Source organism: Camelina sativa, chromosome 11 (genome assembly GCF_030686135.1).
Source record: "Camelina sativa cultivar CO46 ecotype springtype chromosome 11, ASM3068613v1".
Classification (NCBI taxonomy): Eukaryota; Viridiplantae; Streptophyta; class Magnoliopsida; order Brassicales; family Brassicaceae; genus Camelina; species Camelina sativa.
This window is the reverse complement of record NC_141890.1, coordinates 38,778,079-38,842,768: the sequence shown is the minus strand read 5'-3', so window position 1 is coordinate 38,842,768 and position 64,690 is coordinate 38,778,079. Positions and strand designations below refer to the sequence as shown.

General features: G+C 37.1%; 10 protein-coding genes, 1 long non-coding RNA gene and 2 pseudogenes across 22 annotated transcripts; 5 read left to right on the top strand and 8 right to left on the bottom strand.

Annotated features, from left to right (window-relative positions):
• Nucleotides 1-15,279: 15,279 nt before the first annotated feature.
• LOC104725351 (uncharacterized) lies at nucleotides 15,280-17,262 on the bottom strand. Its single transcript, XM_019232545.2, has 2 exons — nucleotides 16,500-17,262; nucleotides 15,280-15,885 (listed from the first exon to the last, which is right to left on the bottom strand). The coding sequence occupies exons 1-2, from the start codon at nucleotides 16,783-16,785 to the stop codon at nucleotides 15,551-15,553; spliced, it is 621 nt and encodes a 206-aa protein (XP_019088090.2). The 5' UTR covers nucleotides 16,786-17,262; the 3' UTR covers nucleotides 15,280-15,550.
• Nucleotides 17,263-20,992: 3,730 nt separating this feature from the next.
• On the top strand, nucleotides 20,993-23,537 carry LOC104725350 (RPM1-interacting protein 4). The gene is made up of 4 exons (XM_010444008.2): nucleotides 20,993-21,220; nucleotides 21,753-22,175; nucleotides 22,265-22,450; nucleotides 23,283-23,537. Exons 1-4 carry the CDS (start codon nucleotides 21,215-21,217, stop codon nucleotides 23,322-23,324), a joined length of 657 nt encoding a protein of 218 aa, XP_010442310.2. The 5' UTR covers nucleotides 20,993-21,214; the 3' UTR covers nucleotides 23,325-23,537.
• Nucleotides 23,538-30,374: 6,837 nt separating this feature from the next.
• On the top strand, nucleotides 30,375-32,336 carry LOC104725348 (uncharacterized). Of its 2 annotated transcripts, none has more exons than XM_010444006.2 (6): nucleotides 30,375-30,554; nucleotides 30,979-31,235; nucleotides 31,338-31,395; nucleotides 31,528-31,646; nucleotides 31,732-31,987; nucleotides 32,079-32,336. In XM_010444006.2, exons 2-5 carry the CDS (start codon nucleotides 31,011-31,013, stop codon nucleotides 31,954-31,956), a joined length of 627 nt encoding a protein of 208 aa, XP_010442308.1. In that variant the 5' UTR covers nucleotides 30,375-30,554; nucleotides 30,979-31,010; the 3' UTR covers nucleotides 31,957-31,987; nucleotides 32,079-32,336. The 2 variants fall into 2 exon arrangements, with proteins under 2 accessions (XP_010442308.1, XP_010442309.1); XM_010444007.3 differs by having other exon boundaries at nucleotides 30,394-30,595.
• A 799-nt stretch (nucleotides 32,337-33,135) lies between these two features.
• On the top strand, nucleotides 33,136-33,598 carry LOC147935142 (uncharacterized). The gene is made up of 2 exons (XR_015572493.1): nucleotides 33,136-33,257; nucleotides 33,370-33,598. It is a non-coding gene; the product is annotated as an uncharacterized LOC147935142 (long non-coding RNA).
• Nucleotides 33,599-34,257: 659 nt separating this feature from the next.
• Nucleotides 34,258-37,505, bottom strand: LOC104725347 (nuclear transport factor 2-like). Of its 4 annotated transcripts, none has more exons than XM_087471158.1 (10): nucleotides 37,123-37,505; nucleotides 36,746-36,840; nucleotides 36,485-36,621; nucleotides 35,990-36,296; nucleotides 35,659-35,891; nucleotides 35,334-35,553; nucleotides 35,096-35,223; nucleotides 34,913-34,978; nucleotides 34,726-34,789; nucleotides 34,258-34,639 (listed from the first exon to the last, which is right to left on the bottom strand). In XM_087471158.1, the coding sequence occupies exons 3-10, from the start codon at nucleotides 36,575-36,577 to the stop codon at nucleotides 34,590-34,592; spliced, it is 1,161 nt and encodes a 386-aa protein (XP_087327284.1). In that variant the 5' UTR covers nucleotides 36,578-36,621; nucleotides 36,746-36,840; nucleotides 37,123-37,505; the 3' UTR covers nucleotides 34,258-34,589. The 4 variants fall into 4 exon arrangements, with proteins under 4 accessions (XP_087327284.1, XP_087327283.1, XP_087327282.1 ...); XM_087471157.1 differs by having other exon boundaries at nucleotides 34,258-34,646; nucleotides 37,123-37,316; XM_087471156.1 differs by having other exon boundaries at nucleotides 34,258-34,646; nucleotides 36,485-36,622; nucleotides 37,170-37,316.
• A 2,090-nt stretch (nucleotides 37,506-39,595) lies between these two features.
• On the top strand, nucleotides 39,596-41,822 carry LOC104725346 (cyclin-C1-1-like). 5 transcript variants are annotated; one of them, XR_015571543.1, is made up of 9 exons: nucleotides 39,596-39,757; nucleotides 39,880-39,968; nucleotides 40,111-40,150; nucleotides 40,276-40,320; nucleotides 40,557-40,672; nucleotides 40,815-40,930; nucleotides 41,198-41,248; nucleotides 41,348-41,495; nucleotides 41,596-41,822. XR_015571543.1 is itself a non-coding variant. In XM_087473413.1 (9 exons), the coding sequence occupies exons 1-9, from the start codon at nucleotides 39,726-39,728 to the stop codon at nucleotides 41,725-41,727; spliced, it is 765 nt and encodes a 254-aa protein (XP_087329539.1). In that variant the 5' UTR covers nucleotides 39,601-39,725; the 3' UTR covers nucleotides 41,728-41,822. The 5 variants fall into 5 exon arrangements, 2 of the variants coding, with proteins under 2 accessions (XP_087329539.1, XP_087329541.1); XR_015571545.1 differs by having other exon boundaries at nucleotides 39,601-39,757; nucleotides 40,815-40,894; XR_015571544.1 differs by having other exon boundaries at nucleotides 39,601-39,757; nucleotides 40,815-41,073.
• Nucleotides 41,823-42,012: 190 nt separating this feature from the next.
• LOC104725345 (cyclin-C1-2-like) lies at nucleotides 42,013-43,903 on the top strand. Its single transcript, XM_010443995.3, has 9 exons — nucleotides 42,013-42,197; nucleotides 42,293-42,399; nucleotides 42,497-42,536; nucleotides 42,629-42,673; nucleotides 42,761-42,879; nucleotides 42,972-43,086; nucleotides 43,192-43,242; nucleotides 43,400-43,547; nucleotides 43,690-43,903. The coding sequence occupies exons 1-9, from the start codon at nucleotides 42,166-42,168 to the stop codon at nucleotides 43,792-43,794; spliced, it is 762 nt and encodes a 253-aa protein (XP_010442297.1). The 5' UTR covers nucleotides 42,013-42,165; the 3' UTR covers nucleotides 43,795-43,903.
• Nucleotides 43,904-44,111: 208 nt separating this feature from the next.
• On the bottom strand, nucleotides 44,112-47,646 carry LOC104725344 (disease resistance RPP8-like protein 3; annotated as a pseudogene). The gene is made up of 4 exons (XR_015571542.1): nucleotides 46,638-47,646; nucleotides 46,399-46,545; nucleotides 44,569-46,313; nucleotides 44,112-44,437 (listed from the first exon to the last, which is right to left on the bottom strand). The product of XR_015571542.1 is annotated as a disease resistance RPP8-like protein 3 (transcript).
• Nucleotides 47,647-48,370: 724 nt separating this feature from the next.
• Nucleotides 48,371-48,933, bottom strand: LOC147935141 (uncharacterized). The gene is given in 3 exon segments (XM_087472874.1): nucleotides 48,371-48,490; nucleotides 48,743-48,789; nucleotides 48,792-48,933. Coding segments are annotated over 3 exon segments (186 nt in total). The 5' UTR covers nucleotides 48,811-48,933.
• A 678-nt stretch (nucleotides 48,934-49,611) lies between these two features.
• LOC104725343 (uncharacterized) lies at nucleotides 49,612-53,963 on the bottom strand. Of its 3 annotated transcripts, none has more exons than XM_087475850.1 (5): nucleotides 53,760-53,963; nucleotides 53,199-53,381; nucleotides 52,761-53,107; nucleotides 50,710-51,595; nucleotides 49,612-50,450 (listed from the first exon to the last, which is right to left on the bottom strand). In XM_087475850.1, the coding sequence occupies exons 3-5, from the start codon at nucleotides 52,836-52,838 to the stop codon at nucleotides 49,960-49,962; spliced, it is 1,455 nt and encodes a 484-aa protein (XP_087331976.1). In that variant the 5' UTR covers nucleotides 52,839-53,107; nucleotides 53,199-53,381; nucleotides 53,760-53,963; the 3' UTR covers nucleotides 49,612-49,959. The 3 variants fall into 3 exon arrangements, with proteins under 3 accessions (XP_087331976.1, XP_087331977.1, XP_010442286.2); XM_087475851.1 differs by having other exon boundaries at nucleotides 53,656-53,946; XM_010443984.3 differs by having other exon boundaries at nucleotides 53,475-53,770.
• A 546-nt stretch (nucleotides 53,964-54,509) lies between these two features.
• LOC109127609 (defensin-like protein 220) lies at nucleotides 54,510-55,023 on the bottom strand. The gene is made up of 2 exons (XM_087471688.1): nucleotides 54,928-55,023; nucleotides 54,510-54,817 (listed from the first exon to the last, which is right to left on the bottom strand). Exons 1-2 carry the CDS (start codon nucleotides 54,974-54,976, stop codon nucleotides 54,591-54,593), a joined length of 276 nt encoding a protein of 91 aa, XP_087327814.1. The 5' UTR covers nucleotides 54,977-55,023; the 3' UTR covers nucleotides 54,510-54,590.
• Nucleotides 55,024-56,056: 1,033 nt separating this feature from the next.
• On the bottom strand, nucleotides 56,057-56,564 carry LOC109127603 (defensin-like protein 220). Its single transcript, XM_019232563.2, has 2 exons — nucleotides 56,448-56,564; nucleotides 56,057-56,348 (listed from the first exon to the last, which is right to left on the bottom strand). Exons 1-2 carry the CDS (start codon nucleotides 56,494-56,496, stop codon nucleotides 56,122-56,124), a joined length of 276 nt encoding a protein of 91 aa, XP_019088108.2. The 5' UTR covers nucleotides 56,497-56,564; the 3' UTR covers nucleotides 56,057-56,121.
• Nucleotides 56,565-56,848: 284 nt separating this feature from the next.
• On the bottom strand, nucleotides 56,849-59,784 carry LOC104728696 (UV-B-induced protein At3g17800, chloroplastic-like; annotated as a pseudogene).
• Between the last annotated feature and the right edge of the window lie 4,906 nt (nucleotides 59,785-64,690).

The following is a 64,690-nucleotide window of genomic DNA, read 5'->3' as shown; positions in this document are numbered from 1 at the left end:
GTTCAAAGTATCTCTTTACATCGATAAAAAATAAACACACACAATATTTCACTTGAATCATTAACAATAAATTCAAGTAGCATAATTGACAAAATTTCAAGGTTATCAGACTAGATAATATCAATTGCCATTTAAAGATGCTTTGAAAACAAGTGTTTTATCGAAACGCTGGAAAAATATATGCCGTGAGACAAGAAACATCTCTTTCAATGAGGCCAAAATCGTGCAAACTTACCATGATGCCGATGATGAAGAAATTAAAAGGGCTGAGTTTGTTTAATATACAGATGATTGGGTTTCCAACTTTGTCGGTGGAGTTATCAAAACTTTCGAGCTCTCTTTCTCTATGTGTGTTATGTTTTAAGTTTGTGGATGTATAATGTTTTATAGTGATAAAAGGGGTGCAAGATTTTATTTCTCTTTTTAGTGATTGACATTTAAAAAGTATTTTAGTCGCCGGTCAACAAATCAATCGTGGTCAACATATTAATGATGTTAAATTATATTTATAGATAGATATATATGATTTCATTCTATAAATATCCTATCATTCTAAATTGTAACTAAATAAATTCAGAAAAAAATCATTTTAATTTTTGAAAATTGTTTAAATGGGAAATGACTAGTCAAAATCAAGTCAAAATCAAGTCAAAATCAAATATTAACTATGTTTGTGCACAAATTAATACAATTTCAAAGTAAATAAATAAATTATAGACGACCTTGAATACTGAAAAAAACTGTATATTAGGAAAAAATTGGAAAGATATACAAATCTTACTTAGGAAGTCACGATGAAGAATAAAAATGTTATTTTTAACATTTACATACACTATTTCTTACTTTTAAGTTTTAACCTAATTTTGTGATAAATTCTATAATTTTAAATCTTACAATTTGAAAATATGTTATTGAACTAAATATTATTATATACTAGATTTATAACGTGTGGGACTATATTTTTTGTTATTAATGTGAACCGTTGAATATAATTATAATTATCTAATATTAAAAATAAAAATCTATATAGAAGTTAAATTTATTTTATAATACGATATTGTAACATCCATGTTCCAGGATTAGAGTTTAGGATGTGTTGAGTAAACCAATGGAGTTGATTTTAATTGATTTTGGTTTAATTAAATCCTGGTTTAATCTAATTAAATCAAAAATCTCTAATTTTCTCTCATGTCACGCCTCCTCTCTTATTTTGTGCTTTTGTCGACATTGACATTGAGAGAGAGGAAGAAAAAGTGTGAGAACCCTTGGTTTTATGGTGTAAAAGAGGAAGAGAAGAAGATCAATCTTTTTCCTTAGAGCAAAGAGAGAAACATAGCTGTTAGGTTTTGGGAGAAGGAGTATCCGATTGGTCAAATCGTTTCGAAAAGTATTGATATTTGGTAGGGTTTTAGCGAAGAGATTTTCGTACACTCTCCTTTTTACAGAAGTGAATTTGAGTTAATATTCTAAGAGATATTGGCAGTTTCGTGGGACGTTTCGTTTCAGTCGCGGATTGAGACCAGCGGGTGTTTCGTGATCGATTGCGGTTCCATATGAAATCCGATCGTGCTGAAATTTTGGGAGAAGATTCGGGACGCATAGACCTTGCTTTTCACCGGAGGGATTAAAAAGTTAACAGTTCGTTTTGATTTCGTGGTTTCACTTGTGAGGTTGTTCTTTTCTGATTTTTCTGGCAGTTTGTTTTCAATGTTTGTTTATTGTTGTGATCAGTTGTAGGAGCGAGTTTGGTTGTTCTTGGATATTGGAGAGCCTCTCATTTGGTTGCTGTTATTTTCTTGAATCACTTGTTAAGGTAAATGCATGACCATGGCTTATCTAAGCTGGAGATTTCTCTGATCTGTTTGTTATGTGTTGTTAGATTGTTATTTGGGACGTTGGGAAGCTTTCTTGTGGCTTGGGATCGAGTTTTGTGGTTGTAGGAACGAAGATCCGGCGAGAAGCTTCGAGGGAAAACGATGCTCGACATTGCATCGGTCGATGCACTCTGTGCGTCGGTCGATGCAAATGCGAGGACGGGGCGTAAACTCTAAGGTTTTCATGTTATGTCGAGCATGCGTCGGTAGATGCAACGGCAGCATCGGTCGATGCAAGTTAACCTTGCATCGGTCGATGCAAGTTAACCTTGCATCGGTCGATGCAGATCTGGCGTCGGTCGATGCATGTTGGTATCGGTTGATGCTGAGTCCTAGTTTGTTATTGTTGATTGTTGATTGTTTATTGATGGTTAGAGATGTCTCTATTGCTTGTGTGTATAGCCCAGTAGATGGGAGGATTGCCTTACTGAGTGTTTATAAAATACTCATGCATTGCAATTTGTGTTTGTGGTGCAGGTAAAGGCAAAGTGTGATCGTGGAATCAAGACAATGAAGAGGAGAATGTTCTAGGGACTCGATTGGTTGTTGTCTGGCATTGTTAGGTTGCTAAAGTTGGGTCATTAGAAACATTGCTAGGTTGCCGGTTTTATGTTTCCTGATGTTTGGTATTTGGTTATTGCTTATGTTATAATATTGGTTTATTATTGGATATTGTTTTGGATATTGGTATTTGTTATTCTGCGGTTTGGTTGTGATTGTGGTTAGGTGGCTAGTGGGTATGGGACCACTAGTTGTAGTTTGTTTATTATTATTATTATCATTATTCTTTACTATTTATTTATTTAAAAAAAAAAAAAAACAGGTCGGTCGTTTCAGTTTGGTATCAGAGCCCTTACGGTTCTAGGTTTGGGTTCACTAGGTTTCTGTTGTGATGTTTGAGATTGCATGTCTTGATTGATTATGTGAGTTAGTCAATTGTGTGTGGCATGGAGTCCTAGAACATCCTCTTCGAGCCTTCAATGAGATTACATGGTGAGTAATTGTTATGTTTCTTTGTGTGGTTTTGTTTTGTTCTATGCTTGTTAGCCTCTGTTCTTGGAAGATCAATGGTTAAAGGTGGTTGAGTTTCTGGTCGTGGACGTGGGCGTTGTCATGGTCGTGGTCGGGCGAGTTCTCGAGGCCAGCGAGTGTGTGGTCCTGAGTTCCACGAGGAGGTACGTCAGAAGGTTGCAAGCGTATCAGGAGGGACCAGAGGGGGTTAGCCGGTGAGCGTGCCGGGGGTGCTGGGAACCCAGATGTGGGGTTGCAGCAGGTGGAGCCTAGGGTCCAGATGATCGCTTGGCGGATCTGTTGGCGTACTGTCGGAGCGGTTACCGAGAGGGGTACCAGTGCAGGCTCCAGTTGTGCCGCATGTGGCGGAGTGCAACCGAGGGCTGCGGATGTTGAGGACTTTCCATCTTATGTTAGGAGGAAGGAGCAGTAGTAGATGACCGGTGTGAGATTCTTCGCGACAGGTATTGAGCCTAGAGAGGCGGATAGATGGACATATGTAGTTGGAGCAGATATTTCTCTGTTTAGTGGGTAATCCAGTTGGATATTAGAAGTGGTGTGGGTAGGTGTAACATTGTAATGTTATACTCGTACCACGGGGAGTACCTTTTGTCGAAAGATGTTTATAGTCTTTAAGGATTGTTGCTTCCGAAGGGATGGTGGTTTTCCCAGAATACCGATAGCTCGAGGGGCTGTGGGCTCCGAGAGTGGCAGAGGGGATGATGTTCTCCTGAGGGGATGATTAGTCCTCTGATACCGAGATCTTGAGGATTATGGTCCAAGAGTGAGACGGTATAACTCGAAGATGGAGGTCTGAGAGTGATATCGGTATGGCTCGAAGGTTGCGACCTAAGGGTGGGAGAGTTGGGAGCAAGCAATGCCTAGTACGTGAGTATAAACATAACAACTAAATGTAGACCTCGAGAGAGTGCTGGTGGTTTAATCTCGGGTTTTGGATGTGTTGCGCAGTGGGTCAGGGTTTTATGACTGGAGCGGTCATGAATGTGTGGCTGTTGCACCAGGATTGTGCGGTCGGTGGTGCTGGAGTCCCGGGAAGGGGAGTTGCAGCAGGTATGAGCCGGTAAAGGCATGTTTGCCAGATACATAAGTTCACGAGAAGCCTTCATGGCAGGATAAACTAATCGTTGCAACGATGTTGGATGAAGTTCATTGGAGATGGATAGGGTTGCTAGATTCAAGTTTTTGGTAAGTTTTATTGGAGGTAATAAGTCAAGTGGTTTGAGTTAGCGACCTGCAAAGCATTTGATGCGATGAATCAGAATAGACGAACGTATGGTACTTGTTTGTTTTATTACGCTCGTATTGATGGTTTGTTGTGGAGAATTGCTAAGCGGAAAGTTAATTTTGGATTAAGCCATCGTGAGGAAGTTTCCCTTAGAGGCAAGTTACTAGAGGTTCTTGGACTGGCAAGAGGGGGTGATTTTCAGATGGTGGTGAGTTGATGTCAGCATACTTGATTATTAGTCTAGTAAAGCTGAGGAAGTAAATAGAGGATTCTTTCGTCTTATCACTTCACCGTGGAGGGCGTCGGTGGTGTTCGTCAAGTAGAAGGAAGAGGTATGGGTTTATGAGTTTGTGGTGTTGCCGTTTGGGTTGACTAACGCACCAGCAGCGTTTATGAGATTGATGGACAGCGTGTCTCCGGAGTTTCTGGACGTGTCTATCATCATTTTCATCGACGTCATCCTGGTTTATTCTAAGAGTCCCAAAGAGCATGCAGTGCATTTGAGGGCAGTTCTAGAGAAGCTGCAGGAGCATAAGTTGTTTGCTAAGTTGAGCAAGTGCAGTTTTTAGTAGCGTGAGATGGGTTTTCTGAGTCATATTGTCTCTGCAGATGGGATTTCTGTAGAATCGGAGAAGATTCAGGCTATCAGGGATTGGCCTAGACCGCATAGTGCCACAGTGATCAGGAGTTTCCTTGGTCTGGCAGGTTACTATAGGAGGTTTGTGCAGGGGTTTGCGAGCAGAGCACGTCCGTTGACTAAGTTGACAGGGACGAATGTTCCTATTGTTTGGTCACAGGAGTGTGAGGAAGGCTTTGCAAGCCTCAAGGAGATGTTGACTACTACTCCAGTGTTGGCTTTGCCGGAGCTAGGAGAACCCTATGTGGTTTATACAGATGCATCCAGAGTTGGTTTGGGGTGTGTGTTGATGCAGCATGGGAAGGTGATTGCCTATGCTTCGCGGCAGTTGCAGAATCATGAGGACAACTATCTTACTCTTGACTTGGAGATGGGTGATCTAGTTTTTGCCCTGAAGATTTGGAGATCTTATCTTTATGGTGCAAAGGTGCAGGTGTTTATAGATCATAAGAGCCTGAAGTACATATTCACTCAGCGCGAGCTGAATTTAAGGCAAAGGCGGTGAATGGAGCTGGTGGCGGATTATGATTTGGAGATAGCCTATCATCCTGGGAAGGCTAACTTGGTTGCAGATGATCTGAGTCGGAAGAGGCTAGCTTCGGCTCAGGAGCAGGAGATGGAGTCTCTGGTAGGAGAGATCAGTGCTTTGAGTTTGTGCGCTTATTCTCAAGAGTCGTTGGGTTTGGAGGCGGTTGATAGAGCAAATCTTCTAAGTAGGGTGCAGATGGCACAAGAGAAGGATTTGGGGCTGGTGAATGCCTTAAAAGAGGTTGGTTCTTAATGGTACTATTTTGGTGCATGGGCGGGTTTGTGCGCCCAAGGATGAGGAGTGGAGACAGGAGATTCTGAGAGAGGCTCATGCGAGCATGTTCTCTATTCATCCAGGAGCGACTAAGATGTACCGTGACCTCAAGAGGTACTATCACTGGGTCGGGATGAAGAAGGATGTGGCTAGTTGGGTCACGAGGTGTGATGTGTGTCAGCTAGTGAAGGCTGAGCATCAGGTTTCAGGTGGGTTGCTGAAGAGTTTTCCCATTCTAGAGTGGAAGTAGGATATGATTACTATGGACTTCGTGGTTGGTTTGCCAGTGTCTAGGACGTTTGATGTTATTTGGGTCATTGTGGACCGGTTGACTAAGTCGGCACATTTTCTGGCCATTAAGAAGACTGATGGAGTAGCGGTCTTAGCTTAGAAGTATGTGAAGGAGATACTCAGGTTGCATGGGGTGCCAGCGAGCATTGTGTCTGATAAGGATTCTAAATTCACCTCAGTGTTCTGGAGAACGTTTCAGGCAGAGATGGGCACTAAGGTGCATATGAGTACAGCTTATCATCCCCAGACAGATGGACAGTCAGAGTGGACGATCCAGACGATGGAGGATTTGCCGAGGATGCGTGTGTTGGATTGGGGAGGCCATTGGGCAGATCAGTTGAGCTTGGTAGAGTTTGCTTACAACAACAATTATCAGGCGAGTATTAAGATGACTCCTTATGAGGTTTTGTATGGGAGGCCGTGTCGTACACCGTTATGCCGGACTCAGGTGGGGGAGAGGAGCATTTACGGGGCAGATTATGTTCAGGAGACCTCAGAGAAGATTTGGGTTCTCAAGCTGAACATGAAGGAAGTTGTAGATCGGTAAAGGAGTTATGCCGATAGGAGGAGGAGAGATCTTGAGTTTCAGGTAGGAGACAGAGTGTACCTCAAGATGACCATGTTGCGGAGTCCGAACAGGTCATTGACTGAGACTAAGTTGAGTCCGAGGTATATGATTGAGCGGGTGGGACTGACAGCATATAGGCTGGAGTTGTCTGAGGTTATACGTGTGTTCCATAAAGTCGTCCATGTTGCGAAAGTGTCTGCGTGAGGATGATCAGTTGTTGGCTAAGATTCCTGAAGATCTTCAGCCTAAAATGACTTTGGAGGCGAGACCAGTGAGGGTTCTTGAGAGGAGGATCATGGAACTTTGGAAGAAGAAGATTACTTTGATAAGAGTCCTTTGGGATTGTGATGGTGTTGAGGGAAAAAATTTCTGAAATAGAAGTTTCTAAAAGAGGAAAGATTCCAAAAGTGGAAAGTTCTAAAAATGGAAAGTTTTATCGGAGTTAGAATTGTCCATTTTTAGTGGTTGTGAGCCCTGAAGAGGCTAGTGTGGCCTTCGTGTCGGACTTTTGATTCATTATGCCCGTGTGTGGCAGTCTTATGAGACATTGTGTGGCCTTTGTGGCGGGTTGTTTAGCTGTGTGTGGCCTTTGTGGCGGGCTGTTTAGCCAATTTGTGTGGCATTTGTGGCGGGCTGTTTAGCCAATTGTGTGTCCTTTGTGGCGGGCTGTTTAGCCAGATGTGTGGCCTTTGTGGCGGGCTGTTTAACCAGATGTGTGACCTTTATGGCGGGCTGTTTAGCCAGAGTGCCTGTTTAGGCGGTCCTTCTGGACAGATGGTCTTTGTGACGGTCCTGTTTAGGACATTTGTTTGGCTTTGGTGGCGGTCCTGTTTAGGACATTTGTTTCTCTCTCAACTTAGTCTCTGTCAATGACCTGTTTGCACCCAGCAACATTACCATCTTGAGGTAAACTCTGTCACTCACCTGAAACTCAAGATCTCTCCTCCTCCTATCCGCATAACTCCTCTGCCGGTCCTTAGCTTACTTCATGTTCAGCTTGAGAACCTGAATCTTCTCTGAGATCTCCTGAACAAAACTCACCTCATACATGCTCCTCTCCCGCACCTGAGTCCAACATTGAACGACATGGCCTTCCATACAATGCCTCATAATGAGCCATCCCAATACTGGCCTGGTAACTGTTGTTGTATACAAACTCTACCAAGCTCATGTGATCTGCCCAATGGCCATCCCAATCCAACACACATATCCTCCGCAAATCCTCCATCGTCTGGATCATCCTCTCTAACTGCTCATCTGTCTGGGGATGATAAGATGTACTCATATGCACCTTAGTGCCCATCTCTGCATGAAATGCTCTCCAGAACACCGAAGTGAACTTGAAATCCCTATCAGACACAATACTCGCTGGCACTCCCTGCAATCTGACTATCTCCATCACATATTTCTTAGCCAAGACAGCTGCTCCATCAGTTTTCTTAATTGCCAGAAAATGTGCCGACTTAGTCAACCGGTCCACAATGACCCAAATCGTATCAAAGGTGCGAGACACTGGCAATCCTACCATGAAATCCATCGTGATCATATCCCACTTCCACTCTGGAATGGGCAAACTCTTCAACAAGCAACCAGGAACCTGATGCTCAGCTTTCACTAGTTGGAAAACATCGCACCTCGTGACCCAACTTGCTACATCCTTCTGCATCATGACCCAGTGATAGTACCTCTTGTGGTCACGGTACATCTTAGTCGCTCTTGGATGAATAGAGAACATGCTCGCATGAGTCTGCCTCAGGACCTCCTGCCTCAACTCCTCATCCATGGGGACACAAATCCACCCGGATACAAATATGGTACAATTAGCTGAGACATGATACTCTGAATCAACATCCTTAGAGGCATTCACCAGCCCAAAGTCCTTCTCTTGAGCCAACCGCACCCTACTCAGAAGATCTGCTCTATCAGCTGCCTCCAAACCCAACGGCTCATGTGAAACAGCACACAACCTCAACGCGCTGATCTCTCCTACCAGAGACTGCATATCCTGCTCCTGAACCGAAGCCGCCCGCTTCTGACTTACAACATCAACAACCAAGTTAGCATTACCAGTGTGGTAGGCTATCTCCAAATCATAATCTGCTACCAGCTCCATCCACCGCCTCTGCCTCAAATTCAGCTCAGGCTGAGTGAATATATACTTCAGGCTCTTATGATCTGTAAACACCTGCACTTTTGCACCATAAAGATAAGATCTCCAAATCTTGAGGCCAAAAACTACAACAGCAATCTCTAAATCATGAGTAGGATAATTGTCCTCATGCTTCCGCAACTGCCTCGACGGGTAGGCAATCACCTTCCCATACTGCATCAACACACAGCCCAAACCAACTCTGGATGCATCTGTATAAACCACATAGTGTTTCCCCTACTCTGGCAATGTCAACACTGGCATAGTAGTCATCATCTCCTTCAGGCTTGCAAAACCCTCCTCACACTCCTATGACCAAACAAAAGGAACATCCTTCCCTGTCAACTTAGTCATCGGACGTGCCTAGTCACAAAGCCCTGCACAAATCTCCCATAATATCCTGCCAACCTAAGAAAACTCCTGATCTCTGTGGCATTATACGGTTTAGGCCAATCTCTAATAGCTTGAATCTTCTCCGGATCTACAGAAACCCCCTTTGCAGAAACAATATGACCCAGAAATCTCATCTCTCGCATCCAGAAACTACACTTGCTCAACTTAGCAAACAACCTCTGCTCCCGCAGCTTCTCCAAAACTGCTCTCAGATGCACTGCATGTTCCGCCGGACTCTTAGAGTAAACCAAGATGTCGTCGATGAAAATGATGACAGACACGTCAAAAAACTTCTGAAGCACGCTGTTCGTCAATCTCATGAACGCTGTTGGCGCGTTAGTCAACCCAAAAGGCATCACCACAAACTCATAATGCCCATACCTTATCCTGAATGCAATCTTCCTCACATCTGCCTTATCTATCGGAATCTGATGGTAACCCGACGCTAATCTATCTTGGAGAAGCAAGTAGCACCTCTTAGCTGATCCAACAACTCATTGATCCTGGGAAGAGGGTACTTGTTCTTCACAGTGACCCGGTTCAAACGCTGATAATCAATACACAAGCGGAAACTCCCATCCTTCTTCTTAATGAATCGGCGTTCCCCACGGTGATACAATAGGACGAATGAATCCCTTGTTCAACAGATCCTATAACTGCTTTTTCAGCTCTGCCATCTCTGCTGGTGCCATCCTGTAAGGAGCCTTGGATAACAGCGTCGTCCCCGGTTCCAGCTCAATCGTGAAAGGTTCAGACCGAGATGGTGGTAACCCATGCAACGACTGGAACACATCTTCAAACTCCTCAACAACCTGAATACCGCTAATTGTAGACTGTCCCATTGACTCTGGCATCAATATAGTAACGAAATAAGCCTCACGTCCCTTCTCGATCATCTTCCCAGCCTGCATGGCCAAGATCACGAGACTCTCTGAAGTCGGTCTAACTCCCTCAAAAATCAACTTCCCTATTGGAAGCTCAAGTTCCACTCTACCCCGATGATAATCTAGATGAACCATATGACGGTGCAACCAATCCATCCACATGATAATATCATACAGCTCTACCGGGCTGATAAGCGAATTCGCTGGCCACGACTCTCCCGCGATCTGAATATCAACTCTCCTCGTCTGACCAATGACTCTCAATAACTTGGCTCTCACAACTCTGACTACTCCCGCTTGCTCTCCGGGATCTCCTCTGATATTAGCACTCTCTGCACACTCCGGGATAATAAAGCTATTAGTTGCTCTAGAATCATACATAAAGTGGGACCTAAACCCGCCCACCAACAAGGTCCCTACACTTAACCACATACACTACATAAAATCTGAACCTACTAAAATTCACAAAGTCTAGGTACCAGAAATTATACATGTGATTGCCCTAACACTGCTTCCACCAGTCTCCACCGTCATGTACATCAGTGATGCCTGCTCAATCCGTGCCACCTGCTACACTCCCTATTGTACTACATGCTGCAGCGCTGCCACTGCCATCTGCAGGTTCCCTGCAATGATAGCATAAATGAACCGCTGATTGTGCTGCCGCTGGGGCACTCCTCTGGGGACAGTTAGCCACCTTTTGGTCCATACTACCACAACCAAAACTCCTGACACCACTCGGCCTCTGCATAGCCTCCCACTTCCTCTTGGTTCCCTGCGCAGGCTTTCTGTCCTTGCCAGAACCTCCATGATGTTGAGCCTTCCTAGGCTGAGCTGCTGGACTAACCGTCACTGTCCATGTCTAGATATCCTCCTCAATCTCTGATGCAGTCTCAACCAGCTATGAATGCATAGCAAAGCCCCGAGGACCCTCAAGTCCTCACGAAAGGCTCTCATAAATCTCCTGATCTGAGCCTCCTCAGACTCCATTCCCCGTCCCCCATACATCAAAAGTCGACTGAATTCCTCGTCCAGCTCCCGCAGGGACCGAGTCCCCTGAGATAACTGAAGAAACTGCACCTCCAACCGGTCTAATGCCTCTTTAGGAAAATACTTGCCGTTAAACTCCTCTACGAAGTCAGCCCAAGTCATCTCCCTCTACAACCTCCTAGCAGCCACTGATCTCCACCACAAGTGAGCATCACCAATTAGGTTTTGGACCCCTATGTCCACCCAACACTCCTGAGGACATCTGAGAGACTGGAAGTTACGTTCCATTCTCGCCTTCCATGCATCTACAACGGTAGGGTCTGAACCACCCGAAAACCGCTCAGTACCAATGTTGCTTATCTCTCTCAGCATACTGACATAGCGATAATGAGCTTTAAAATCTGTAGCCACTGGCTGTTGCACCTCCACCGCCACTGGCGGTTTTGCCTATGCCTGAGCCGGTACCACTCCCGGTAACCGCTCCAACAGCTGTGTCAACAAGCCTACAAGATCAATGCCTCCTCCAGGAGCTCCACCAGCTAGGACTCCCGCACTAGGAAACCTAGCATCACTGGTTACTCGGTACCAACACCGACTCTCTCAGCGCCTACTGTCCTATCAGTACTCCCGCCGGCCACACTCATGGACCCCTCCTGGAAGCTCTACGACTCGCCAACACCCTCAACTGCCACAATATGATCCACGATATCACCAACTGCTGGGCCTCTACACCTACCACGTCCACGACCACATCCGCATCCACGTCCACAACCAACAACATCTCGCTCTCTAACCATCTATACTACCATGAACAGAAGGCTAAGCAAGCAAACTCAACAGAACACAAAACAGAGACTCACCATGGAATCACACTATAGGCTCGAAGAGGATATTTTAGGACTCCATGCCACACAAAATTGATTAACTCACATAATCGATAAAGGCATGCAAATCCACAACATCAACAACAGAAAAAATAGTGAACTGAAACCTAGAGCTGTAAGGGCTCTGATACCAAACTAAAAAGACCCGAACCGTTTTTTTAAAATTAATTAACTAGTGGTCCCATACCCACTAGCCACCTAATCACAATCAACCAAACAGCGGAAAATAACCAACACAACAAATTAAAACCAATGACCAATAAATAATAACCAATAACCAATAACCAATAATTCAATCCAACAGAGTCATAAAACATAAAACCAGCAACCTAACAATGTTCTAATGACCCAACTCTAACAACCTAACAGAATTCAGACCACAAACAACGAGCCACTAGAACATCCTTCTCTTCATCGTCTTGATTCCACGATCACACTTTGCCTTTACCTGCATCACAACACATATGAGATGCGTGAGTATTTTATAAACACTCAGTGAGGCAATCCTCCCATCTACTAGGCTATACGCACAAGCGATTGAGATATCTCTAACCATCAAACAACAATCAATAACCAAACAACAAACCAGACAACTGCATTGACGACACCAACTGAGGTCGCATCAACCGATACAAGCTTGCATTGACCGACGCAAGGTTCTGGAGATGGATGAAGAACCGAAAGATCCTCTGATATTAGGAAGACCATTCCTGGCAACTGCTGGAGCCATCATTGATGTCAGAAATGGCAAGATTGATCTTAATCTGGGCGAAGACTTCACTATGAAGTTTGACATCAAGGATACTTTGAAGAAACCAACAATAGGAGGACAAGTCTTCTATATTGAAGAGATGGATCAGTTGGCTGATGAGTTGTTGGAGGAATTAGCTGAGGAGGACCATATCAAGACTGCTTTGACCAAGGATGGAGAAGAAGAGTTCTTGCATGAGGAAACCACTTGTTAAAAGAATCTGCTAAACTCCCATGGAGAAACGGATGGACCAGAGGAGTTAGTACAGCTATCTGACGCAGAGGAGGTATTTTCAGTTGAGGCAGAGACTTCAGAACGTGAGATCTTCCACTCGACCGTGATCGCTCGAGACTCCCATGCTGACGACTGGTATGTTTTTCTGGAAACCAATTTTACTTATCCTGTCATAGTGAATGCTAGGTTGAGTGATGATGAATTGGGGTTGCTAGTAACTGAGCTTAAGAAATATAGAAAGGCTATAGGGTATTCATTAGATGATATCAAGGGTATTTCACCTAGCCTTTGCATGCATATAATCAATCTTGAAAATGAATCTTATGCTAGCATTGAACCCCAAAGAAGTTTGGTCCCTAATCTGAAAGAAGTAGTAAAGAAAAAAATCCTAAAACTGCTTGATGCTGGAGTTATCTATCTTATCTCTGATAGTACTTGGGTATCTCCTGTGCACTGTGTACTTAAGAAAAGAGGAATAACTGTAATCAAAAATGAAAAAATGACTTAATTCCAACTAGGACCATTACATGCATAGGATGTGCATTGATTATAGGAAGTTGAATGTTGTATCTAGGAAAGATCATTTTCCTCTGCCTTTCATTGATCAAATGTTAGAAAGATAAGTCAGTCATCACTACTACTGTTTCCTTGATGGGTATAGTGAATTCTTCCAAATCCCTATCCACCCAAATGATCAGGAAAAGACAACCTTTACTTGTCTTTATGGCACTTTTGCTTACAGACGCATGCCATTTGGTTTGTGCAATGCTCCTGCCACCTTTCAAAGGTGCATGACATCAATTTTTTCGGATTTGATTGAGGAGTCAGTGGAAGTGTTTATGGACAACTTCTCTGTATACGGTTCCACTTTCTCCTCATGTTTGTTAAATTTATGCAGGGTATTGACGCGATGTGAGAAGACGACCCTAGTCCTGAACTGGGAGAAGTGCCATTTCATGGTTGAAGAAGGAATTGTCCTGGGACACAAGATATCAGAGAAAGGAATCGAGGTTGAGAAAGCCAAGATTGAGGTCATGGTTCAGCTTCAACCGCCTAAGACAGTGAAGGACATAAGAAGTTTTCTGGGACATGCTGGTTTTTACAGAAGATTTATCAAGGACTTCTCAAAAATTGCAAGACCATTGACACGGTTGTTGTGCAAGGAGGTTAAGTTCGAATTTGATGTAGCATGTCTGAAAGCTTTCAGCAAGATCAAGGAGGCCTTGGTTTCAGCACCCATAGTACAAGCTCTGAATTGGGACCACCCATTTGAGATTATTTGTGATGCTTCAGACGTCGCAGTTGGAGCAGTTCTGGGGCATCGAATTGACAAGAAGCTTCATGTCATCTACTATGCAAGTCGCACCTTGGACGAGACTCAAGGAAGGTATGCAACCGCGGAGAAGGAACTCCTAGCAGTTGTGTTTGCATTCGAAAAATTCAGGAGTTACCTTGTGGGTTTGAAGGTCATAGTGTATACCGACCATGTTACTATGAGACACATCTACTCGAAGAAGGATACCAAGCCAAGACTGTTGAGATGGATTCTGCTTCTTCAGGAGTTTGCATCGGTCGATGCAACCCCAGTTGGTGTCAGTCGATGCATGGGTTGGTGTCGGTCGATGCAATTGTCCTGGTTTGTTGTTTGTTTTTTTATTGTTGTTTGATGGTTATATATATCTCAATTGCTTGTGTGTATAGCCCAGTAGATGGGAGGATTGCCTCACTAAGTGTTTATAAAATACTCACGCATCTCATATGTATTGTGGTGTATGTAAAGGCAAAGTATGATCGTGTAATCAAGGCAATGAAGAGGAGGATGTTCTAGTGGCTCGTTGATGTGTTGTGTGCCTTCTGTTAAGTTGCTAGAGTTGAGTCATAGAATGTTGCTAGGATGCTGATTGTTGGTTTCTGATTCTGCGGGATTGAGTTATTGAATTATTGGTTTATTATTTATTGGTCATTGGTTTAATAGTATATGTTGGTTATTTTTTTGCTGTCTGGTTTGATTGTGGTTAAGCAGCTAGTGGATATGAGACCAATAGTTGAATTAGTTAATTATTATATTTTTTTAAAAACGGTTGTGGGTGTTACAAGTGGTATCAGAGCCGAACCCAGATGAGTGTGGAGTCGAGTGGGCTCACACCGTCGGGGATGATGGTTTTGGTGCGCAACAAAGACATTGTGATCTGTTAGTGGGGGTGAATTGTGACACCCCATTTCAGGAACATGCAGAGAGGTTTAAAAGAATTGATTCCTATGTCACCAAAATGCACTTATCTTTTCAGTTAAGGGGAGTTAAACGTGTTTGAGCTGGAGTAGTCTCAGGATGGGTGACCTTTCGGGAAGTGACTGTCGGAACTGTGCGAGTGAAGAAAAACACATGGAAAGATCATTTAGTGATTTATAGGGACGGTAACGAATCTTTAAAATCTCCCAAACGTAGTAAACCGGTTGTCGGATAGAGATGAGCGCACAGGCCTAGTAAGAGGACATGAAGTCCATTAAAAAAAAAAAGTAAATCAATGGACTAAAATTAGACATAGGACCCTGGCAGTCTTACAATTCTCAACATGGATTTTGATGTAACTGTCGACAAAACATTCCAAAGAGTTGAAGAAGCACAAACTAGTTTCAAAAGACAAACAATATATTACAAAGAAAAAGAAAAAAAAAAGACAAACAATATATTCCATATACTAAAAGCAAAAATGTTGCAAGAATTCATGCAACTGCAGTAATACTCCATAAACTCTCTTCTTCACCACTGTTTAATGACACCAGAGAAATCTTAACATCAGCTCTTCGTTTTCCCCAAGATTTGGCTTTGGAGATGTTAGTTATCTTCGAGCAATCTATCATACTCTAGAAGCAGCTCTGCAGACTGTTTCTGAAGTGCCTCAACATAGGTTTCAGCGGTTTCAAGTTTCTTCTCTTTCTCTTTCAACTCAGTTTCTGCTTTCTTAAGTCTCTCTAGAATAGATGAAAAAATTTCTTGAAGCTTCTTGATTTCCTTGGATGCTTTCTCCTCTTTCTCCTTCAGTTCGGTTCTTTCTTTCTGGAGCTCTTCAAGTTCTTCTTTTGATGACCCAACATTCCTTCTTAAATTGATTAGCTTTCTTAGGTAATGATGCATTCTGTCAATTATGAAGCCGAGAAAAAGTACGACTCCTGCAACAATCATCATTAAGGTTCTTAGCTTCAAATGTAATTTCATTATGTACACGTTATAATGCTCAACACTTTCAAAATTGAAAAAAAGATAACAAATAAAGTGTTTGATAAGAGAATGCATCAACCCCAATTACCACATAAGCAAATCAGGTCCGATTAGTATTCTATAAGCTATGAACTAGATAGTCATGTATTCTTGATTGTAATCCACAAATCAAGATCAGTATTCAGGTTCTAAATTTATCAACTACGAAGGCAGCTTCCCAAATCTATTAAACACTAGCAAAACATAGCCTCAGTTACAACTATAGAGATACTCATACGTGTGATATGAATACAGTCACAGTGATTCTATACAGAGTACAAACTCTAAATCACAACACAAACTTCTCTTATAAGTGCTCACACAACTTAAGCTTGCGAGATTGTATTTTTCAGATCATCCCTATAACTACAATAGCTAGATTATCATCAGAACACAATCCTGCCAAGATTTCAACTTTTATTCAGAAACCATAGCAACAAACAAATCTAGAAGCCAACAGATAAGACAACAATCAATCAACAAAACACTATAGTTCAACTTTTTAATCCAAAAGAGAGAAACTGACCCATTAAAGAAGCTTCAAGCAAGTGTGTTCTCCAAAGAACCTGATCCATAGGAGACATAGTGCCAAGCTTTGAACCCTTGTTCTGGATCTTGACAATGCTCATGAGATTAGAGAAGAGAATAACAGACATAGTTCCAGCTATGGTTTTCACAGTGGCAGGACCTTTACCCATCTTCATCTGGTCAAGGCTTTTAATCACAAGCTCTCTCAAAGGACCAATCTTTATCAACAGTAAGAATGCAATCACACCTTCCACAAATAGAACCAGAAACAGTAACTGAATCATGTTCTGAAATTTTCCCTTAAAGTTTGTTCCTTTAACACAATTCGCCAAGAATGTAAAACCTTAAACCCCGAATTTCTAACTCTTGTCTTCTAGTTTTGGCTACTTGGGTATGAAAATAAAACCAAAACCCAGATCGGAGAAAGCATCAAGTTATCTAAAACCCATTTGCTTTTTCAAGAACTCGGTCACTCATTCTTGATACCACCAAGAAATCATAAATTGGAGAGGACTAAGAGAAGAATTAAAGCTAAGAAATCGAAGAAGAAGAGTGAAAAGTGAAGAGTGAAGAAGGATTTGAGAAAAGTTCAGTAGAAAGCATAAAAGGTAGAAGGAGAGAGGGAGAGAGAAGGGGAGATCAATGGTTATGATTAATGGTTGTGTGCTAATTATGTAAAACTTAAGGATTAAGAGTGAACTCTACTCTACAGTCTAAACTTTAGAACGGACGATGCGTCTGATGCCCTTTGTAAAAGCAACATACGCAATTTTGTCGTTTTTGATTTACTTTTAAGAGAGATGAGATGACGATGCAATTGGTGAGTTGCATCTCTGTTTTTCTTCGTTCTTTTGTCTTGAAAAAAATTGAATAATTAATTTTTTTTTTGATGAAAATTAATTATTCAATTTTTTTTTTTTGCAATAAGTAAGTTGCATTAATTTTTTTCTTCTCATGATTTTTCTTTTATGAACAGTTTGTTTTTTTATAATAAAATTTATCAATGGTCTCTGGATTTAATTCTCCTGTGCCTCCACTTATTTTCACTATCTCTTTTCTAATGAAAGGACGAAACTACCCCTCTAAGAATTTTTAAAAGACAATTGAACATTCTAGTTGTACCTATTAGCCTCCTAGTTGTACCAGATATCCCCTAGTTGCACCAGTTACACCCCGCATAGTAGGATTCAAACCCTGGGCGCGCGCGTGCGCATGGAGCTCTACTGTGTTTTTCGTTGAACACTTACTGGTTTAATTATATTTAACCTAAAACAGTCGAAAACAACCTTCATTAAGGGTAATATTGTCTTTTTACCATTGAGGGGCATGTTGAGAAACTAAAATTATAGATTGACTATATATCAGTGTTCAAGAAAGCGTTATGCGGTATCTGGACGGTGACCTAGCGCCTAGCGCCTAGAACGCTTAGTTGGGGCCTAGACGGTTTTAAAGCGGTTTAGGCGTTTACAACATAAAATATTATACATATAAAAGTATATCAAAATATATGTTAGAAAAATAAAAATAAATTATAAATTATAAACAAAAGTAAGAAAAATACATTTATTTAAGTTATATTAACAACATATAAATGTTTATAATTACGTATACAGATATAAAATTTAATAATTTAAATATATGTAGTTAAAAATCAAAAATAAATATTAAAATAAAATTTATGTAATTTTAAGCGGTTCAGGCGGTCATCTAGGCGTCTACTGAGCGCCTAGCGCCTAGACCGCTTTCTTGAACACTGCTATATATATACCATGATCGGATCTGCACTACACCACGAGAGAATATTCATTGATATATATATACAATTTTAATAGATTGGAATATGCTATATTTTTATTTGATAAGAGATTACAAAAAAATCATATATTTGTGAAATGAGTTTGGATAAAAGAATAGATAATTCAATTTGATCATTTTAGTAGTAGAAATAGAAATCTACATAAAATATTATAAAAGTATTTCATCTGTAAAAGTTATATACTCTAATGTATGATGTATATGATGTAAGGAACCAAAACAACAATTTATCATTTACCCAAAAATTTAAATCTAATTTATCATTTACTCAAATATAGCAAAACAATTTCTCATTATAATGAGAATGTTGTGAAGTGACCACAATAATATATAATTTGTAATAGTACCTTTTTTTGTTTCATTTGATTACTAAGACCCTTATTAATTCGATATTTTAGACTATGATAATTACAATTATGGATATTAATGGCTGTAAACATATAGATAAACAATATAAACAATATCGATTCTGATATGCTTGATTCATAGGTCTCGAATCAGTGGCCTTATTGAGAATGAGGCACCAACATTTTTAATAAAACATACTAATTATATGAAAGCCATTGTTCTTTGTGTTTCCAACCAAGAAATGAAGTAGCTAGTAATATAAGGTGGGTCAAGTTTACCTTTGGAGAGGTTGCTAACTCATTGTCTGTTTTGGAAAACCTCCTTGAAAACAACATTAGTTGTTTGCTTCTGAATCTTTTCTTCTTTGTTTAGTACTAGTATTCTCAAACCTTTTTTGATGTAACCCTAGACAATACAACTATTAGTTGGCCATGAGAGAACACATGTTTAGGCAAGTAAAGTCCTACTTTCTCTATAGACTGTGTCTGACTCTTATTGATGGTCATAGCAAATGCAACATACAGTGGAAACTGTCTTGTACGCATCTTGAATGGCAGTTTAGTATCTGAAGGTGTTAGATTTATGTTAGGGAATAAAACTATGTCACCACTTATGTCTCCTATTATTACAATGTGATTAGCAAGTTGAGTAATCTGAAGCCTAGTTTCATTACACAGCCCACCTTTGGGATCAATATTCCTAAGCAACATAAGCAATATTCCTATGCAAAAAATAAAATGAAATGGTAATTATAGATAATCGTCCGCTTGTCTGAAAACATCAATTTCATGGAATATTGGGTTCACATGGACTTGAGAAGCATCATACGAATTAGACAAAAAATTTACACCTGATTTGGTAAAATCATAAGTAAAAGAAGAATTCGTATTAAATAATAAATAATTTGTAATAATACAATTTTTGTACCCTTGTAGGATTTGATCTTAACAAATCTGAGAACACAGATGATGATGCTTCCATCAGAGTCTTGACAGGATTTAAAAACGTGCTCGGCAAAGGAACCCCACAAAGTACATGACATTCTCTCATCTCTATCACATAAAATAAGTAAGTCGGATTAGTTATTTCAGAGGTTATATTTACATACATTTCATATAGTTGTATTAGCAGAAAATGCTTACGTTTCGTCCCAAAGCTCAAAAGCAAGTTTTTATTAGGCTTATTATTGGCTTCGAGTTCCTCCAATTCACCCACACTCACAATTTGACCAATAACCTCTGTATAATGAATAATATAAATAGATAGAATTTTTATTAAAACAATTGTAAATAGATACTTACCAACCAATATGTAGGGATTAACTTCCCCACTTTGGATGTTCTGAAACTTAGCCAATGTCATGAAGCTAGAATCAGACACAGGGTCACTGTCCATGACCATTGTTCCATTGATGAATGACATCTTGTACAAAAGTGTGGTTGGTCTTAATTGACCAATTACCAATAGGGAGCCTATTCACATACTTGAAAACCAAGTCCTTCTTCACTGATGCATGAATCTTACTCTAAAATAATGAAACCCAAAAGATGCATTAGTAATAGAAAAGTCTTGTATCTCGTTTTATATCATTTGTACAATTGTATTTAAAATTATTCTTACCATTGACTCTGACAAAACCAACTCTAACGTTTCACCAGTGTTTTGGGTATATTGACGCCATGAATGGATGACCTTCACTTGGACCCTCCATGCGGTTTTGTAGGGTCGAACATCTTTCAAGAAGGCAAAAGTAGTAGACATTTGATGTATTCAAAAGCTTATATCCTACAAAAGAGCATCAGAGGTTTGTTGATTTTGTCTTCATGTTTCGGTTTCAAAGATTTATGAAGATATATTTGAGTTCCGTTTTGGGTTATTACTTGGAGGTGAAACACAAAGAAAAATGAAGTTTGAAGATATTTACGAAGATTTAATAGGATTAAGAAATATTAGTTTAACAAAAAATAAATTTAAATTGAATATTTATTCTTGATTTTAGGAAAGTTATTAGTCAATGTAAAGGAAGGTGAGACTTAAAAAGTTAGAACGTGAAAAGCTCTCTAGAACGTGAAAAACCCTTGTAAGACTTTTGAAGACATTTGTGGAGAGAAAAAGGTGAAAGATTTGTTTCATGTGTTTAGGGATCTCTTAGTAGGTTATCAATCGCCTCTCCAAATTTTCTTTTTTTTCTTATGGTCAAAACTTAAGAGTCAATTAGGTAATTAGATCCCAATTAACTATAATTTTGTGTGATCGGATAATACCTAGTATCCAATTATTTTATTTTTTATATAAAAACAAGCATGAGGCGTGTGTTGTTACTCGTTCGTTGGAAGTATTCGTTAATCATTAAGGATGCAAAGGAAGACCAATCAACGCCGTAGAAGAAGTCGTCGTTCTACGCAATCACAAGAAAAGACAAGTCAACGACTATATGAATTGTCAACGCCTTTCGTGTATACACGTCTCTTACCTCTTTCTCAATAACCTCTCTTTGTTTCAGGGCCATTGAAGCAATTCTTCATTTCTGGCTGCTGGAGATTCAGAAATATGGCAGTAAGTCTTTCTTTTTTTTGTTTATGTTGATATCTTAAAACTTTTCTTCTATAATTGTTTGTTTTTATTCTACCCTCTATCTCCGAGTTTTACTCTATGTGAATAGAGAGTTACCAAATATATTTGGATACTTTACCTACAAATGGATTATGGATCCTATAAACATTTTAAGACTTGTAGTTTCTGCAGTATCGTCATAAGAGTCTCTTATGTTTGACTCTATTGACATATTTCACTTTTTTTTTTTCTTCATTTTCTCGTATAAATTTCAAATTCTCATATGGTCGTCTTCTTAACATCAATATATGGTTTCGGTACTAGCTTCTACGGAGTTGTCTGTTAATTCCTCCACCTTAAGGTTTATTATAGCTTTAACATTTTACCATAAAAAGTTTCAGGCTGAACCAACCCTTTATATATACCGTATACTATATATGGTCCATAACTCTCAAACATATGGTACTGTGTAATATGAGCTTTCTAACAATACTTGTGTTTCTTTTTTCTTGCAAATGTTTTATTGTGGTTATAGAATCGTCCACACGTGCCCAAATTCGGAGACTGGACCGAAGATGCTCCATTCACCGTCGTGTTCGAAAAAGCGAGCAAGAGCAAGAAGAGTATGAACGTTTCTAACCCGAATGAATATCCAGAAATGAATCCAAGCCTTGCACAGAATCGAAATTCTAGGCACGACCAACCACAAAACCACAATGTAAGACCTAGGCAGGAAAGATTTAGTAGCAGAGAAGACAACGAATTCAGACCGTCTCCTGCACACAATGAAAGAAACAACAGAGTTAGAGCTCCGTCCACACAAGAAACGTACAACCATCAATCATACGGTGGAGGAGGCAGATCACTCGGAAATCCATCGGAAACAAATAGGCGGCAACCACGTGATCATGTCCCGGTGCGGCCGATACGCAATCTTAGAGGTCAAAGTAGTGAAAGGGTATGGATATTTTCACCATTTTCTGTTACAAAAATGTGTCACAATTCATAATACACTATAAGCTAAGCAAGTGTATTTTTGTCAATTAGGTGGCGACTATTCCACCGTTTCCTGGATCGGGTTCGAACATGGAGAATCAGAGTTACACACTCATTTTTGACAAAGTGAAAGAAGATAGAAACCATGCGAGATCTTATAATGGAACCGATCATAGCACCCCGACTCGACCCATCAACGACCAACACCACCAACCATTACCTTCTACTAGTCCCAAGGTAACTATTCTTTTATTTATTTCTATATTTTCACAGGAATATTTGAACAAAATTCACGAGAATTAGAAAGTACAGCCACACATCAAAAGTAGAGATCACAAATACTTATTCTCCTTTATAATATTTCCATGAAAGACTTGGTTATAAAATTAATTTGACAAATACAGGGACAAACTAATTAATGTGTTATCCATTCTATTACAAAAGACCAAAGAACAAGAGTCCCACGACTAAATTGCTGTAGGATTATGTCGTTAGCTTGTAAACGGAAAAGATATCGAATATTAACGCTAGCTAAGAATATATCTTCTTATGTTTCCCATATTAGACTAGTAATGTTATTTTTCACATTTTCTTTGGTTAAAAACTTAGAATGATATTTCATATATATAAGATGTATACTTTGTAGAAAAAAATATATCAGGGAACTAAAAGAATACAACATTTCTTAAGTTGTTTCTCACTTTCTCTGCGAGATCTAGTCGAAATGTTTGGGTAAAGACTAAGTTACATGGCCTGATTCTTATCCAAAAAAGAAAGATTATGTGTTATTATTATCTTAAATATTTGTCTTAGCTAGTAGTAATCCCTTTCTCTGCAAATAGTAAATGAAGGGGGGAAGCAGGATCATTTGTGGAATGTTTGGTAATTCAATTAGGTTCCATGTTTTTAATTTTCTGAAAACTATATGGATACCAAGGGTATTTCCATCTCTCAAAGTTCTAATAATATTATTTTAAGCTCATAATAAACGAATCATCATTCAAAATTTCAAATTGTGACTATATCCATCATATTTAAGTTGACGTCAATTGTAAACTGTCATTTGCAGGGTTGTTGCTTCCCCTCATGGAGCCGAAAGGGAAGCTATTGAAGAAGACCCTTTCCTTCTCTTTCGTATGCGTGGTTTCTTTTGATTTTTTTCAGTCAGTCTTATGGAGACACAAGGAAGTGGTTTTTGCTAAATGATTATGTTACTTACCCTAGCAATTTGTTTTGTTCTTACTGGTGAGCGCATATTATTTATATATTTTTGTTTTGTGATCAACCCAACTTATATAAAACCTTATGCAAAGTTTGATGCGTACATCGAAAGAGTAAGTTTTGCAACTGAGTCAGGAGAAAGATTTTTAAACGATAGAATGCTGATTTTGATGTCAACGAGGATCGGATGTTATAAATTTCTGGCAACAGTACGTGTTGTAGAGTTGATAGCTTGGACCAAGCTCTTACAATCAAATTCAAGACGGATATTGAAGATTTTCAGCTTCAGAGCTGCTCAATGGCCGGCAATGGTTTCTATATATTGTGGATAAAATTATAACCGGCAGAGGCAGACAAGTGTTTTGAGTCAAGTTGGACAGAGCTTCTTTACTAAAGAAGGTCCCTTTTTGGACAAATACTAAGGAGGGTCCCTTGGATTGCTTTCTACATGAATAATAGCTTCAGCTAACCTTCAATCTAACTTAGGATGGTTAGCGATAAAAACGACTTCAGTCTAACTTAGGATGGTTAGCGATAAAAACTCGATCCTAATAAGTAAATGTAAAATGAAGTAAGTGAAGAAGATAGAGAGAAATAGAAATATGTTTTGTTTTCTTATTTCTTCAACCTTGACGTTCTCTTACAAAGGCATTGTGCTTTTATAGTGATACAATGTTAATCTAGAGTCTAGATCCTTCTACTCTTGGCCAGCTGTATCACATGATCCCAGAAGCTCAAACCTATTTTGTAATGTCACTTTCGGACCTCCTGCAGCTTCTGCTAATCCTCTGTTCTTGTCACCTACAACAACTATTAAACCTCTGTCTTTGTCTGTTCTGTCTTTTTCTTATGTTGCAGGTAACCGTTGGCGTGAATTGGACTCTGAAGCTGATGGGCTTGAGCTGGACCTGAATTCTTCTGGGCCTTTATCAGAAACGATGTTGTTTGGACCTGTATTGTTTATACTCCCCCGCAAACTTGGAGTGGGTGGAACAACGACACCAAATTTGAGTCGCAATGCTTCAAAGGGACCCTGCGGAAGGGATTTGGTGAAGACATCTGCGATTTGGTAATCAGCGGAGATGTGATTGACGATGAGGTTTCCAAACGCAACTTTCTCACGAACGTAATGATAGTGGGTAGCAAAGTGCTTAGTGTGAGCATGAAAACTTGGATTTGCAGTGAGGTACACAGCGAAGAGATTGTCGCAGAACAACTCTGGTTTTTCAAACTGAGGAACACCAAAACTACGAAGGAGGTTCACAAGCCAAGTGATCTCAGAAGCAGCTTTGGACATGGCTTGATATTTTGCTTCTGTAGAGCTTTTAGAGACCGTAGGTTGTTTACGAGAGGACCATGAAATAATTTTATCACCGAGAAACGTGCAGAAACCACCAGTGGAGCAGCTGGTAGTGTTGCAACCATTGTAGTCGCTGTCACTGAAGACTCTCAATTTACAATTTATGGTGTTGCTAAAGGAGATCCCAATCATAGTAGTGCCTTTGATGTATCGGAGTATCCGTTTGAGGAGCTGGGAATCAGAAACAGTAGGAGCATGCATCTTCTGAAACACATAGTTGACAGAGAATTGGATATTTGGTCTAGTAAGAGTCAGATATTGCAGCTTTCCAGCTAGACTTCTGAAGTATTTAGGATTCTCAAAGAGTTTGTCTTGATTGGGAGCTTTGTTGAGCTGTTGTGGTAATGGTGTGGCAACTGCAGAACAATTAGACATAGCTGCAGCAACGAGAAGATCCTCAACATACTTTTGCTGAGAGAGAAACAAACCATTTGGATGGAATGGAGCCTGAATTCCTAGAAAATAGTGCAGTTGACCCAGATCCTTAATTTGAAACCGTTGATTGAGCTCTTCTAGAAGATGGTTGAGGAGACTAGAGGAGTTCTCAGTAATCACCATGTCATCAACATATAGCAGCAAGAAGATAACATCACCACCTTTAGCACACATGAAGAGAGAAGGATCTGGGATGCTACAAAAGAAACCAAATTCAAGCAAAAAATTGTTTAACTTATCAAACCAGGCTCTTGGAGCTTGTTTAAGCCCATAGAGAGACTTATGCAATAAGCATACATAATCAGGATGTTCTTCCTCCAGAAAACCTGCAGGTTTCTTCATGTAAACAGTTTCAGTAAGGTCCCCATGGAGGAAAGCATTTTGGACATCCATTTGTTTTAGTTCCCAATTTAGAAGAGTAGCAATATGAAGAACTGCTCGAACTGTAGGAGTGCGAACAACCGGACTGTAAGTTTCAAGATAGTCAATACCTTCTTCTTGGTTATAACCTTGAGCTACCAGTCTAGCTTTGTATTTGTCTAAGGATCCATTTGCATGAAGTTTAACTCGAAAACCCCATTTTGAACCAAGCACATGCATATCGGGTGAGGGAGGAATGAGAGACCATGTTATTGTTGCTTTACAATTACCCATTTCTTCACCCATAGCAGCTGTCCAGCGTTCATCCTTCAAAGCCTCAGTCACTGTTTTAGGCATTGGATGAGACACTTTGTGAGAGAGGAGAGCATACCTCTGATTTGGCATACTAATACCTGATTTTAATCTTGTGATCATTGGATGATTAGAGGCCAGTTGGAGCTCGACAGTGGATGTTGCAGGTTGATCTGTAGCACCGGATGTAGTCAGCTGAAGCGGTGATGAGAGAACGTTGTTGCCTATAGGAACAAGATCTAAGCTTGTCTTACACTTAGTACATTCCTCATCACTGTTAGCTGAACAATCAGGTGAAATTTCATCTGGAACGCGAGGATCAAGACAAACCACTAACATTGTAGGAGGTGACATGATATCTGGTAAGACAGGTACAGAGTCTTCTGATACTTGAGCTGGAGCAGAATTTGCTGATACTTGATCTGAATCGGAAAAAATGTGTGCAGAGTCTGCAGATATTGGAGCTTCACTTGAAGAAATGTGTTCAGAAACTCGAGAAGAAGGAGAACCACTGCAGGAGCTTTTAATCCATGTCGTGTACAGAGGTGTGGGAACAAAGTGTTGTAGAGAGGCATATGTGTCTGCAAATGGGAACGATGCTTCATCAAATATGACATGCCGACTTAAGTATACACAGCCAGTGGGAGGATAATAACAACGATATCCCTTGTATTTTTCTGTGTAACCCAGAAAAATACACTTGAGAGATCGTGGATCAAACTTATTTAAGGCATATGGTCTGAGCACATCCAAAGGTGCGTAAAGCTGAGTATTCTGGAGCTTTACCATGCAAAACTTCAAATGGACTGCGATCACTGTCAAGAGATGTAGTCGATAGGAGATTACAGAGAAAATTGACAGTGAAGAAAGCCTCTACCCAATAGCTTTGAGGTGTCTTGCTTTGAAACATAAGAGTGAGACCCATTTCTATAAGTTGTCTATGTTTCCTTTCTGCCAACCCATTTTGTTATGGTGTGTGAGGACATGAAATGTAGTGTTGTATACCAGACTCTTGCAAGTGAGTCAAAAATCTTTTGACTTATGAATTCACCTCCACCATCAGACTAGAAAATTCCAATTTTGTGTTGTAGAAGATTTTCAACAAGAAGCTGATACTTGATGAATATAGAGCAAAAGTCTGATTTTCTCTTAAGAGGATAAAACCAGCAATATCTTGAAAAGTTGTTAATAAAGACTACATAAAACCTGAATCCATGAATGGAGGAGATAGGAGAAGGACCCTAGAGATGACAATGAACTCTCTCTAAGGGTCTAGAAGCATGAAAATCAGAAGAAATAAATGGCAATTTCGAACTCTTTCCTAGCCGACACGATTCACACATGTTGCTGGTACTTTTGTTAACTTGAATTGCCTTTTTGCAGAAAGAAGCTGGAGGACTTGAGCATTAAGATGTCCCAATCTTCGACGCCAAACTTCATTAGAGGTTTGGATTTGTCTGGTAGAGTAGAACGTCTTAAACTTTCGATCCTCCAGTTTGTAAAGACCATCATTTTCCTTTTCCTTTGTCAAAACTTTGCGTGTTTGCTTATCCTTAATAAGAACATCATCAAAATCAAACGTAATTGCACAAGGATAATCCTTAGTCAGCTTTGAATATGACAACAGAGATATCACTATTGCAGGACAAACCAAAACATCTTTTAAAGGGAGATTACCTGAAGTAGAAAGTAGATTTGATGAACCAATGTGAGTAATGGGAAGGAAGTTACCATCACTTGCCATGACTGTATCATTTCCGGTGTAAGGCTGAGCTTTCTGCAGACGTTGAGTGTTGTTGGTAATATGAGCTGTCGCCCCTGAATCTGGATACCAAGCACTGTCGTCAGTTACATCAGTGATGTGAAGAGCAGAGAAAGCTGCAACTGCAACTTCTGGTTTTTGATACTCTTCATCAAAGCGATACCAACAGTCCAGAGCATTGTGTCCTCGTTTACTGCAGATCTGACAGACTGGCAACTCCGGTTTATTGGGACCGTGAGGAGAGCTTGAAAACTGAGGAGAGGCTGAGAACTGAGGTGAGCCTGAGAATTGTTGATGGAAGCCACGTCCTCTGGTTGAGTAGTCGTTACCACGTCCTCTACCTCTGTTGCCACGTCCTCTGCCTAAGAAGTTTGACGACCTCATGGTGTGAAAAGGCGAGATGTGGAGAAACATCAGGAGAGGTTGAGTAGCCTTGAAGTCGATCCTCATAACTAGTTAGGCGAGAAATCACATTTTCATAAGTTGGTTGAGGACTTCGATCCATTGAAAATTTAATAACAGTAAGTGTTGGCTCATAATCATGACTCAGACCTCTTAAAGCAGCAAAAATGTTCATCTTTTCACTAACAGGATCACCAATAGATGCTAACTGATCGCAAATATCTTTAATACTCCTAAGATAATCAGACATATTCTTGTCTAACTTTTCAGAGTTTTGGCACAAACAATACAGCTCCAAACGGCATCGTTTCTGATAAAGGCCCAGAAGAATTCAAGTCCAGCTCAAGCCCATCAGCTTCAGAGTCCAATTCACGCCAACTGTTACCTGCAACTGTGCCCATCAGCTCAAGCCCATCAGCTTCAGAGGATTAGCAGTTGTTGCAGTTCAAACAACCTAGAGGAAGAGGTGCGATTAAAGTGAGAAATCAGAGTATCCCATACCTCTTGAGCTGTTGCCGAGCCAACTACCAAACGAAGAACATTCTCAGTCATTGAGCCAAGCAGCCACGCCTTAACGACTTGGTGAGATCTGGACCAACTCTCAAAGTCAAGATTGAGAACGTCTTCAACCTTGCCGTCTTTGTTATTGCGGACATGTATCTTCTCCTTCGGTGGTTTGAGAGCGCCATTAACAAATCCAAGTAGATCTTGAGTTTTGAGGAATGATTCGAACTGAGATTTCCAGGTAATGTATTTTTGCTCAGTGAGCTTTAAGGTAACACAATTTGAGATGTGTAACGAAAGTGTATAGTAAAGGTCCATGGTTCCATCCATGGCTCTGATACCATGAAGAAGATAGAGAGAAATAGAAATTTGTTTTGTTTTCTTATTTCTTGAACCTTGACGTTCTCTTACAAAGGCATTGTGCTTTTATAGTGATACAATGTTAACCTAGAGTCTAGATCCTTCTACTCTTGGTCAGTTGTATTACATGATCCCAGAAGCTCAAACCTATTATGTAATGTCACTTTCGGACCTCCTGCAGCTTCTGCTAATCCTTTGTTATTGTCACCTGCAACAAATGCTAAACCTCTGACTTTGTCTGTTATGTCTTTGTCTTCTGTTACAGGTAACCGTTGGCGTGAATTGGACTCTGAAGCTGATGGACTTGAGCTGGATCTGGATTCTTCTGAGCCTTTATCAGAAACGATGTCGTTTGGAGCTGTATTGTTTATAGTAAGTATACCATGAGTTATACAAGTCGACAAAAAAATTATATATGGACGAACAGTAAAAAGTAAGTCAGGAGTTCAATAGATTTTGACTATGTTATAAATGAACATGTCAAAACATGAAGAAAAATTGATAGAAATACGTTTTGTATATACAATTTTTTAAAATATCCATTTTTGGCTATTTTCGTTTTTACCATCTTTTACCTATGTTACATGGAAACTTTTTTTAAGGTATGTTTCTAGTTTCTGAAACGTTTCAGAAATGGAAACTCGTGGAATTACGGAAACATGATTTATAGAAATCTTTGTTTAGAAACATGATGGAAACTCCGTTTCCATTTTGGAAATACGACGAAAACCTTTTTTAGAGTAGAAACTGAATAAATAAAATAATTTGAAAATATATATCCATAATACAATATAAATATATAATATCATTAGTGTTTTAGTTCAACTATTTAATATTTATGTTTTGAATTTGTGTTATTTCAAATATTCCTTTTGATATAGGTTTTATGTTTGGTGTTTTATTATGTATATACATATATTGCAACCTAGTCTTTTACATAATTAAAATGTGTTAAATTAATTTTAAGAATTTTTTTTAGATTTGCATTATCTTACATATAAGATATTGTTTTTAGGAGATAAAGTTTAGTATTTCGAGTGTAGTATTTATATATATATATATTACTAATTAACATTGAAATCCATAGTTATCACCCAAAATACTTTAAAATGCATTTGAAAATCCACATATATGCATTTAAAAACCTCATAATTTTGCATTGATCTTTAAAATCTACAGGTGTTATTTGTTAATTCAAATCCAATTTGAAACTTCCTAAATAGATTTTGAGAAGAAGAATTGGAAATAAATAAAAATAAAATTGGATACTTCAAATTAAATCTATTCAAAATAGAATAAATAGATTTTTCTTTTATTTTTGTGTAGTTGGATCCAGACATGAATGAATAAATTATAACCAAAAAAAATATAAAGAGTTAAAGGTCTTTTTCTAATAATAATTCATTATTATAATCTTTTTGTTTTGGTAAAAAATAAAATTAATTATCATTAAGAGAGGCGTATGAAAATACAATTTCCGAGAGAAAGACACGAGATAAATTCTGATCCCCTCTTGGCCTCTTGGTGTCTCCTCCTCTCTCTCTCTCTCTCCCTAAATTCCACAAAAACTGATTAGGTTCCAAAATTCTCTCCGGCGATTTTCTCTCAATAAAATTCGGCTCACGGTGAGTTTCCCAAACGTCGAATTGAATTGATCGAAGAAGAGGTTCTTCACTTTCAGAAAATCCTAATCTCTTTTTTTTTTTGATTACGAAACGATCATCTTCGGTTTTATCGAATTTAGTCATTTGGTTATTCTCTTTACTTTCAATTGTGCTCTCTCCTCTTTCGTAGCTTCGATTAATTCACGTCAAAATTGATTTTTTGTTTTGAAATTTCAATTTGATAAAATCGATATTTTTTTTATGGCAATTACATAAATATCGTATCTAAAGTTTGATTTTTTTTTTTTTTCTGTGAGTTTACATTTCGTAGATTATTTACGAAAATTTTATTCTTTTGCTTGTAAAGATTTGAATTTTTTTTGTTTAATACCTCTCACGGTAGTAAGCTAAAGATTGTTTTTTTTGGGGGCTGAACTTGTAATAGGTACAAAGGTTGAGTTACTTTGAGCTTGTAAGATGAATACTCAAGAGGTGAGAGTCGTACCTCGAGGAAATCGACGGAGGAAAGCTGTGATTGATCTGAATGCTGTACCTGGAGATCAAGAAGGCACTTCTGCTTCTTCTGTTAGGGCTCCTACCACCCTGCCTCCTGTTGTAGAGTCTCAGCCTGTTCCTACTCCCATTGATGTTGATGCGATCGAAGATGATGTTATTGAATCATCCGCAAGTGCTTTTGCTGAAGTATGTTCCTTCGTTCCTTCCCTGTTTATCTTTTATTTTCTCAGTGATTGATGGGATGTGTTTGTGTATAAGGTCACTGATTTAGTTTTGTTTTGATTCCAGGCTAAAAGCAAATCTAGAAATGCACGTCGGAGATCCTTGATGGTTGATGTAGAGTCAGGTCAGTCAGGTCAACTGTGATGGTTGGATTTTAGTTTGTGTTTGTATTGTGCTGTGATGGTTGAGGGATTGCTGCTTTAGAATGTTTGTTCATAGCTAACCAGTTTTCTCTTACTTGTATGGGTAATTGTAGGAGGTACAACTAGGGTGCCTGCCAACTTGAGCAACAAACGCAGAAGGATTCCTTCTAGTGAACCTATCATCGACTGTGAGCATGCCTCTGTAAATGTCGTTGAAGTCGACATGTTATCGGTAAGAGAGATGTGACTTTCTGAAAGCATGTAATGTACAGTTATGCTACTTAGTTTTAGCTCACCATTTTCGTTTAATTGTGCAGAGACTGTCTAGATCGAAGGCTCCAGCTCCCCCACCAGAAGAGCCGAAATTCACATGTCCCATCTGTATGTGCGCCTTCACAGAGGAGATGTCAACCAAGTGCGGTCACATCTTCTGCAAGGGATGTATAAAGACGGCAATATCTCGTCAGGCCAAATGCCCTACTTGCAGGAAAAAGGTGACTGCAAAAGAGCTCATTCGAGTATTCCTTCCAGCCACTAGATGACTTATACAGCAACATCACCAACCACCACCCTGTAAGTCTAACAAATGATTGTTTTTCATCTACGATTGTATCAATTACAAGATCTTATTAAGTAAACGGGAATTTGGTTTCTACTCTCGCAGGTCTAATCATTTGTCAGACTGTTCTCATACTCACTTCGGAACATTGAAAGGGACTTCAGTGACTTTGTATTTTAGGATGAGAAATATTCAGTTATCAAGAAGGCCCTATCATTTGATGGATATCATTGGTAATAACTCTTTGTTTTTAGTTGCTGTTATATGTAATTTAGGTATCTGCAAACCTCTCAGTCGATACTATTTTCTCTTAATTGATGAAAAAGATATATGAAAGAAAAAAATATTGGATCTTAACTTAAATTTCGACATACTGTACATTCTTAATTATGTTGTGTATCTCAGTTCGGTTTGCTGATAAATACATCAAGTATATGTGTGTGTCAGTATGAGCAGATAGTAGGAATTAGAGGGACAATTATTAGAACTCCATGCATTGAGAGTCTGAGACTATACTACACTATGGTCGCAAAAAGATTGATTACAGAAGCTAATAGACATGGGTTTCAATCAATTCTCTATTGCTCTGCCTTATTTAATTACACCTCAAGGTCACCTTGTAGTAGTCTGCACTATGCACCATCGCCTTGTCATGAAAACCCGGTGGATGCAGCTATACTGGGATCACCTGTAGTCTGAGATGCGGGCACAAGGTTCTGGTTGCTGAGGCCAGCTTTGAGAGGGAAATGACCATACCATCCTTTATGAAAGGGCCAGCCTTAGTGTGGAAAACCAAACCAACCCGAGAGTGGTTATTGGCGAACCTCACTCTGGTTCTCAGGTACATACCTCCCTCCTTCAGCAACTGATAGTAGAAGTGCCATCAAAAATAGTGCCAGAAGGAGCTTGGCTTGAGTGTTGGTCTTTCTCATTTTGGTTGGTGATAATACCGAGAACTGGTAGCTAGATTTATAGGCCAATCTAGTGAAGTGGTGGTGGTTTAGCTTTCCTTATTTGTGAGGGATGTTAAATGGTGTATGCATTATAGATTTTTTGATCCTTTGGATTGGTTGTTCACTTGTTCTGTACAATTAAATTCCGCCATAGTCCACAGTAGTTCTAACTGATGAGTGATTAGGAATTTTATAATGGTAGGTGTAATTGCTGAGTAAACCATTGATTACAAACATTCCAAGAACACCAAGTCTCCAACCGCTAACTTTTGAATCTTCTAGTCATGGGGTGAGTAGTATTGAACTGTAGTGCTGAATGGTGATCATTAAGGTTAGTTCATTTCTTTCTACCGGATGCATGATTCTGGTGACATGTCAAATATTAGAAAGATGGATATTGCCCCTTCTGGTTGGCTAATACCACTCGATACTGTTCTCTATAGCCTAAGAGAAGACCCAAGTCGTGTTCTTGTAAACAGCCGCACAACTGATTGAAAGACCCCAATCCGGGTTTATGGCGGTGGAGAGTTTTTTTCCTGTTCATGCCACTTCTTGACCTTAACCAGAGTGTATTTTAATGGTCTGATTTCGGCCAAATTCATAGAACTCATTATTTAGTTCGTAGCTACTTGCTCCATGTTATGTCAAATGAAGTGCGTCGTGCAATTATTCTTCTTGCTTTTGTTCAATAGTCTATCTTGATTCATCAACGGATCGTGACTCGGTCTCAAATTAATCTTAGGGAAGCACAATCAAACGTTTTACCCTGATCATCCCAACTCCGACCAGGACTTGGCCACTTCAATAATCCCATTTAATCATGGGTAAGTCTCTAAATGTTCAGATTTCTATTGGCCAAAGATCCTCTTGGATTTAATCTTGATCATCACCCGTCGATATATAGTAGTAGCCTATGGTACACCCTGGTAAATTCCATGGTTCATCCTGAAACTGGGTGGAATCTGAAGAGACTTATCCAACCTTGCACCAGTATATCATGTGCTATGTGTTTAAACTTTAAAGGTTCAGCGAATCTTGCCATTTCACCAAATTTCTCATTATTTTTTGCTACTTTAATGTATTCCAAGAATGAGTATTTTTAGTTTATTTACAAATAGTTGACCAACAGAGAAGTCCCGAATAAAAACACTATATGACAAGAGCGTACTAAAGAATATAAAGTTTTGTCGTCAGGGACGCAAACAGTCTTTAAGTCTGGTCAAAGAAGGATCCGTCCTTATAAAAATATTACATGGTCCCAACACGCACACGCTTTTGGTACCACACGTTCAGAATCGGATGGAAAAAACAAAAAAAAGCCTCCGAACATATTTAAGTCTAGAACCTTCACATGATATTAATAGTAGTCGCATTTAAAACGTCTTACAAAATAAGCCTTCCGCCTTCATACCCCGACAAATATTTTTCTTTTCTTCTAATTATAATACCCGAGAGACAACAACATATCATTCATCTTTTTTATCTACCAAATCAGTCCTTTTACTACCGTTCCAAGAATCATTTTTATCCGGTTTACCACAAAAGAAGCCAATCCGGTTTAGTATGAGTTGATGCTGGCGACGTACTCATTGCCTCTACGGTTAAAAGACCTTCCTCCTCCTCCACCTCCCCTCCTGTAATCGTAGCCATATCCATAACCTCCTCATCCTCTCACTGCCACGTTTCTGTTTCCGTATCCACTTCCTCTGTGACCTGTTTACTTAAGCAAACAAACAAAAAAATCATCCTCCTCTTCTTTACATTACCATATCAAAGTTTTGCTACCTAGACCAACTCACCTCTTGATGTGGATAGCTTCTCCTCCACAAAAGCTCTCTGTCCACCAATTCTCACAGGTGAAGCCTGCATCATTAAGATGATTTCATATATACATCAATTTAAGGTTAAGACACCTGACGCTGATATTGGTTTTCTATTATGCTAAAACAAGAATGTGAAAATTATATTACAGGTTAGAATATGTACCTCTATTGCTCTCTGAGCAGCATCTGCCTCCTCAAACTCAACAAAACCATAAGGATAACCAAGTCCCTGCCAGTCATACAGTAAACTATCATTCGTTTAAGAAAAAAAACTCTATGTAAGATAAGTGTTTCATTATCCCCGGGAGAAAGCTTCCAATACTTTAAGTTAATTGGTCAATCTTACCCTTTGGCCTATAACTTGAATTCCACCATTGATAATAGCTCCAAATTGCTTGAATTCAGCCTCAAGCATGTCAATGTTGGCGTTTGCAGGAAGATGTCTCACATAAATAGATGTACCCTCAGCTACCACTAATGAAAAGACAAAAAAAAGAGAATAAAACCATGTAATGAACAGATAAGGGAAAATAGACGAAGAAATAACTGAAAACTTGAGGTTCAGCTATTCTGTGAACTCCTACCTTCCTGACTGTGCCCATTGTCAGCAGCATCAACAAACTCAGAAACTGTATCAGATTCTATCACTGGAGAAGGATCTAAAAATGCTTGTTTTCCTTGGTCGTTGAGTATCTGGCCTCGAGAAGGATCTGAAGGCGCTTGATGTTCTTGGTCTTTCTGTATCTGCTTCGGAGACAATGAAGAGACAGCTGAAACTCCAGATTTAGTCTTCGTTACCTTTAACTGTTATGAAAGTCATCAATTATATATAGAAAACTTCAAAAGTGATATAGTAAACCCTAAAATAAGGTGTAACAAAGTTGAGAATCCTCTTAGATGACTACTTACCACAGAGGCATACGATTTCTTGGGAACATTTTCGAGCCCATCATCTTGGTCATAACATTTCAGTGACTCCTCTGCAACTCTTTTGCAAGTTATCTCAATCTGTGGAACTTCTTCATTAACAATCTCAGGTACTGGAACATTATCCTTAGCATTCTCATTACTCAAGGGTTTAGACACTTCCGTACAAACAGGGTTCGCTGAAACACATGCAGCTTGCTCAGAGCCCTTATTGCCTGTAGGAGCTTAAGTTTAAGAAAAGGATTGCAATATACTGTGCATTGGAAGAAGTTCAAAAAAGAAGTGATGGATAATGAGTGTAATTTTAACTTACCATTAATAAGACTGGGTCTTGTAGAGTCCTTCCCAGAAACAACTTGCCCATCTATGGCCTCTGGAACATTATTCTTAGCATCGTCATTCACAAATCTGAAGATGTCATTCAGAACAAAGAACCCATTTTCTTGCGGAGCAAGGAAGAAAGTCTGGGTGAATTTCCTCCTCAATGTCTCGTTTTGAGTGAAGTATCCAGTAACGACAAGGAGGAAACCCCCACTGTGAGACTCTTGGGTATCATAACTGGTAATCTCAGCGGAACTGAAATTTCCACAAGTCAGTGACTTAAGCTCCTCACCTATACCCTGCTCAAAGAATAAGCATCAAATGAGACCAACTTAAAGAGAATTACTTAAAACCGCATCCAGTTTCAACCAACCAATTGACACTCATGTTTGTTTACACGAGTAAATGGACTAATCCTAACACAATGAAATAAAAAAGAATAGTCTCATTCAACCAAACCCCAACTAAAACTACTGACAACATTTACCTCCAAGGTAGAGAAATCGCGCATAACTCCGTCCTGTCCAACACGCCCAACCTTACTAATCTCTTGATAGAAGCGGTGAAGATGCTCAGGCATGTTGTACAAAATGTGGTAGTACTGACTGACAAACGCTTTCCCAACTTACATTTACCAACACACACACAAAAAAAAAAAAAAAAAAAAAAATACACTTAACAACATAAAAATAGATATGAACCAAACTTGTGAAAAAGAAAGAAGCAAACCCCATAAATTGAGACATACAGTAAGTGAATCAACAACAGGTTTAGGTGCAGCAGCAGCAGCAGAAGAATCCATAGTATCTCTAATCTATCACAAACCTCCACAGCAACAAGCACCTGTGATTCATAAACAACAACAAAACTCTCAGAATCAAATCTAATCACAGAACAACCCACAACTCCTTAAAATCACAGACTAATTTCCCAATCATTTCGTTAGACGAAACCTCACGAACCTAACACACAACACATACAAAGCAACAAAACGAACTACGAAACAACAAAATCTACTTCACATTTCGCTTCCAACACTACGAAATCTCACTGTAGATCACACATTCGGCGAAATCGGTCACATCAAACATCAACGAGAAACGAAAATTGCCAGAGACGATTCACCTGAAATTAGAGTAAGAGTGAAGAAGAGAGTGAGAGAAAGAAGTTACAGTAGCGAAACAGAGTTCCGATTTTGTAGGTCTGGGGGACCTCGAGAACAATGGCGGGACCTAGGGTTTGATCGCGAGGACGAGAGGGCCAAGTGTACGGAAAAAAAAAGAAAAAGCGAGAAGAAAAAGGCAACGGAAGAGGACTTTGTGGGGACTTGAGGAGGCTGTTTGTTTATATAGACGGAAAGAGACTCTTTGGGGTGTGGGTGGTCATGGACTCTTTTTTGGACCGACACGTGTCAAAATTAAGGTCTCTTGCACTTCCTCCTCCACTCCCACTACTAACTTCAGATTATTTACTGATGATTAAAATTAGATTATTAAGGATTTATAAACTTGGATTAATTGGAGTAGTAGATGTATAATATAGTGCACACGTCCGCATGTTAATTCAGTATCCGAGTATATAGAATGTATTTTTATATCTGAGTTGTTGATTCAATCATTGGTTTCATATTAAAAAAAGATGGCACACACTTGGTGGTACTCAGCATGTCAAACGTGAATCGAAAAGTCCTTTTGAGTCCATCATTCTCAGTAGCAAGGTCATTGATTCTTTTTTTTTACTAGTTCTTATAAATTAAAAGAAAAAAAAAATATATGTCTTAATTAAGTAAATAAATTTAGACAATCTATTTATGGATGTATTAGCGTTTGCAGCTTTTGAAGTTTATCTTCTTTGTTGAATTTTGACATTTAAACTCCAAACTTTGTTCCATGTTCAATTATTCGACAAACATTGAACCTGTTATATTTATGATACACTACATCCCATGAAACTTTGTATTTACAGTTACAAAAATATTTTTTTTTATGTTTTAAAATTTGTATTTATATATAAAAAGTTATACATTGAAAAATCCACAAATTAACTTTAAACGTGAGTCTTTTAACTTGTCTTTTAACTTTGAAAGAAAGAACATACGTTATATTTTCTTTTTTTGTATTATGAAACTATTCACTTTTTTGTCATTGTTCATCAAAACATATATTTTATTTATTGTGCGTTTATTATTTTGTTAATTTATGAATCATATAAGAAGTAAATTTGTCATTATTACATTACAAACAAAAAGTTTGTTTGAAAAAAAGAAGAAAAAATCAATCTTTTTCCATATTCCACTATCAGTTAAAAAAAATATATCAAGAAAACTTGAATAAAATGACTATGAAAAAAATATTAAAAATATATATACGAAGTAGATGAATAATAAATTTTAGCAAAATTTTTTAACTAATACACGTTTGATGACTAACATAAGGTTGAAAATGAATCACAACACGTTTTCCCACATTTATATATGCATTGGACGACGATGTCCATATCATCATCATCATAAGTGATTAACTTCTACTGACTGAGAAAATCTAATTTATTTAACCTAACTATAGTTAATCTATATAATGCACACGTCTGCATGTTAATTCAGAATCCGAGTAGAATGTATTTTTATATCTAAGTTGTTGATTCAACCACTTCAAATCTATGTATGGATGTAGGCAGTAGCATTTGCAACTTTCCAAGTTTATCTTCTATCTTGAATTTTGACATTTTAAACTCCAAATTTTATTCTGTGTTTAATTATTCGACAAACTTTGAACTTGTTATATTTATGATACACTACATTCCATGAAAATTTGTATTTATATATATAAAGTGTTACATTGAAAAAAATCGCAAATTAACTTAAAACATGACTCTTTTGACTTTTCTTTTTAAAATTTTGAAAGAAAAGAATACGTTATATTTTGTTTTTATTATAAAAGTTATGAAACTAATCACGTTTTTGGTAATTGTTCATTGAAACATATATTTTATTTATTTTGTGTTTAATATTTTATTAATTTATGAGTCATATAAGAACTAATTTTGCCACTATTATATCAAGAACAAAAAGTTTGTTTAAAAAAGGCAAAAAAAAAATCAACCTTTTTCCATATTCCAATATCAGTTTTTAAAGAAAAATATATTAACAAAAGTTGAGTAAAATGATTATGACAAAAATTAGATATACTAAGTAGATGAATAAACAGTAAATTTTAGCAAAATGTTTTAACTAATACATATTTGACGAATAACATAGGGTCAAAAATGAATCATAAGACATTCTCCCCCATTTATATATATGCATTGGACGACGATGTCCATATCATCATCAGTTCATCATAAGTGATAACTTCCACTGACTAAGAAACTATACTTGATCTTTTTTTTTTTCCAAAATATATATAAACAACTCATGAGAGAAACATCCAGAGATTTTCAAGACGTCTTCGTATTTCTATTTGTTGCTAGTTGACTATTAAACAATTGAGTCAATGAAGTGTTCTGACTTTCTGAGAAAAATATATATGACTATTGGGCCGATAATGGGCTGATAATGGACCGAACACCTTAAAATGTAAAATTTTCAAATAAAAGTAACGATTTGATAGATCATGAGACGACCACCAAACCAAAAAAAAAAGATTTGACAGATAACAGAAAAACAAAAAAGCTTCTCCTCCTTCCTCCTCCTTACCAAAATCTCGAGTCTCGACGGTCTACCGGAAAAAATGGCTGCTAATTTCTGGAATTCGTCTCACTAGTAATCATTCTTTTCAACTTTACCCATCAAAGTTCACTTCTTCTTCTCCTTCTACGCAACTTTTTAATTTCAATTTCTCGACTTTATTTATTTATTTTTTTTTTCTGGTTTGGACAAAGCAGTAAACAGCTTTTGGATCCAGAAGAAGTCGATGTAGAACGTGGTATCTCAATTGATGATTTCAAGCTCATCAAGTTCCATATGTCTAATCGTAAGAAAGCCTCTCTTTTTTTCTTTTTTTTTTCTCACTCGCAAATTTGTTTGTCTCTGTTGCAACTGGTTTGGATAATTTTTATAGATGGATCAAAGGAAGTATTGAGTTTATATATATGTCTCTTTGTTTTTTTTTTCAGATATAATGAAATTGGCTCAGCACATTAAAGTGAGGCAAAGGTTAGTTTTTTTTTTTTGCAATTTGGGGATCCAATTTTTGCTAAATCAGAGATTCTACTGTTGCAGTTGTTTTTGGTTCAGTAGTAACCTGGAATTTAATTTGAATGTTTGCCCTACTTATGTAGGGTTGTAGCTACTGCAATTACGTATATGAGGCGGGTTTATATCAGGTATGCAATGTATAATTTGTATATCTTGTGATTGTGAGGTATTATTCAATGAGTTAAATTCTTCTTGTTTGCCAATAAATTAGTTGTTGACAGTTCTTGTTTATTTATTCAAAAGCATAGTCATGCCAATGTGTCTATATGTTTGATCTCTGTCATCAAACACCATAAGGTGTGCAACCGAAAGTTTTCAGTTTTAGCCACTAATATCTTCTTTTGACATTATTATGCTGTCTCAGAAAGAGTATGGTAGAGTTTGAGCCTCGTCTTGTGGCACTTACGTGCTTGTACTTGGCTTCTAAAGCTGAAGAAAGCATTGTGCAGGCCAGGAATCTTGTTTTTGTCAAAAGATTGTGTAATATCTTCTTCTACTGTGTCTATTTTTTTTTGGAACGTTTTTGACTTTTCACTGTTGCTTAATTCTATGAGAACCTCCTTCAATATGCGTTTTTTTTTTTTTTGTTGACATTTCGACTACGATTCTTATGTCGTTGCAGATCCTGATGAGTGCAAATATGAACTAAAAGATATATTAGGAATGGAGATGAAAGTCTTAGAAGCACTAGACTATTATCTGGTTGTGTTTCACCCTTACCTTTCATTATCTAAGTTTGTACGCTTCACCTCTCTTATCTGCTTTTCAGAAGCCGTATAATTTTCACATGTTTCCTCTTATTGTCTGTAGTTGCCTTTAATGTTTTTGACTTCATTATAACCAATGAAGTGTTTTGGACCAATTGTATTTTATATTCCTTGGTGAGAGTTTTGTGTGCCTTGATGGTATCTAAACCTATATGTTTCCCTATTATGGAACTGAGAATTCATTTTAGTTAGAAGATCAACATTTTCATATCAAGAACTCATTCTTTTGATTACTCAGGTATTTGCAAGATGCTGCAATAAACGATGTAAATATGAACCAGATCACATGGTAAAGTCCTTCTATATGCGAAATTTTGCTTATTTCTTTAGATCTCTGACCTGAGTAAAAAGCATTAAAAAAAAACTAAGGTTTGTTTTCGTGTTTCAGGGGAATTGTTAACGATACATATAAGATGGACCTCATACTTGTACACCCACCTTATCGCATAGCGCTAGCGTGCATATACATAGCAAGTGTCCACAGAGAGAAAGACATCACTGCATGGTTTGAAGATCTTCATGAGGACATGAACTTGGTCAGTCATTCTTCCAAGAAAAAACCCTACAACATTTTGCATGGTCTGCTGTTTTCTTTAGTGACATTTAAACCTTTACATGGGGGCAATTGGGTTGCAGGTAAAGAACATTGCCATGGAGATTCTGGACTTCTATGAAAACTACAGAACAATCACCGAGGAAAAAGTGAATTCTGCATTCAACCTCCATCTCCAACATTTATCTCACATAAAAAAAAAAAAAGGATTATAGACTTTCACAAATTGCCCATCTTAGCTTTGTGGCAAAACATGTAACATTCATTGATCATTTTGTGTTTCCTAATCTAAACCTAAACCTTTTTTTTTTTTTTTTGTCAAAAACCTAAACCTCTCTTAGAAGAAAAAAGAAGAAAAAATAAAAAACTATGTTAGAAAAAAAAAACCTAAGATCATATTGATCATGACTTCATGAGAAAAAAAAAAAGATTTATAAGATTGAGTAAATTAGTTTAATTTTATATATATATATATAGTAACAAAAGACACAATTTTTTTGTTTTGTTTTTGTTATAAATAAAACTAAAATTGGGATAATACTTTATATACTTTTTCCTTGCTTTACCGTATGCTCTCTCATTGTCCACCAAAAAATAAAAATAAAAATAAAAACTTTTGTAATTTTTGAAGTTGAAGGATCGAAGAAGCAGCTATGGCTTCCAATTTCTGGACTTCGACGCATTAGTAAGTTTTCAATCTTAATATCACAGATCGTTTTTTTGATTCAATTTGTATGTGTTCCTGATTTGATTCGTGTTCTGGGTTTTTGATTCGTACAGCAAAGAGCTAAAGGACCCAGAAGAGATTAATGTTGTTCATCCCATTGATGCTCAGAGAGGAATCTCTGTTGAAGATTTCAGACTCATCAAGCTTCATATGTCTAATTGTCTGTTGTTTTCCAGATTTTAATCATCTCTATGTGTTGGAATTTTGTGGATCATCAATTAAAACATTCAAGGGTCTTTCTTGTTGTTCGTTTTCAGATATATCGAAATTGGCACAACACATTAAGATTAGGCAAAGGTGAAGTCTTTTCGTTGTTAGTCTTTAAAAGAGATATGAAATGTGCTACGACCCTTTGAACAATGCTGACTGATTTAGCACTTATGATTCAGAGTTGTTGCAACTGCAGTTACTTATATGCGTCGTGTCTACACAAGGTATGTATGGCTTTGTTCTTGTTTCTGGTGATTTGATGGCATGAGGCCTTGATCATTGATTATATGGTGTACTGTGTTTGTTGACAGAAAGAGTTTGACGGAATATGAGCCTCGGCTTGTCGCACCGACCTGTTTGTATTTGGCTTGCAAAGCAGAAGAGAGTGTGGTGCACGCCAAGATTCTTGTCTTCTACATTAAAAAATTGTGTAATTTTCTGCTTCAAGCTTGTTTGGTTAGAAAATTTGTTTTGAGTTTTATCTGAGTTTCTGATGAGATTTGGATGTTTCACTCTCTGCAGATAATGATGAAAAGTTTAGATATGAGATCAAAGATATCCTGGAAATGGAGATGAAGATCTTGGAAGCATTGAACTTCTACCTTGTTGTATTCCACCCGTACCGATCTCTGCCTGAGTAAAGTCTTTTGCGTATCTTTTGCTTTGGATCTTTTATGTGTCAGACATCTAAATATTTTTGCAATGCATTTCCTTTTGATTATTCTTCTTGCTTTACTTACAGGTTCTTGCAGGATTCTGGAATCAATGACACAAGTATGACCCATTTAACTTGGTATGTATGGAAAACTTTTGTCCTTTATTAAGCTTAGGGATGAAGTTTTGTTGAAATCAACAAGTCAGTTGTATATAAGTTACAAACATGTTTTGATTTGCAAGCAAAAAAAGTAAATGCTCTCTTGACTGCTTTTAGTTTTCTTTGGAAACTATAGGGGTCTTGTCAACGACACTTACAGAATGGACCTCATCCTTACACATCCGCCTTTTCTCATCACACTCGCTTGCATTTACATTGCTTCTGTACACAAAGAGAAAGACATAAGGACATGGTTTGAAGAGCTTTCCGTCGACATGAACATTGTAAGTCTTATGTTTATGCCTTTACGTCGTAAACATTGTTATTGTCCTTTTAACTCTCTGTGAAGATATTAGCTCTGATTGTTACTAGAATGCATATGGTCCTGTTTAATTATTCATCGGTGCGTTGTGAACATATTGGCAGGTGAAGAATATTGCAATGGAGATATTAGATTTCTATGAAAACCATAGACAATTCACGGAAGAGAGAGTTGTCGCAGCCTTCAACAAACTCGCTACAAACCCGTAAAGTTTTAGACGACGAGGAATCTTTCTCTAATTGTCTCTGTTTTTGTTCCCGTGAGAAAATATAATGTTTTGCCACATGTTTTGGAAATGAGATGATTCCGTTTATTGTACATCAGTTTTGCTCGTCTTGGCTCAACCATATCTTGCTTATGCGCATACACACAGTAGAAAAGGTGGCTAATTTCGTTTGTTGTACATCAGTTTTGTTGCCTATGCGTATACAGAGTACCAAAAGGTGGCAAAACTAACAAAACCCAACCTATTTTAGTGATGTAAATAAAGCGTACAAAAACAATCTGTGTCAAGTCATAAACGAGAAAACAAAACAAACCGTGTCATGCATTTTTAGACAAAATAAAATTCAACAATTTTTACAATGAACTCCAAAAACCAAGGTTCGTTTCTCCATTTTGTGAAAGAGTTCTCAAGCATTATTTATATATGATATAGTTTTTGATATTCTGAGCCACAACATAATATTTGCACTGAAAGCGAGAGCTCCGAGACTAATCCAAGACTTGGTACCTTATTAGTGACTCTTATGAAACAGCCTTTATCTCTTATTGAGCCCTTCAAGTTTCCCATGTGATTTTGGTGAATCTATATATAAAAGAATTTGGCTAGCTTATTGTTCGTTCCTGCACCTATTTCAGAGATGATCACCTGTGTTAGAACAATGTATAATAGTTGAGACTGTCCACATGACTTTCACACGAATCCAAAGAAGATGCAAAAAAAAAACCAACAAAGTGAACATTAAACCATTTCTTTTTACCTGCTACTAGTTATTCGTCTTGCTCTTCGTCACAATTGATAAATTGAACACTGGGAATGTGCTGGACTTTGTAGTAATCTTCTCCACCTGGTATCAGTTTCTCCGTCCACTCCCTCTTCATTCCTTCAATCTTCACTTCCTTTAAAGATGTTATGTACTTGAGTCCATCAGGAAGTTCCTTCAACTTCTTGCAATCATGTATCATCAAGGTACCAAGGCATGGCATCGACCCTTCTTCTACTATCCACTCTTCCAACTCCGATTGTTTAGATACATTCAGAGCAAATAACAGAGGAAAACCACCTTTTGAGCACATTATTTTCCTCCCAACGAATGCCTCATCTCTTAGTTCAACCGACTTCAAATGAAACATCTTTTCTAGAATCGGCATTGGATCCTCCTCCATGCGGCAATCAGATAGTTAGTTCTATATGTGCAAGGTGGGGAGGGAATTGATGTTGATCAGGAATATTTGACATACTTACTATCAATCTTAACTCTTATAGATGAATAAAATCCAGAAAGAATTCTCCCACATAATCATCATCCACAGGGGTTCTGTGCCAACCAACGAAATGAAGTGTCTCCAGGTTTCGCAATTTAGGGAAAGATGACGATAGGGTTTTAAAAGTACACCTTTTGCTCAAAGATACAACGAGAATTCTGAGCTTGATCATACGGATGAGGTCCCTCACACTACAGTGTTGCGTTGAGAAATGCCACAAGTACTCCAGGTTCACTAGATCACCCAATTCCAACTTGGTTTTATCATGCATGTACCGAGGTAGGGAAAGGTACCTCAACTCTAGCATCTCTTTCAAAACATTTGGCACATGAACCCCTTCTAATGGAGCAACATTTAAGTCCAAATAGAGCAGACGCTTTAAGTTCCTCATAGTAGAAGGTATATGAGATACTACAGCCTGGCATAAGTTCAAGAATCTCAAGTGGATGAGCCCTCCAATGCTAGAAAGCAACTTTCCTCCTTCAAACTTTACATAGAAAGATCCAACACCCTGAGCAATGGTAAACTCTGGAAGCATGAAGCTGACTGTTTCCAATCCTCCTCCTCCTCCTCCTCCTCCTCGAGTCCCCAAAATACAAAAAAAATCTGACTTTTCTATTGTTTTTGTGTCCCAGTAAACAAAGAAGGGCATTACCACTATGTACGGTGAGTCTGCGAGGAGATTGAGCACTGATGGTAGTGGAGGTGGAAGTAAGGTTGTCTTTGATAATTTGTAGGAAGTTCTCTTCTTTGACTTTAGATAAACAGACTTCTCTCATCATGTCATGCATTTGACAATATTCATATCTTGAACTCAAATAGGGCTTTTCAGGAATAACCATATTTCTCCTCACTAGCTCTTCTAGGTACCCTTCTCCACTATCTTGGATGGTTGATCCATCGTAAATTCCTTCTGCAGCCCAGTAACTGAGCAATATCTGCAAATCTATCTTTAAATATTCGGAGAAAATTGCTAGGTAAAGGAAACAATGCTTTAAATGCATTGGCAAATCTTCATAACTCAGAGATAATATTCGGTAAACCGAATTGAGACTGTTGTCATCTAAGCACGATTTTCCTACGATTTGAGCTCCGATATTGTCATAAACTCTTTTCCACTCACGAGCTGTATGTTTATTAGCTAACAAACCTCCCAACACTTTAACAGCTAATGGTAGTCCCCCACAATGCGTGACCATTTCCTTTCCCATAGCTTCCATTTCTTCATCAAGCCTTAATTCTGCACAACATCAAACATTTCAAGATGTGAGCTGCAAAATAAATTTACTAGATTCTTGATCTTAATTTGATATTTGAAACTGTACCAGTTTCATCTTTCGTAGAGAATACTATCCTCTCACAGAGCTTCCAACTTTCTTTGGGATTAAGAATTCTTACTTTAAAAGCTAAACATGTTGGATCAACATGTAACCCAACACCTTCATTCCGAGAAGTAAGTAGCATCTTCCAACCTGCAAAATATTTTTGTGTTCATCATTTTAGGGAATAAATTAAAGACATTTCTTCTATATATTTCTTTTAACATTCACACAAGTTCGCTCACCTCTTTTATGAGGAAACACAGCTTTTACTCGATCCCAGTCTTCTTCTTTCCATACATCATCAAGGACAACCAAATATCTAATTGTCTCAAACAATTGAAAGAGTTTACCCTGGATTGTATATTCGTCCATCTGTAAAATATCACCATCGTGTGGCCGAAGTTCTTGAAAGATCCTCTGCCAGACATGCTTCTGCGTAAACTGTTGTGAAACGCAGACCCATGCAAATTCATCAAAATGACGTCGGACAAAGTCATGATGAAAGACTTGTCTGGCCAGAGTGGTTTTACCAATAACCCCCATCCCAGATATGGAAACGACTTGAACGTTATCATTGTCCACCAAATGACCAACCAATTCTTCAACGCTCGGCTCCACCCCGACAAGATCGCTTTCAGAACTGTTAGGAAACGTTTGCCGGATCTCCCTCTGCTCCCTTTGTCTGTCCTGAAAAGACAGCGAACGACCACCATGATCAATGATTTGTTGAATTCCAAAACTCTGCATTTCCCCAATCACCTCAGAGATCCTCTTAGTGATGCCTTTGATATCTGAAGCAACTTTGTGGCGATCCATCAAGAAGCAAGCAAGTCTTCTCGCTTGCTCCTTTATCCCTTTTCCTCTAAATTTGTTCAGAAGAAACGATTCAATGATATCCTCAGCATCATAAACAATGTCTTTGACATCTTCTAAGAAGTTTCTCATCCTTTCACTTACATGTTTCTTGGCTTCTGCATCTTTCAACAACGATTGTAACCTTCTTAGCTGCAGCTTTAGTCCATCAACTTGCTCATCAATTCCCTGCAATCGCTCAGATTCTCCGCTCAGGAGATCCCAAAGCTTCTCAACTCCAAACGACACAACTCCTCCAGCCATAAAATACTCGTCCACAATCACCTACCACAAACCAGCAAGAACGCCAAGAAAAGAAAATGATCTAAATTCTCAGAAAGCGATCAATTTTGTCAAAACAAGTTGACTCCAAGTCAACCTTGTCCAGCCTACCAATCTATTGGCTGAGAGTTTTCCACAGTAATATATATTAGATGATTAACGGTCCCATATGATTAATAAATTGATCAAATAAGATCTATATATATATTATAGGGCAGAATATTAAATTAGATGCTGCACATGAAGAACTAGTATCACAACTTATCTACCAAATTGAAGAAGCTGCTGCTTGATTTTCATGAATGGTAAGCTTCTTCGTGAGCTTTAGAAAGGAAAGAGGACCGTTTCTGGTTATTTTTTCATGTTCTTCAACCGATGACTCAGTCGTATCATTGGCCTATTGGATTCTCCAGCTCATTCACACTGATGCTTGAACTCTGCAAACATATCACATATGACATATATAGGTTGTTAACTTCAGAGGCAAAATTTTCAAGAGGGGCTACACAAAACATTACACTGTTGAAACTATTAAGAGGATTGTAATCATAACTCATAGCTAAAACAGTAAAACCTAGCGCTTGTAAAAGAAAATGAAACTTGAACCGAGCATATTTATTCACTGTATTAAATTAATCATTCCAGAGTAATAAAACACCCATACACCTTACTCATTCTACGTCCTCTATATTGCTTGAATATCCGGGGATAACAAAACCACGACAACTGTCCAATATTTGTAAGCAGAGCAAAACGGCAACAGATTGATCGGTCAATAAGCAGTATTTCATCATAGTACATGACTACATGACCGGACACACAAATCCAAAGGGATTATAGCTTACCGTTTCAGCCGGAAGAGATAGCCTTTGAGAGATGAAAGAGCAACATGCTTATCAAAACAAAAGACTACCACGTCACCAGTGTATCCTTGACTCAACAGCTTTGGATGCAGTGATATCTTTACCCACTCATATCATCATCAGTAGGGGTTCTTGGCAACAGTGCAAATACAAGAAAGAATGGTAACTTAATTGCTTTTCAGTATCAAGACGGCAAAGATTCTTTGTGATTTTTGTTATTTGTGGTTGCATCATCACTCCATCAATCAAGATCACAATTATTAAGCTAACTAATTTGTTCATCTAACTTGCTCTGTCTTCAAAGGGAATTCTCAACACGAAAAAAGCACTAAACCCTTAAGCTAACACACTTCATGTGAAGTAATTTCCCTAAAGTCTCTACTAAGCATTTTATCGAGACCTTCACTGCATTGATCATCGGAGAAACAAACACCAAAAATTTTCTCACCCATTTTAGCACTAAAATCAATCTATCTTTCACCAAATATGCTTCTGTGTGAGAAATTGAATTTCGATCATTGTACTAAGACATGGAAACAAATTGAAGTTGGTAAAATTATATCCGTAAACAGGAAGTTAAACTGCTTACAAGGTTTTGAATTAAAGAGTTATCTACGTGACCAAAACTAAAAATAACAAGTGTATCAATATCGTGCGACTGAAAAAGCACGTGCCACCACTAAGGGAACGTAGCAACTATATTGCATTAATGAGAGAGAGATTTAGGATTGAAAGAAATGTGTTTACTAAAATTTTACACATTACACTGTTGGGCATGGAGCTAATAAGAAAGGTTATATAATACCAAAAATCTTCAAGCTTTCGTTAGAATCGAAGAGAAGATATTCTTGGTTTTCTCAAGAATACTCGTGTACCAAATCCTGATAAACCAACGATCGCTAGGATTGAGAAACAAAGGGTTAATCAATTACTTAATACCCACAACGATTCAAAAAGAGTCTGGAATTTTTCATTCCTAGTGATCATTGCTTTAGTCAGGATTTGGTACAATAGTATTCCTGAGAAAACAAAGTCTATCTTCCAACTCAACGATTCTGATGAAACAAAAAGATCTCTGACACTAACCTTCTTCCGTGATCACTCTGATAACACGTTTCCATGCCCAGTAACACACACAGAACCCTACTCTTTTTTTCTTTTTTATTTTCTCTGTAATATACAAACTTCATCTACTAATGTTGGTGTGATGCAAGCAGAGAATCAAAATTGCGTGCAGAACCAAAGGCCACACATATCCTTGTCCATATAACACAACATGTCAAACAACGAGTCAACAACAAAATTAACCTCTCTATGGATTTACTCTACTTACATCTTCATTCATTCTTTTTTCCCCACCCATGCAGAGCTTTGTGGGTGTTCATATTTTATGGGCATATAACATATTTAATCCCTGCTATGGAGTGCTGTGTCGCTCTTCTTTAAAGAGCCATCATAGATGCTGATGCTAACATAGCAAACACTGCTGCAAAGTAGCGTGGCGTTGTGTGAGGGATACTTCTCCTCATGGGTTGTGGCGTAGGAGCATCCGAGAATATAGTCACAGCTAAAATGGAATAACATAAGGTAGAGCTACAATATCCGCAGATTCTACTCTGAAAGCTTGGTTCCAGACCTGCAAGGATTCCCCAGAATCTGGAGTATCTGTTCTCGCCTTTTTTAACTTGACACCCGACTGACCAAGTAGCCATTCTTGGTCATCATCAACCTCCGGCAACAGCTCCCTTGTTGGTACATTGAGTATCTGATTGAGATACTTTAGGTCAGGATGAGGCGGCTTTATGGATGCTTCACCATTTTCCTTGACTTTCACTTTCATTGTTGCAGCCAAAGGGCTTGGTGGACAGACCTTTTGTTTTTCTCCAGATACAGCAAAACCGTTAATCCTAACTTCTTTGACTTGTGGCTTGCAAGTCGTTTCTTGCACCTTAGATGCAGGCATTGGAGGAGTTCGGGGTGCACCTAATGTTCTTCCATTTTCCACAGATGGTGAAGAAGTTGAGTGCCTCTGTAACTTGTGTGGCGTGGTTCCATTCTCTGCACATAAATTAAAGACTAATGTTAGAAAAACAAAGAGTGAAGAACATTGTCAACGTTTCATTAGTCCAAATAACTACCACACTACCCAGAGACTAAGAAATTGAATTATCTTTTTAAGGTAAGAAAACATAACATGATTGGATCATAAAACTATAAGGTGCTTTTAAGTACCAAGCCATATTATCATACTATGGTTAATATGGCAACTACACTCCTCATTCACCAGACAGAGAATCGGATCAGGGAATAAACTCACCATACAAGAATCCATTTGTCTCATGATCCTTCCGCTTGCCAAGATTTCCCTCAGTAATAACGTTCTTGACGCTCGCCCGTGAAAGGTCAGGCGGTTTGCTATTTCTTATGTCCAGATAGTCCTTTTCCCTCTCCTCTAATCTGGGCCCTCCTATCAATTTTGGTTTCTCCTGGCGAGTTTTATTTATTGACTCTATGTTTTCCTCTTTCTTCTCTTTAATTCTGTCTTTATCTTTTGCTTCATTCTTCTTTTCCCCTTCTTGATCCCTTGGTTTATCACCCGTGGTCACACTTTGCTTGCGGTGACTCTTCTCCGCTGATTCTGTTTGCCTCGCCTGGTCTCTGTTCTCCATCGGTTTACTCATAACCTCAGTTCTTTTCTGATTTGCACCTAAGTATACTCGAGAAGTAGCATTTTTAGAACTTTTTGCCGCTGCAAAATTCTTCGGGGTATTGATTCTCTTATCTTCATCCACCCTATGGGTTATTTCCTCAACTGGGCCATTCTCAAATGCTCTTCCAGTTATTCCTAAATTTTTTGGGTTGGGATAATCAATCTTTTGTGCACTCTGACTTCCTGTTGCTTCTTCGTCATATCTGATCCTTCTTGCCAGGTCCTGTACATACTTTGACTCTCCATTGATATTATTCTGCACGGCATTTGTTACAAGTTTCTCTCTGTGCCCGGTGTTTGTCAGAACCTCTGCTTTCTTCTCCTCCAACGGTTTGCTTTTTTCTTTATCTTTCTCCTTGTCTTTCCGATCTTTATGTTTGTCTTTCTTCTCCTTTCTTTCCTTCTGTTTGTCTTTGCTTCTATCTTTACTCTTTTTCTCTTTACCCTCTTTCTTTTCTTTATCCTTCTTGTGCTTCTTTTCCTTGTACTTGTCCTGAAATTCACATCCCATGAAGAAACATATAAGGCAGCAGCATATAGTTCCACTTCCACCTATAACAGACTGTACTCTATACGTGGCAAAAGCATAAAAGACAATACAAAAGCATTTCAGCATAAAACTGTCATTTTCCAGAGGAGAATTACACTTGAAAGAAAAACGAAAGCCTCCAAATCCCTCAACTATTAACAGACCAGATTTACCATGCTTTTGTAGATAGGATAAGACATTCAAAACCCATATGAGCTTATATACGGCTGCGGGCCAAAAATAGTGAAAAGGATGGATATGCATTGTTTTTCTTTTTCTTTATCCTCTAGTAGGTAAATAGTCTGATCTATCTGCCGTAAACTACTACCAGTAAATTCAAGCTCCATAACTAACTCCTAATAAACTCCTCAATATTTTTTCTGAGTACCATTTACTGCAGTGTCTTAATTATGGCTATGCAATCACCTACATCAATGCAAGGCACCCTCACTACTTCCCGATCCTTAAATAGTCTAATCTAATACCGGTTGTGAAAAGAGATACTAATATGGTCCTCAGGTCAAATAAGCAAACCCTTGAGAAAATAATCAATGAGATAAATCATTCTAACATCTAACACAACGAATTACATGAACAGCCCTTCAGTTGGAAGCTTACAATTCCCCATTTAAATTCAATCAAAGATCCATCACCCTTAATGTGTTCTATATATAGTAGGAGACAAAGGAACATTCTCGTAAATCTGGAAAAGAAAGGTACAATTCTATAGATGACACGAGATACATCTCTGATGATTTCTCTCACATATAAGTACCAATCGATCAGCATCAGCGATACTCTCATAAGAGATAGTCAAATCCTTCCTATCGATCGCAGTTTACATGAGAATACTCAAGGTTTAATCACCAAGCAATGAGGTTACCATAATAGCAAAAGACGAATTCTCCAGAGTCTAAGAATCACCTAATCAAATGGTTTACTAAGTATGTCTATAAGTCCTAAAAAACAACACAAAACATTCCACAATACAAAGAATTCCACAAAACCCATTAGACTCCAGTCTCATGCAATCCTTGTGTTTCCTCTAAAAATTGGTTACTAATTTCTAAAAATAACCAGAATGACAGTGATTCAAAGTAGAGTAAGTTCTAAGAGTTGACATATTAACCTTTACAAGAGGTTCTGCTTCGTCAGTTCTAATCTTCTTCTCATATCCTGGTGGAGGAAATGGGAAGCAGCGAGACATGGCACTTGTCCGTGGGAACTGTAAAGTAAGTATACTTTAACCACTCTCCTACTTTTTAGCTCATTTATCCCAACACTTGACCAGATCAGAATCTATGATCCTGTACACCATTCCAGCTCAAAATCCACTTTCCGACCCGCAGTAATCAAATTCCAAGTCCACAATTTCGAAATCACTTATAACTTAGCAATATTACACTTCTGAAACCCTCTGATATGGGTCAAACTTGAATTGAATTAAGAGTGGTACCCTCAAGATTATAACTTAGCCTGCCACAAAACCACATCACCAGAAATCAAGATCAGAACCACTTTACACAACTCACATTTGGAATTATGAACATCTCACAAAAAAAAGCACCTTTTAAGTTCAATTAATCAAAATCTCAACTCCGTGGCAAAGCTCGAATTGAATGTGAAGAAACCCAATTGGGCAAATAATACTGACTCCCGCATCAACAGCTCCAAATTCAATTCTCACACTCCAAGAATTGAGCTTTTCACTAATCAGGGTTGATTCCAAAAAGACGATCCAATCAAAACCCTAAAATAAATCAAAATTGAACAAAAACAAAACAAAATGTCAAGTGAAATCACAAAACTTATGCCAAAGGAACGTAAAGTCGAAGCTATGTACCAATCCTCTCTCTATGTGGGTTTTGAAGTAAAAGAAAACCAAAAAAATTTATCAGAAAACCCCAAAAATCAAAGCTTTTTAGTAATCTCTGCCCCGATCCAATTTCAAAACTCAAAAATCCAAACTTTATCAGTAAAACAAAATCAAAAGATGTTGCTTCAGTTTCATATAAAAAACGTACGATTTCGAAAAGATCTCAAGAGTGAGAAAAATATCAAATCTCTCATCTCTCTCTCTCTTCTCAATCTACATGTGTTGGCATAAGAAGTGTGTATATATATATACCTTCTCTTTCTGTGTAATAATATATCTGTAAATGTTCTTCTATGAAAGGTTTTATTTTTGAAAAAAAAAAAATTGAAACTTTTACGGGTTAAGTTTTGATGGGTTGGCTCTCTTTGATGTGGGAAGAAGAAAACTCTCTCTCTCTCTCTCTCTCTTCTTTGTGTGTTTCTCTCTCAAAACCCCAGCCAAGGAAAGAGAAACTTTGGCCAGAGAATGGTAAATTTGTATTTATAGACCAAGAGAAAGAAGATGGATACGTGTCATTCGTATACTTTATTTCTTCACATTCTCTTTACGTAAATGGGCCTTTTTGGACTATTTTCTTTATTTGGGCTTGGCCCGTTATTGACTGTTTGATTTGATTCTTCAAGTCGTCTGATTTTGTTACAAATTTATTGTACCAATGTTTTTTTTCAAAAATTCACTTCAGAGTAATGAGAATTGTGTGATTTGTGAAGCTTTCCGTTTCTTGGAAATGTTTAAAGAGTATGTGTGAAGTTGTATATACTATATAAAAAAGATAAATGGTGTTATGTAAGAGAGAATAAAATGGTTTTAAGTTTTAACAGAACTTATTGTCAATCTAGAGACACTCTCTATATTATCAATCATGATCAACTCTAGCCACCGATTATTTCTTCCTTCCAATGTGATATTTTCTTCGTTCAGAACATTTTCAAGTTTTCATTCTCATCATTTGCATGTGTATATATAACATTTGGATTACAACAAGTGGAAAAATTAAAAGTAAAACCAGAAAATTAAATAAAATTAGTACATTATTATTATTTTTTTTATTTTTTTTCTAGATTATTCTACAAATAGAATATCTCACGAAAGGTCTTCAAAGGTACATCGACAAATTGAATTGTCACAACTAAATACATTTTTCATTTTCTCAACACAGTGATATGCACATTGTTGGCAAAATAGAATTTTCATGTCATCAGGAGAGTGTCCAACATGTTCATCTGTTGGATCAATATCAGAGCTTAGTAGAGGAATGAAAAATGGAGTTTTTTTTTCCGAAATAGATTTTGCCATAATATTTGATACACCTATAAGTAATTCAAAAGAAAATGAAATTAGTAAGTTAATATTTTATTCTCCACTATAAAGCATGATATATATATATATATATATGTAATAATTAAAAATAATAATTTACATGATGCAACAAGAACTGCAAGAGTTAGGAAGAAAAATGTTGTCTTCATTTTCTAAAAAATTTGAAGGATTTTGTTTGCTAATCGTTTTGAGTTTTGGTTGTGATGTTTTAAAAGCAATATAGTAGCACATTTATATGTGCATTTACTTATGTTACATAGTAGTTACTAATTAATGTTTTATCAAACGTATTATATTATAAATAAATACTAGTAGTTAAAGAAACTATAAAATTTAATTTACACTTTTTGTTTAAGTTTTAAATACAACAATATTCAATAGTGAAATTATTACTTCAGGTAATAATGAGGAAGATATATAAATTTTGATTATAATATTATACAATAGATTAATAATCCTAAATATTATAATAAAGGTAATGCTATATTTTTCCTTTATTACGAACTTGGCATCTCAATTTATTATTATTTTCATTTTAAAATTTTATATAAATGTATTTGTGTAACTGTTTTTTTTTCTTATTTGTGGTTTTGAATGCAATAGTTAATACTAAAACATTTATGTATTCAAATAGACATAATAATTACAGAAATATGTTTGCGTACTGGTTTGATTTAGTTTATTTTTTTCTTAATTGAAAATTTGCATTTGGTAATATTAAAATTTTTTTAAGAATGTAACCCTCCTCAATTTAATTACAAAATTGAATGGGAAATAAAAAAAAAATCACAATAAACAGAATTGACATTTCAGTTTTGTTCAAATAATATCTTGAGAATGTAAAAATTGGATATACAAGCGAATTCCAGTCTAACTAAATATTGAATTGGATTGAAAAAGACGCGGATCCTTCAAAATGATCCATGGGGTCAATATATTATCCTCTGAGACTAGAAAAATACTTTAATAAAATATAGTACTATATTTTATGTAGACCAAAGAATATCTACATATTTCAAAATACTAATTAGTTTTGCTACCATTAATCCATTATACATTTGTTTCCCCCTATTATATCTGTTTTATATCATTATAGTTTTTTAGTTTAACTAACTCATTTAATAGATTCAGTAATTAACCTACCAAAAAAAAAGATTCATGCAATATGCAAATGCATGTATACATAACATTTGGGTTATAAGGGGAAAATGAAAAATAAAACCAGGAAATAAAGAAAATAGTACATTATTATTATTTTCATTGATTTTCAAGATTATTCTACAAATAGAATATCTTACAAAATGTCTTCAAAGGTACAACGACAAATTGAATTGTCACAACTAAATACATTTTTCTTTTTCTCAACACACTGATATGCACATTGTTGGCAAAAAAGAATTTTCATGTCATCAGGAGAGTGTCCAACATGTTCATCAGTTGGATCAATATCAGAGCTTAGTGGAGGAATGGGAAAGGGGGTATTTTCTTCCGAAATAGATTGTGCCATAATATTTGATACACCTATAAGTAATTCAAAAGAAAATGAAATTATTAAGTTAATATATTATTCTCGACTATAAAACATGGTATATATGTTTTATTTAAAGAGAATAAACTTACATGATGAAACAAGAACTGCAAGAACTAGGAAGAAAAATGTTGTCTTCATTTTCTATAGAATCTCAATATTTTAACCCAAAAAAAAATAGAAAGATTTTGTTTACTAAACGACTTGAGTTTTTGTTGTGATGTTTTAAAAACAAGATAGAGCACATTTTATATGTGCTTTTACTTATGTTACATAGTAGTTAATGTTTTATCAAACGTATGTTCTTATAAATGATAGTCCAAGAAACGATAAACTTTAATTTACAGTTTTTCTATCAAAGTTTGAAGTAAAATTTAGCATATAATTACTATATTCATTTTATACACAAAAATATTAAATTGTTTTTCACTGTTTTTTTTTCTACTCCTCTGAAGACATGGACAAATTACTAAATTAGGAAGAGGATACTAAAGCAACACAACCAATCTAATGTCTATTACTCATTCAATATAAACTACACACATAATTACGCAAGCTATAGACAAAATTAATTTCATATAGCCATCATTGACACTATAGAAACCTTTTGTCTCTCTCTATATATTTATATATGCAATGTCCACCAAAAATATATTTCAAGATTTTCTTTTAAGCAAACTGATTCACACACTGCTATTTTCTTCTTCTTCTGCATTCTCATTCTCTTTGAGCTTAAAAGCGCCATCTACATACTCCTCCGTGTCCCATAGGAATGTACCAAATGCCACAGCCTCAAGAAGCAGCCTCTTCAGGCTAGAAAATGATGTCACTATGCTCTCTTCGCTGATTCGCTCAGGACCGAAAAGAGCTAAGCACTGCTTCTCTATCGGGATTTTCGCTTCGTGTGACCTTGGCTTTGCGCATCTCTGCAATATCTTGGGATCAAATTCAGAAATGTAATGTCGTAGTTGATTGGTGAAATTTTCATGGTGTTAAGCCTTAGGTAAGCAGATTTCAGGAAGTATCCATAAAAGACGGAAGCTGTGTATACTTTACTGAGATGATTCTTATCAAAGCTATGGATTGACTCAAGTTCCCAGTTTTTTGAAGGCGAGATCTCAAGCCTTCCATTGTAGACGCAACTGGGAAGCTTTGGAACAAGAGGTACTCTTATCTCTGAGAATTTGTATAAGATTAACATATACATTATCTCTTCAGTCGCAGTTTGGCAATCAATCTCCTTAAGTTGAGCTATCCTTCTGAGAAACCACAAAATCAAATCAAGGTATTAGCATCCAATAAACCCCAAATACAAACTGAAAATGAAAACAACTAAAACATGGAATCATGATTCTACATTCAACGATTCACTACTCTGCATGATTAATGACTAAAACCAAAGATGGTGTCTTGTTCTAGAAATCTTTGCAAAATAACGAACTCAAATCGCGGTGTCATCTTACATAGAAACGCCAAATCATGAACCAACTGAAACATTAAATCAACCAAAGAGGGAATTTTCCAAAATCATATGATAGAAACTTAACCAAGATTATGTCTTTGAATGGTTGTACAGTATGCTCCAGAGCAGACTAAAATTGGATTAGTCTGCATTTAATGTACCATTCACCATTGCATACCAGTATGCATTGTTGCATACTAAAAATTTCCATACTAGTATGCATTTGAGCGTACAACTCCATACCATTGTAAATTCACTATTGGTCTGCATTTTTCATTCTGCTCCTCAAAAGCTCCATACTAATATAAACTCCATACTAATCTGCTCCATACCACAGTCTAATGTTTTGCATACCAAAATATTGGTATGCATTGTCCGGTTTACACCATACGGTACAACCATTCAAAGCCTATATCTGCAATCGTGATTTAACATTGAGTATGCAACTCCTCTACAAGATTAACTACTACAAACAATGAAATATGCATTTCTACAGAAAGTTCTGTCCGACTCCCACAATTAGACGATTCCATAGTTGTAACCAGAACTTGTAAGTTACAAGTTGTAACCATTGATTAGCATCAGTTTCTGGATCAATGACTACAATCATATAATCAAAGTTTCAAACATTTCTCAAAGAATCAAACGTTCCTACAATTAGGCAATTCCATAGTGGTAACAAACACTTGTAAACTATAGATTAGGATAATTTCATATCAACGACTAAAATTAAAGAATCAAAGAATTAATTATTTCTGGATTATTCAACTTCTAAAGCTTTGTTTCCTATAACTAAGTGATTCCACAGTGGCAACAAGTACTTGCAATTGTGATTAAGGAAGGAGGAAGGTTAAACTAACCGGTGGAGAGAAGCTTCATCGGAACCAGAACTAAGGAACATACGAGATAAGGCAGCTTCCTTATCATCAACGAGCTGTTTAAGCAAATCAGCGACGGCGAAATGAAAGAGCTGCCGCTTTTTTGCTAACACGCTGCTTAGAAACCTCCCCTGAGCTGAGCGTGGAACCAAAGGCGCATCTAGGCTTGGTACCGCTCCTGAAACTGTAACCACCACCAACGAATCGTAACGGACCTTACGCCGCGAGGGCAGAACAACGCAATCGCAGCCGCCGAGGTTTCGTCTAACGGAATTGCGTCGCGAGGGGATAAAAGAGAGAGATCCGTGGTGGGAGAGAGAGGTGTCTATTGAAAGAGAGAAAGCGATTTGAGAGATTTTTGGGATTGTGAAGATTGATGAAGAAGAAGAGTTAGTGGGAGCAGATTTGGATAAGGAAAAGGATTGGTAAATCCTTTATAAGTTCATTTCTTTTTCTTTTTTTTATTTATTTATTTTTTCTTAATTTTTGTGTGTGTGTAGTCTTAACAGTTAAAGTTCATTACCTTTGATGTCATAAATAGAAAACCTTTTAATTCTGATTTCATAAATAAAAAGTCTTGTTTGACAAAAAAAAAACATTTAAATTAAATGGGGCTTTAATTTCATTTATTGCTTTGTGTGGTTTGGTTGTGTGCGGTTGATCCTTGCTGATTTGGTAATTAGAGATGTCATTAGTCAACAAAGTAAATAAGCGGATAAATAGATGATTTAATAGTCATAAATAACGCGCCAAATTTGAAATTACAAAATAGATTTGATTTTGATTTAAGAAATCTCAATTTTTTTTTACCTTTTCAATTAGTTAAAATTATATAAAAGGATACACAAACCGATGGTGAAACATACATTTGAAGTTTTAATGGCTTCCAATCCAAATATGTTCATAACATCTGATCGCATAAACCATGCAAATTTATTTACTTCTCTTCATTTTTCTTCTTCTCAAAATTCACATGTTTCTAATCCAAATATGTTCACAGCATCTAGTTGTATGAACCATGCAAATATATTTGCTCCTCCTCCTTTTTTCTCTTCTCAAAATTCACATGCTCTTTTTCTTCTTTTTCATTTAATTGTTCATATGTGAACTATCAGAGGAGAAACGTTGGTTTTGTTTATGGTGACAAATATTTTCCTAACAATCCAATTGACAATGTCCAATCTGAAACTGATCATGTCAATCATGCTATGGATTCCAAACCCAATATTTGGATTCCTTTATTTCTTCCTCCAACTTTTCTTGGTAATCAGCGTAAAATTTTAAATCCGACACCTATTAGAGTCGTTTATCCAAACCAAAATTTTGTTGATCCTCATTATTTTAATATGTCTTCTTCATCATCAAAGTGTAACCATGTTCCTTAAGATACTCGATATTTGAAGAAAATTCTTAGACCAATCAATATTTTTGATTCTGAGGATGATGATGATGAGTATGATGGCCGTACACATAGTATATCAAATGAAAAAAATGGTTCATATACATGTTCTAAGTGCAATGGTGTGTTTGATTCTTCTCAAAAATTTGCTGCACATGTGGTATATCACTACAAGAGGGAGACGAACGAAGAAAAAGCTCGGAGACTTCGTGCCAGAAACAAAAGAAAATATCGTAAGTTCATGACGAATCTCAAAAGATGAAGACAAAATTTGTAGTAGTGGAATAAGCAACGTAGAATGTTTCCAACATCTTTTGATCATAAATGAAAATTTTATTTATGATTATCTCCTTAGTATATCTTTTCCAACTTATTTGACTTAAAAAACAAAAATACCTTTTATTTATAGTATTTTATCTCATTTGGTGTTACTAGATATTTTCATAGATGATATTAAGAATAATTTGCTCTTTACAATTTAAGTTTTTTTAAAAGTAATTTCTTAAATTCCAATAAATTATATGCATTTACAATTATGTATGTTAAGGCCATATTATAATTTAATATTTTGTATGATAACTGTTAATTCATCTGATATATTAAAGGTCAATCTTTGATAGTATAGATACTTCTAATGTTTTCTTATCTTTTTTAATATTTTTCATATTTACAATAATTATAAAATACTATAATAGAACTCGCCTACACTCGATTTTTTATTTTCTTTTTTATAATCCATTTAAATGAAAAAGTGGGAAAAAATTAGATGACATGTCAAACAAAATTCAGAAATTAATTGATATCCTTAATAATCTAAATCTTCTGATATAATTTCAAATACTTTGGTTTGCTAATACTTGATATAATTTGAAATTTTGGATTTTCTATTTTGAATGAGTTTTCTTTACTTGTTTATATTTTTATCTTTAAATTTTTTTTGACCATGTAATTTTCTTACCATACATATTCTGTACTTCTTGGCTAAATTTCTTTTGGATAAGAGCTATTTTCTGAAAATTGAAATTAGTGGACAGTTAAATAATCATAAGAACCTAAAAGAATTGATAAATGCAAGAATAATATATCTTGAATAATTCTGTTTGAAAAAACATTGATTAGTCTTAGCTAGTTACTTTTTATATAGAAAGAGTCGTGTGGTCAATTATTGTTTAGCATAAAAAAATAGAATGATCGTGTAGGGTAACTATACCATTGAGATAACCTTATAAGTTACTAGTTGAATCTGAGTGCTTTCATGTGTGTTTCTTTTGTACTTTCAAAAATTTGTATATATATGATCATTCATAAATATGAGAGTTGAATCATATTCCCAAAAAACAAAAACATATATATATATATATATGTATATTAATCATATTCCCAAAAAAAAAACACATATATATATATATATTAAGTATATTAAATTAGAATGGAAAATAATAATATACATATGAATTTATAATTTAACACCAAGAATTGAATAACCTCTTGATTTAAAAAACCTTTAAATTTTTGAGTTTGTTTTTAAAAAAAAACTCTTATTTATTTATCCTAATAATTGTAACTCTTGAAAGTAATTCATGTTCCATTAAATATATGATAACTTTATTTTTCTCCTATTTTTAGTTTTTTACATATATTTACACAATTATAATATGTTATGATAGAAATATCTAATTTTATATTGATGTAATCTCTATTCATATTTTACTTTGACATTTTTTTCGTTGTATATTTTTTTCATTTTGTTTTTGGTTTATATTTTAGTTTAAACTATTGTAAATTATTGCTTTAATAATAATAAAAATATTACAAAAATGATATGCATTAACTTTGGAATTTTATGTTCCTTTGATGATGTATATTAATTTGTTAAAATTGAAAATAAAAAGTGATGAGGTGGAGGAAGGAGAAGAGAAATCAACTTTATATATATAACTAAGAAATAATGAAACAACCCGAACCTTTTTTTCTTTTTTTTAATAATAAAAATCTATAATTAAGCATCTCATACTACTTAATTAAACCAAACCACATTACCAATATTAAACCAACAACCAATAATATGCATAGCGGAAACATATAACATTAATCATCTCAGATACATAACATTCCTAACCATTTTATCCAACAACCTAACATAACTATAACCAAGGTTCCAACATAAACAATATAACCAACAACACACAAACGAGACCCTAGATCATCCTCCTCCCCATCGCCATGGTCCCACGTCACAAACCTGCACACCACAAACAACAATTGAGATGCGTAAGTATTATTATAAATACTTAGTGAGGCAATCCTCCCATCTACTAGGCTATACACACAAGCAATTGAGATACTCTATGTTTCTAACCATCAAACAACAACCAACAAATAAACCAGGAACTGCATCGACCAACACCAAACATGCATCGACCGACACCACCAGGGGTTGCATCGACCGACATGACACTACAAGAAAACCTGTGTTTTGAGACTACTATTTGCGACCACATAAACGGTCACAAATATTAGCGACCCTTTTGTGACCGTTTTGCGACTAAAACACAACTGCAGAAACTATCATCGCTAATTAGTCCTAAATATGCGACTAATAAAAGTAGTTGCTAACACGTTGCTCATTTGCGACTACATTAAGACTACTTTAAATTCACTATAGCAGGAGTTGCGAAACAGTCGCAAATAGCGACGACTTAGCGACATAAATAGAAGTCGTTAACTTTGGTCGCAATATCGTTATAAAATTGCGACGGAGTTATAACTGTCTGTTTAAGTTACAAATTCGTTGCAAAGTAGTCGTACACAAAAGTTAGTTAAAAACGTGGAAAATGTTGAGGATAGGTGGGGTACTGAACTTTGCCGACATATAATTGTAGTCCCAAAGTGGTCGTAATAAAGTGGCAAATTCGTCGCAAAACGATCGCAAATTTGTGACTCTTATAAGGTAGTCGCAAAACAGTGATCATGTTATCCCTATATAAGCCACCGCTCACTCCTCTCATTTTTCACACCTCTCATTTCCATTATTTGATACAAGAAAAAAAGGAGCAAAAAAAACAGAGAAAAAAAGAGAAGAAAAAAGGGAAAAAAGTGAGAAAAAATGTGGAATTATTCACGAGAGTGGATGTACAATAGAATCGATCGAGAGACAAATCATATCTCGAAGGTATTTTTGGAGGGGGTAGATCAGTTCATAGCTTTTGCAAGTAACCAATCATTAGCCCATAACAGTGGAGGTAGGTTTCTCTGCCCTTGCTTTAAATGTCAAAATGAAAAGTTATTGCATGCTCGTACGATCTCATCGCATTTGCATAGTAAAGGATTCACGCCTGGATATTATGTATGGTTTGAACATGGTGAAGATTATAATGTGGTTGGGGAAGGAACGAGTAGTCATTATGGTAATGTAGATTATATGTGGGGTGATCAATCAGTAGAATTTGATGGAGGGAATGGTGGGAATGTATTTGCTGGTATGGTGAATGATGCATTTCATGGTACTACACCATTTAATCAGTATCATCAACATGAACATGAAAGTGGATCTCATGTTCATGAAGAACCTACCCAAGATGCAAAACGGTTTTATGATATGTTAGATGCTGCAAATAATCCAATTTATGATGGGTGTCGGGAAAGTCAGTCGAAATTGTCGTTGGCTGCTCGTTTCATGAACAACAAGGTAGATCATAATTTATCTGAAACCTGCATGGACTCATGGGCTGAATTATTTACGGAGTATTTACCAGAGAGTAATCAGGCACCAGTTCATACTACGAGACAGAGTCTTTGATGCGAAAGATAGGATTGCCGTACCATACATTTGATGTATGTATAGATAATTGTATGCTCTTCTGGAAAGAATATGCGAAGTTGGAACATTGCAAGTTTTGTGGAAAACCAAGGTACAAGGATAGTGAGGGAAGAAATAGAATACCTTTTAGTCGTATGTGGTATTTACCTATTACTGACAGATTGAAGAGAATGTACCAATCAGAGAAGACTATATCAGTGATGAGATGGCATGCTGAGCATGATTCAGAAGACGGAGTAATGTGTCATCCATCTGATGCAGCAGAGTGGAAGAATTTCCAACATCTGCATCCTACATTTGCAGGAGAAACACGAAACGTTTATCTCGGATTATGTACAGACGGTTTTAATCCTTTTGGCATGTCCAAAAACCATTCGTTATGGCCTGTAATCTTGACACCATATAACTTACCTCCGGATATGTACATGAACAATGAGTATTTGTTCCTGACAATTCTGAATTTAGGGCCAAATCATCCAAGAGCTAGTCTTGATGTTTTCCTCCAACCGTTGATCGACGAGTCAAAGGAGCTATGATACAACGGGGTTGAAGCCTATGATGTTTCGTTAGATCAAAACTTCAACCTTAAAGTTGCGCTTTTATGGACTATTAGCGATTTTCCGGCATATGGTATATTGTCAGGATGGACAACTCATGGGAGAATATCATGTCCTATTTGTATGGATGAAACAATTGCTTTTTGGTTGCCGGCTAGTAGAAAGACATGTTGGTTTGATTGTCACAGGAGGTTTCTTCCTACAAATCATCCATTGCGA

Excerpts from the sequence above, each read along its gene's own strand:
- LOC104725347 (XM_087471156.1), bottom strand. The coding sequence starts at position 36,799 with ATGGATTCTTCTGCTGCTGCTGCTGCACCTAAACCTGTTGTTGATTCA. Across the intron at positions 36,623-36,745 it reads CTGTTGTTGATTCACTTACT|GTTGGGAAAGCGTTTGTCAG; the intron begins GTATGTCTCAAT and ends TGGTAAATGTAA. Across the intron at positions 35,554-35,658 it reads AGAAATCGTATGCCTCTGTG|TTAAAGGTAACGAAGACTAA; the intron begins GTAAGTAGTCAT and ends CTTTCATAACAG.
- LOC104725346 (XM_087473413.1), top strand. The coding sequence starts at position 39,726 with ATGGCTGCTAATTTCTGGAATTCGTCTCACTA. Across the intron at positions 40,151-40,275 it reads CACATTAAAGTGAGGCAAAG|GGTTGTAGCTACTGCAATTA; the intron begins GTTAGTTTTTTT and ends CTACTTATGTAG. Across the intron at positions 41,496-41,595 it reads TTCATGAGGACATGAACTTG|GTAAAGAACATTGCCATGGA; the intron begins GTCAGTCATTCT and ends ATTGGGTTGCAG.
- LOC104725348 (XM_010444006.2), top strand. The coding sequence starts at position 31,011 with ATGAATACTCAAGAGGTGAGAGTCGTACCTCGAGGAAATCGACGGAGG. Across the intron at positions 31,236-31,337 it reads CCGCAAGTGCTTTTGCTGAA|GCTAAAAGCAAATCTAGAAA; the intron begins GTATGTTCCTTC and ends TTTTGATTCCAG. Across the intron at positions 31,396-31,527 it reads GATGGTTGATGTAGAGTCAG|GAGGTACAACTAGGGTGCCT; the intron begins GTCAGTCAGGTC and ends GGGTAATTGTAG.
- LOC104725343 (XM_087475850.1), bottom strand. The coding sequence starts at position 52,838 with ATGTCTCGCTGCTTCCCATTTCCTCCACCAGGATATGAGAAGAAGATT. Across the intron at positions 51,596-52,760 it reads AAGCAGAACCTCTTGTAAAG|GACAAGTACAAGGAAAAGAA; the intron begins GTTAATATGTCA and ends TGTGAATTTCAG. Across the intron at positions 50,451-50,709 it reads GACAAATGGATTCTTGTATG|AGAATGGAACCACGCCACAC; the intron begins GTGAGTTTATTC and ends ATTTATGTGCAG.
- LOC104725345 (XM_010443995.3), top strand. The coding sequence starts at position 42,166 with ATGGCTTCCAATTTCTGGACTTCGACGCATTA. Across the intron at positions 42,880-42,971 it reads CTTCTACATTAAAAAATTGT|ATAATGATGAAAAGTTTAGA; the intron begins GTAATTTTCTGC and ends CACTCTCTGCAG. Across the intron at positions 43,243-43,399 it reads AGTATGACCCATTTAACTTG|GGGTCTTGTCAACGACACTT; the intron begins GTATGTATGGAA and ends TGGAAACTATAG.
- LOC104725351 (XM_019232545.2), bottom strand. The coding sequence starts at position 16,785 with ATGATTCAGTTACTGTTTCTGGTTCTATTTGTGGAAGGTGTGATTGCA. Across the intron at positions 15,886-16,499 it reads GCTTGAAGCTTCTTTAATGG|GAGTCGTACTTTTTCTCGGC; the intron begins GTCAGTTTCTCT and ends TGATTGTTGCAG.
- LOC104725350 (XM_010444008.2), top strand. Across the intron at positions 22,176-22,264 it reads GAGGTCAAAGTAGTGAAAGG|GTGGCGACTATTCCACCGTT; the intron begins GTATGGATATTT and ends TTTGTCAATTAG. Across the intron at positions 22,451-23,282 it reads TACCTTCTACTAGTCCCAAG|GGTTGTTGCTTCCCCTCATG; the intron begins GTAACTATTCTT and ends TGTCATTTGCAG.
- LOC109127609 (XM_087471688.1), bottom strand. The coding sequence starts at position 54,976 with ATGAAGACAACATTTTTCTTCCTAACTCTTGCAGTTCTTGTTGCATCA. Across the intron at positions 54,818-54,927 it reads TGCAGTTCTTGTTGCATCAT|GTGTATCAAATATTATGGCA; the intron begins GTAAATTATTAT and ends AATTACTTATAG.
- LOC109127603 (XM_019232563.2), bottom strand. The coding sequence starts at position 56,496 with ATGAAGACAACATTTTTCTTCCTAGTTCTTGCAGTTCTTGTTTCATCA. Across the intron at positions 56,349-56,447 it reads TGCAGTTCTTGTTTCATCAT|GTGTATCAAATATTATGGCA; the intron begins GTAAGTTTATTC and ends AATTACTTATAG.